Source organism: Seriola aureovittata, chromosome 14, assembly GCF_021018895.1.
Source record: "Seriola aureovittata isolate HTS-2021-v1 ecotype China chromosome 14, ASM2101889v1, whole genome shotgun sequence".
NCBI lineage: Eukaryota > Metazoa > Chordata > Actinopteri > Carangiformes > Carangidae > Seriola > Seriola aureovittata.
In genome coordinates, this window is record NC_079377.1 from 19,336,212 (window position 1) to 19,408,300 (window position 72,089).

Below are 72,089 nucleotides of genomic sequence, written 5' to 3' on the forward strand. Positions count from 1 at the left end.
GCAGTTCTTACATTATCCACTCATGGTTTTTACATTATCAAAGAGGAATTTCAGTATTAAACATGTTATTCTCATTCCATATGATAGTTTCATCTGTGTTTATGAACAGTCTGTTGTTAGGGCCAGAGTAGAGGGAATAGTTTGTTCTTCTCACTAACTGTTAACTGAAGTTGATGTACAGTTGAGATCCAGTAAAAGTTAATATGATTAGCACATTGGACTTGTTATATGACACATTAAAATATGTATTTTTTTAAACATAGAAGCTCAGACTGTCATTTAAAACTAAAACAAATGAAGGTTTAAATAAATTGGTACAAACCTTTTTGTATTGCTGTGGAAGCCACACAGTGAAAAGTGAGCATTTAATGATAGTGACAGTGCAACCAGTTGATGTCCCTCTCTGTCATCTGACTCAGTTTCCACTTTGCAGTCACAGTATATGAGTGATGTTAATCCCAGCTGTCTCGCTAACTTGTCGCAGCCACAGACCTTTTTAAGCAACAAGTGGTGTGAATCATTAACTGTTCACACTCGGAGCCATGGTGCCGTTGAACTTCTATTGTTGCAGCCAGTCAATCTTTAGGTTTTGACAGTTGACTGAGACAATGACTGGAGTCAGAGCTCGGTCACTTGCTGCACATTTTGTCAAGATCATTCGGATTGTCTTAAAACCAGTGGATTTCATCTTTAAACTGGGACAGTGGTTTGATGAACCATCCGTGAGCCACAGGATCTGAGTTTAAGCCTCTCTGTTCTGCTGAAGTTTCCTTGAGCAAAAATAGTGAATCTCCTCCAGCTCTGAGGCTGCTGCTATAAAAGTCTGACCTCTGACCTCCCTGAGTGGGGTCTAAGTGAAAAGAGAATTTCCCCACTGGGACCAATAATGTGTCACATTATAACTATCATCACTGTACCTGACAGTGTTAACATCACTTGACAAAGAGTCCCAGGTTAAATGAGGATCTGATACTTATCATATCAGGCTGCTGGGTGAAAACATAGTAGGCCTGTCCTGTGTTGGTGATTTCTGTGAATCAAATAAGTTTAAAGATCTTTGGGTCTGTGCATTCACTGAGCTGAGGGTTCATAATCCCCCAAAGAGATTATTTTGGACAATGCCAGAAAATGCATTTAAAAAACTTTAAAAAATCACTTCTACGTGTACTACTCTCTTATATGCAGCTGGTCAGGTAATGCAGTTTATGTGTCTAGTGTGAAAATGAAGTGGAGCATCATTACCACGTGTTCATCGATACACTCTCTTATATAAAAACTCAGTTCATGACGAATTTTAAACACCAATCTAAGTCTTAAATGAGACAGTTTCCTCTCAGTCTACTGTCCAATCCACTCTCCTCTTTCTGTTCAAATGAAGGAACAGGCAGATATCCCAGTCTGCAGCTTTTTGCAATAATGTGGATAAAAGTAATATCTCTTCAATTTGCTAAGGATGTCAACAGAAAACCCCTCCCTGAAAAATCCGAGCATCGTAGGCCAATACTGAGTTATATTACTCAGAAATGCTCAACGCTCAAATGACGTTTCTGGAAGATCCGGACAGAATCCTTGATATAATATGACAATATAAACTTAATGTCTACATGTGGCTGAACTGTTTTTCTTTACTTCTTTTTCTCAGGTTAATGAGTGAACGACAGGACAACTCCAAATAATTACCGCAATAATTAATAAAAAAGAAAAAGTACAAAATAAATAAAGAAAAAAAGAAAGAAAACTTCTGTTGTTGTCAGGTCCATTTATTAAATTCTGAAAAAAATTTGAAATTTTAAAATTAAATTTTCTCAGCCTGACCTAACACGAAAATTGGGGGGATTCATTTTGCTGCTATCTTAAATAATGGCAAATTCATATTTTTTTAATTAAAAGTTATTGTCATTTAGTTATTAAAATAGCGTAGTAAAATGCATAAAAATGTAAAAAATAAAATCAAAAAATAAGTAATAACAATATACGGATACATATGTAACATCTGTATTCAATATAAAATCATGCATTTTGTGCTAATGATTGCGCGGTGATGGAATTATGACAGTCCTGGAACAAAAACAGATCTCAGGTCAGAACAGCTCGTATAATCTGTTTTCTTGATAATCTATAAAAATGAATGGATGTCATCTTGACAAAGCCACGATTCAACATTCTCTCCTGATTGCTTCATGATTTTCGTCCCGGGGCAAAGTGGGACTGACTCCTGCTACAAGATTGTTTGCCTCAACACTTGACGTTTAATATCCGCAACATCCTCGCCCCGTGGTGAATTGACGGGCGATTAAAAAGACTGCATGAATTTGAGCGAGAAACCACGACGAGTTCGCACCTGTCTAACTGTTTATCCTGACTCCTCTGCTGCTTTCTGAGACGGTCATTATTCCCAGAAGACAGACTGGCAGAATCCAACCAGCGTTTATAACCAGAGCGCGCCTTGTTAGGCCTTTTCTTCAGCACTGGCGGATTTTCCCTAACATCTCCTGCCCAAAAAACGTTTAATAGCCACTCCCCCCCCCCCCCTCCTTGGGCACACATGGCGCACTCACAATGCCAGTTCAAGTTCCCATTTCAAGCCTTATGGGAAACAAGAGAGAGTGAAAGTACGAGGAGACGAAAATCACAGTTCTTTGTGGGGTTACAGAGTTGGTTTGGTGAGAGACCAACTATTCCGTGTTATGTCTCCTCACAAGCCGCTGTTATAGGCTTGTTTTGAGTAGACCCATATGCACTGAAGTCCTCGTTAATTATAAAGTGTGGGCTTTGAGCTGCATGTGTAATTGACCTTCATGCGCCAGGAGCTGTAGCCTACACAACAAGGTGCGACTGATCCTTCGCATTCACAGTCAGGAGGGGTGAGACAGTTTGCGTGCACTTTTCATATTTACCCTCCCATTAGAGCCGCCCGGGCCTATAAGGTCATTTATTAATCCACCATAATATTCCTTTGCTGTTGTTTGACGTTTCAAAAGAAAATCCTCCTTCACCAATTTAAACAAAACAACATCCAGTAAACTAATATGCTGACATAACACATCTTTAAAGTCATCATCATTGTGAGTTATGGTTTCTAATTATGCATATTTGCTGTTTTCCCCAAATAGGTGGAGGGAGGGGTGGGGTGGGGGGGGGGGGTGTAGGCGGGGTGGGGGGTGGTGGTGGTGGGGGGTTTACACGGCTGTTCAAACAAAGTGTCTTCTTTCAACGCCCGTTTCCAGTTCTGTGTTTTTTTTTTTCTCTCTCTCTGCCAAACACTACGGCACTTTTGTTCTCCTCGGCCGAACGCGGGGAGATAAGGTGTCATCACTTGAACATCAAGGTTCCCGGTTGGAAAAGCACGTCTACATTTCGCCCAGCTTTGCCTGTAACGGCCACACGCCACATGCTTCAGTCTCTTGACTGGTGTTGTTTTTACAAAGTACTGCTCTGAGTGTCGAGATTTGTCTCTCATTTTGTCATTTTAACATCACGACTTAGGTGAACTTTGACCTTACGTCGGTGATCATCATAAAAAAAACCCTCTTTTAAAGAAAATGAAAGTCAGACACGCACGAATCCAACTTGTATTTAAAACACTCTCCTTGAACAGATCTATTTACTAATACTGAAATATATTCCCTACATTTAAAAAGGCCAGTACATCGGTGTGTATTTTCTTCCTCCACAAGCCTGGAAATAACTGGGGGAATAGGGAGAAACAGATTGTCATATCCACCTTAACGACTTCCCTTGCAGCATTTATGATTAGATGGTTTATAATCCCGGGATATCAACCCGTGCACGCCGGCAGACTGCCCACACATAAAGCACAAGATCCCCTTTCCTAGAGCAGGCATATGTGTCAAAGGCTAAGAGCTCCAGAGTTTTTGTAATGCTATCTGATTATACATTTCCCTGACGTTATGAAGGAACTGGTGGTTCATAAGAAAGATGAAATATAACCAGCTTCGCCACAGCTCAAAATTATAGTTTGGGTATATTTTTATATTTGCATTTCTGCAATCAAAGTGAAAATAGAATTAGACCCAATCAGTAAAAATCCTCAATTAAAAGTGCAAATGAATCTTTTGAAAATGCACACACTTTATCCAGTAAACAAACATCCTGAGATGGTGTAAGGATTGATATTAGTCGCTTATAATGTGGGAATATTTGCTTTGTTTAAATCTTTTTTTAAAGTGTCACCCAGTTTAAAAATAGAAAAACGAGGAGATAAAGTCTATAAACGAAAAATGTCAAGAATAATTCAGAATCAAAGAAATCCTCGATTTTAATCCATGTAGTTCTTTTTCTTTTATTGTAAAGGGTATATGAAACTATAGGTGAATCGTTTTATGTTTCATCATTTATCGCAAAGTTTACATGCAGTCTCTTTCCAAATGAAAATGCAAATAATAATAATAATAATAATAATATCAAGAGATTAAGATATTGCATCTTATAGTGGCTCTTATAAGACACTTGAGAAGATCATACCCCATCACCCCCACCCCACCCCAATCAAACGAAAAATAAAAGTTAATTGCTTATGGCTCTCTTGGAAAACCCTATGTAAACAAAAAGGCGATGGTGTACCTTTAACTCGGTGCCTATAGAGTCTGTTGATAAATCTAAAACCCTAAAATAACAACGGTAATTGTAACAAGAATTAAGACATTTTATTGTTATTGTTTTCAACAATATAACATGTTACGTTATTACATTCCGGTAAAATACTTTTTTCTTTTTTTCTTCTTTCTTTCTTACTTTCTTTTTTTTTCTAAAACGACCTAGATCCACCTCACCTTTCATCTGCACCAACCACTGCAAAAATGATCCGTCTTAACAAGTCACATAATCTCAAATCTATTCACCGTTCGCGTTATATTGTCCTCAAGTGAATATGAGAGAATCGAAGAGAAATATGCCAAAAAAAAGATGGCGACTGTTATAAGTTGGTCTATATTTTGAAAATATCTTAAGTGCTCTGCTTTGACACTTGTTTCTAGAAAATCCTGGAAACAAGATGAAGTTTAATCTGGGGAGAGGTGGAGGTGCTGCGTTCACTCGCATGGTTTTCCCTCTTGCTTAAAAAGAGTTTAAAGGTTGAAAATGAGACTAAATGATTTGTTACGGTGGCTGTTTTCGCAGTGTCCCAGTCTGTCTGCCTTGTACCTTGCAAGTGCTCAAAGCTCGTCTCACGCCACCTTGAAAATTACTTTTCCAAAAAACAAAACAAAACAAAACGGTACTCTCTGTCCCCTCGGTGCCGTTTTTTTTAAGAGCCAAGGTCCACTAGATTAGAAGACATAGGGTTCAGTATGGTGTCATGGTGCAATGAGTGGTGATGGTGCACCGAGTCTGCACCGCTCGGTACCGGGATGGCACTGGGTCCCGGAGGGGGCGCGAGGCCGTGCAGGGACGGTAAACCGGTGTTTGAGCCGAGGAGCAGAGCCGGGCTCGGAGACGTGTGATCCGGTGTCCCCGAGGGTGTTTTATCGTCATCCGAGCTCCCCAATAGAGTTTTATTTCCATTCATGGAAGAAGTCAATGGGTTGTGACTATTGCTGTTGGAGTTCTCGTTGTTTTCTCTGCGAACAGAAACACAATCACATGTTAGTCTGGTCACAGTGCAGACAAACTGATGTACACGCACGCACGCACGCACACGCTAACTACAGTAAGGAAGGAGAATGTCTAAGCAATGTGATCAAGTTGTGACACTTTTTAAAACTAGCTAGAGTCCAGATGAATAACACTCAATAAAAACTACAAGCTAAAAGTGAGTGAAACTGTAAGTAAACAAATAATAAGTTAACATTGTTTGAAAAAAAACCGTAACAGACGTACACACACACACACACACACACACACACACACACACACACGCACGCACGCACAGCAAAAATAGTGTTATCCATGCTACTGTGTGCACTGGGATGTTAATTAGCGTGCGCCATATTTACAATAACCACAATAAGCCTCATTAAAGTATAAATGCTTAGTCTACTGATTTATTAATGCATCAATCAGTGACGCATTCATGCGCAAGTGTACCAAGGTGCAAACAATTAGGAAGTCATTGAAATAATTAGAGGCTATCGCTCAGTTAACCACAGCGGTGCACAGAGTTACAGTAAATGGCCGTAATGGTGACCTGTGACTGAAAACAATTAATCTATTAGTCTGTTGAGTCTGCATTAATAATTTGCGTTTATGGCAAATGAATCAAACCAGAGGGACTTGTGGGTAAAGACGCCTATCACAGTGGGTGAGAGGGGCTTTAGACGGCTGCATAAATGACAGGTCTAATTATTGCAAAACGTGTGTACGTTGCGCACGGTATAGTTCGTATGTTTGCAGTGGTGAGTAAGGCTTTTCTGAGTGGGAGGACATGATTTACGTGGAGCTTTCAGCCCGAATTAGTGGCCAGAGGGTGAAAGAAGACACCAACCCGGCGAACACCTGACTAAAACACGTCTCCCAGACTCTCTGAGCGCCTGCCTGTGTAATTTCCAAACTTTGAAATGTACAAACGACTCCGAAAGAAATGTCAGCCGGGCTGATATGGAGGACACACAGCCGGCCGCACCAAATACACCCCAAAACAACCTTTAAACGTGTACTGAGATGTTTTCCCTCCATATCTACTCTCTGCAGTATCTGGAGGGTTGAAGTATTCCTCGTCTGATCTTAACGTGAAAGTCAAATTTCATGTTATAATAAGTGTGATTACTAAAACATAAAAGTGGGGTAAATGCAGCTTTTATAACCTTGTAATTTACCCGACAACAAGCCTTTAATTTTCTGCAGTTGAACTTTTACGCACGGCCTGCACAATTATCACAAGTTTATAAAGATGAAAGTCTGAGAAAGTAGCTGCTTCTAATATTATTTGCCACAACAGATACACAGACGCCTGGGGAGAACTGAGGCGATTAGTCAAGAACTGAAAATATATTATTACTTGGTCAAAGCCATAAAATGCCAGAAATTATATTGCACACAAGCGCACAGTGTTTGTTTGTGACTCAGCAAAATTTTTGTATTAAATAAGACTTCTGGCTCTTTTTGCTTGATGTCATAATAATAAAAAAGAACAAGATTAAACTGGTCTGAGAAATGTTGAAATGTTTGCTCTTACCTTTCCTTTGCCTCCGCTGCTCGGTCTCTCTGCCGTCGGTTTTTGAACCAGTTGCTGACCTGCGTGGTGGTGAGTCCCGTGGCCTCGGCCAGCTCTCTTTTCTCCCGCGGAGATGGATACGGATTGTGGGTGTACCACTCTCGGAGGACGCTCCGGCTCTTCTCCTTGAAGCAGTAGCTCGTCTCTTCTCCGTCCCAGATAGAGCGGGGCAGGGGGAACTTTCTCCTGACGCGGTACTTCCCCACGGCGCCGAGCGGGCGGCCTCTCAGCTTCTCTGCCTCGATGTAGTGCGCTTTGAGCCACAGCTGCTGCAGCTTCGGGTGGTTGTGCGGCGAAAACTGGTGGCTCTCCAGAATCTTGTAGAGCTCTCGGAAGTTCCCCCGGTGGAAAGCGACTACGGCTTTCGCTTTGAGGACGCTCTCATTTTTGTGGAGGTGTTCGCACGCCGGGAGGGACCAGAGGAAGCGTCCCAGCCGCTCGATGTTCCCCCCTTGTTGGAGGACTTCGCAGACACACGCCACTTGTTCCTGCGTAAAACCAAACGTCGGAAGCATGGACATGGCGACAACGTAAACCAATACAGATTATATTGTGCCTTACTTCCACGTCTCTCCTCTCAGTCTCACATGAAATCAAAACGAATTAAGTCCATAAGCGACAAAAAGGTCCCCAAAAGATCAGACTAAAACTTCAACTGACCACGGTGAGGTAATATCCAACTGCGTACTGAGGAATAAACTCAAGTCCATTCAGCCATGCAAAACCCCAGGCGACAACTCCTCATAAAGTTGGTGAGAAAGAGAGAAAGTTGCTACTCCTTCCACCGTCCTCCTCCACCTTTTCTTTGCCGTTTCAACATAACCTACTCCCGGAGACCGGGCTCGCTGGCTCGTTTTAATAATATTATTCTAAGCTGGCAAGAGAAGCGATTATATGAACTCTGATTGGTCGGTTATTTGACCCGGGGATGGTGAGGATAAGACAATAGCCTTAGTCAAATTATTTGCCATGGTTACGCTGTCACTCAAAGTAACCTGATATGCTTTGAGGTGGCTCCCTGGCAAAGTCAACCCGATTGTTCCCTTCACGAGCAGCCCGCCTACCAATAGAAATATTGCTCAGATTTTTCGTTAAAACAGTTTTTTTTTTCTTTCCCGTCACGTTGACAGACACCTCGGGCAGCCAAAGAGCGCAGAGCTGGGGGAGTGTGGAGACGGAGAGCAGCGCTGATCCAGCAGCTGGGGGAAGGATGGCGCCAGAGCGCACAGAGCCTGCTGCAGTACGTCTTCATGGCCCCTGGCAGCTCTCACATATCAATCAAGATTTCCACAACGCCCGGAAACTTTAAAGTTAGTTGCGTTCATCATTTCATACGAGAGAAGTAGCCGTCAACTGCCGACAGCGAGTGACGTAGCGTTTTATGAAAAGCTCGCAAAAATACCTGACCTGCTTCTGGAGGCTGCCGTGACGCAAACAATACAATAAATATAAACAAAAATAAATTAGGGCAGCGTTAATGTTTTCGACCTGCAGTCTATATAGATACATTTTATTTGCGTTCATTTGAAGTTGTAAAAATTGTAATAGTTATTTGTAAACAGGAATACTTGTAAGGTGGGTTTTCAGGTAATTGGAAATACTCGTTTCACACCAACTACTGTAATTGTAATAATAATAATAATAATAATGATAATAATAATGATAATAAAAAAACGGTTGACCTTCGAAAAAGTCCAGACAGCTATAGATTTGAAAAACACTTAAAATACTGATAACTTTACCTGCACTGCACTGTACAGCCAACAGACATGTGCGCTATAATATTCACAGAGGAGCTGTGAGTGCGTCTGGTAACTGGTTTAGATTAAGTTTATAACTAATTAAAGGATTTTTAAGATCTAATCTGGTCTAAATATTATCTTTCTGCGTGACGTTGCTCTAAAGTTGATTATAATTTAAATTTAATTCAATTCATGTGACAGCAAAGATGATGAATATCTAAATGAGGGGTGAGGCAGTGACTGCAGGAGCGCACAGAATGGCGAACAATCTGAAGGTGTCCAGTGGTGAAATGAAGAGTTCGTGTGTGCTGTGCAGTTTGCTGGACAGAGAGCAGAGGAGGAGAGTCTGCCGGGCAACAGGAGAGAAGAAAAACGGCATCAACCAGCAGCACACCGGTGAGAGAAAAAATTCCGTTTGTATGTAAGTCATCTGGCTGACACGGTTTAGTGCAGCTGAGGAGGAAGATGAAGTCAGAGATCATCAGGATCACAAGCAGGATTAGAAGATAAAAGTTGAGGACAATCCCTGCGGAATCATTTCAACATGATGATAATGACTGGGAGAAACAAAGGGGAGAGGTGTAGGAAAGAGTGAGCGAGAGGAGACTTGGTGAATCACTGAGGAGAGAGTGATGCGATACTTGTTGCAATGATGAGTTTTCACCTGGTGACAGACCGCTCTGCTCTCCAGACTGCAGACAGAGAAGTGGCAGAAAATGTGTGTCACAGTCGTTTGACTTGTTGTGGTGTTGTGGCTGTTCCGTCAGGTGCACGGAGACGTGTGTCACGCGGACGCGGCATGTGTGTTATTGACTGTTGGGCCAAAGATTGACCAGTTGGTAGATTTCTATCGCCTCACCATGGGACCTCTTCATTAGAGACACGACTGTCAGTTACACCCACACTCAGTATCACATCACTCGACACTGCTGCCTCAAACCACACACACACACACACACACACACACACACACACACACACACACACACACACACGGTCTCCGCCGAAGTTAGGCTGTGGACTAAAAGAAAAAACTCCATCATGTTCCACTTCAGAGAGAAAAAGAGAAAGAGAGAAAAAATTAAGCTTTCATTATTATTTTTATTACAGGGCTATTATTATGAATATTATTATTGTTATTTGTTAGGTATGATAGGTATATCTCAGACCTTAATTTTATATTTTCAAAAAAGAAGTTGCAAATAAACACCAGCAGCTCATGTCAAGTCCCAGTAAGGAGCGACCTCAAATCTCAGGTGTGTATAAAAGAGATTTCGGTCACTGATGTCAGAATCCGTTTCGCTCAGATCACAGCTTCACTTTTGCTCCAGAGCAACTGCATATAGGCCTGATAGCGAAGAGCTATTTCATCTAAGTCGCGGCGGTTTAAAATGAATTATTGGCGTAATTATGAAGTTAGTTTATCACAGGAGATGAGGAGTCCTGTAAGAGGAGCCTGATCCCTGTTTCCGTGTTGTGTTCTCCCTCTCTTTAATAAATTGACTTGGGTTTCGCCTGAAGCGCAGTTCTCAGAGAGTATTAGGGCATTAGGCTGACTGATGGTAATCGTCAGGGGACCGGGGCTCGGCTGAAATGGATAGTGAGAAAAACAAGGAAGCAATTTAACCTTACATATATACATATACACATATCCAGCTCATATAATGTATGTGTGTATGTTTTATTTCCACTGAAAATAAATCAGAAAAGGAGACGCAATAATAATAATAATAATAATAATAATCTAGGCTATTGAAACTAAAATACTGCGCCACATATCATGATATAACCTAACAGTTAAATCACTTTCTGAACGTGTTTTCATGTGTTGACTTTGACTGAGCCAGCGCGTGAAAATCTGGAGAAAGCTGCAGCGCAGAGAAGCGAGAGCGATGAGTGAAAATATGAGCGACTGTAAACACAGTTTGACAGACGTGACATTTTAAACCTATTTCAGATAAAAACTTATCATCTCTGTCCATCTAACAAAAACACCTAAAGGCCTCGTAATTGAGCCCAAAACACACAGGAGGCTCCTCCACTGGTGAGAGAGGTGCTGCCATTACTCACAGTGGTCACAGTATTTTCAACGGAGGTTATGTATCGTCTCATATTTACGTTTCACATCAAAGGCCGTTCAGATAGACGCTGTAAAGCCGGTTAATTTATTTGAAAGGCTTGTCACGTTTAAAATACTCACTCTGAGGCTGTTATTTGAAACTGACACGTTGCTAAATTTTATTCTTTTTGCTTTTTTGCTTTGATTTTTGTTCTTCACCTCTTTAACTGCTGGCTGCTGAGCTCTTTGCCTCCCTGTAGACCTCATGCTGTGTGCCCCTGTTATCAACAGTTACACGAAGGCCTATGAGTCTAGATCATCCCTGCCTCACTCTGTCTTTAGTCACATGGATTATTTTTGGGTGATGATGGGTGCAGATGTAACTAAAATAGGGTCCGGGGCCCTAGAAGGAATTTAGGATGGGGGCCATTAGGGATTTCATTAGATGACATTCTGATGAGATGATGCACTATATGAGCATTAATGTTTGGAAAACAGGTATATGACTATAACAGGTGTCCAGTCCTCTTTGTAATTGCTGCCAAACATTAAATCAAAGCAGATGGAATACTGTGGGATAAAATCATGTTCAGTAAAGGTCTTTTTTGGCATTTTTATATGAAAAAAAGTTGAGATAAACCCTCCCTGAAGGGCCTTTCCCACTCATCATGTTGACATGTTCTAGATCAACACCTGCTCACTCACTCTTTGGTGCCCCTGGATATATTAGTTTTATCTACATAATTATCAAAGAGTAGATTTGAATGCATCTGATTTGAAAATTTAATGATCAGGGAAGTGACAGCAGAGAGGATGTATTAGAAGAGAGTAAATAAAAAGTAAAAAAAGGTTGAGCAAGCAATTAAAATGTAAATACAAACACTGTATGAAGCATCTTCGTTGCATTGGGCTGCTCATGGTCAGAGTGTGTGCACCAGCAGTGACAGGGCAAATCAAGGTCCAGTGTCTGGCCCTTGACAGTGTTTGTAAACCACTTGTTTCCACTGATCAGTTTGATCAGAGGGCTCCGGCTCTGAAACGGTAATTATTACGCCCGCTGATGAATGGAGATCACGTTTCCACTAATAGCCAACCCCCTATTTTCACAACCTCCCACCGCTCACCTCGGCCACTCTCCACCACGACCTCCACTAATTGAGCTGATTATTGCAAGATGTGTGTTTTGGTGTGTGTTGCAAAGTCTATGTGTTGGTGTGGAGCTGTGTAGCAGGGGACGTGGCTTTTATCCCGTAAGACTGCTACATGCACTGACCTGAGACAAGCGCAACAAGGGGTTGATGAGTAACATTCTTTCAGACAGACATACAAATGTTGGGCAGAGAGAGAGAAATTATTAAAGCCAGAACCTCTGTGTCTATACCGGTTAAGGGGATATGAATGAGGGTCTATCCAATAATTGGTTGTTTACATCTATCTTGTTACCCCAGAGGCCAGGGCTATCCTATAGAGCAAGGAGATTTCAGTAAACCGCACAGGCAAGCAGCAGGGAGGGGTGGGGATGAAGGGGCGGGGCAGAGGGTGTGTGTGTGTGTATGTGTGTGTGTGTGTAGGTCTTGTCTTGATTTCCAGAAGGCTCTGACCGGTCGGCAGGTTCATCAGACTGGACGGTTTACGTTTCAGCCCCAGTGTAGAATACATAGGCCTGCACAGAACGCAGCAATTTAACAGGCAGTTAAAAGGTGAATGAGCATCACGTTCAGCTGATGATCTTCACAGGGCAAAAACCAGCATTAACAAAAGCAGGTAGAGAAAATTACGACTTCTATCTTTCTTTTTTTATGTGTGAGTGTGTGAAACACCTTTTCACATACAGCAGCATCAGCCGAATTGAATATGGTCTAGTAAATGTCATACTTAGACAGTGTGAATAAACTATGGTCTGTGGGTTGCTGGGTGCTGATTTAATGCATAAAGACTCAATATCAGATTTTTCCAAAATCTATAAATTTCACAGTTAGCTTAAATAGAAAGAAAAACACCCAGAGTTAAAAATAATTTTATTCTTTTTCAGCGTGGAAAACTTTCCAAGTCAACACTGACTATATAATAATAAACTCTACTACTTTACTACTATGTAATTAAATTAGGACTTAACAGTTTGTGCATTGCTATCTAATGTTTAATTAATGCTTTGATAAAGTATTATTCACAAAATCATCACTTGATGAAATATGTGGTCAATAAGTAAATCGAAGTCACTAGTGGACAGAAATATCAACTGGTTTATCAAACTGAAACTGGCAGCTTTGCTGTTTTCATCCAGCTAAAATCAGTTTTGTGGCATTTATCTTACACATAATTGGAATCTGAACATTTTGTGAAGTGAAGAGGGTAAATTACAAGTCCTGTAATTACACATAGTGTGTGCCCTCATGCAGTGTATCACCCACTAGCTTTAACAGACCAGCACTCCACTGCCCACCCACTACCACCACACTGCTCTGGAACAAACTTACACCCAAATTGCAGCTGGTTTGAACACCGGAGCAAACAGCAGCAAGTGTCTGTTTTTCTACAAGGCTGGTCATTGGACCTGATGAGTGTGAGTGATTGTGTGTGTGTGTGTGTGTGTGTGTGTTAGAGAGAGACAGAGAGAGTGAGAGAGAGCGTGCCGCTTGCTGCTGAGGTTAATTTATTCGATCAATCACTCCATTTGATTCCTGTTTATTTTCAGGAGTCACACGGTCATTTCAGCCGCACACTGAGCCCTTTATGCACTGCCAAGGCGTTTCCCCTCAACCACTAAGACTGTATAGCATGCATTCGGCTATAATTTGGAGAGGAGAGTGGTTCCAGCACTTCTCAGATATTTCACGGTTCCTAACCTTTATGGTGAAATCCCCTCAGACCTGTCTCTCGTCAAACCTGCAGTGTGCAGACATGCAGGTATACGAGCTTCACACATACACTGATTTATGTCAACGCTGTGGGCTTGTTTTAAATGACTGCAAACACACTCCTGTGTGGAATTATGTATTATTATCGTCTACAATTTGGCAAATGGTGCACAGGCCAAAGTGTGCAGCCTCTCCACGCTTGCATTTTCTTTTTAGGCTTATATTAAGCTGTGTGCTTTTACTGTGAATTTCTTTTTTTAAAAAGGGGATTTTTGCCTAAACCACTTCTTACTCTCTACTTTATGTTTAATTTGATTGACACATTTACTAACTAGCTTCAAACTAATGCAGTTTGAATGGATTTTCGTGTGCAGTTGATTCAGTTTGTAATGCTGTATGTTGACAATAAATTGTAAAACTAGCTTGAATTTAACCTGCTCCTTTGGAGTATTTTGTTACAGAAAGCAACTAAGAAGCCGCCATGGGACCAATATGTAGGATCAGATAAACCTTAGCCTGCTCTGCATCCAAGTGGACAGAAGCCTGGGACATATAATTGGGTCATGATAACCAATTGCTTCTGATCATGTAACTTTTGAAATAGCAAATAGATCACTCTTTTGGCCAGAAACATGAGGGAAAAGCTTGCCCCACCCCTAAAACAAATAAAAAGAGGACTCGACTATGATACCACAATGTTATTTCAGCACGAATAAGGCCAGAGCTCGGAGCAGAGCATATTTTGGAGACAGCTTTTACAAAAACAGTGAAAGAAGCAAGGAGACACAAAACAACAACATGTCAAATAACCCACAGAAAGCTCTTGACGTGCAGCTTTTACATGTTGTCTGCTTGTTAAGTTATTAACTCTCAGAATACATGGCTCGGATAGCCAGAAAATGTGTAAATGCTTAAAATGGGTATTCTCTTTAAGTCAAACCAGGGGACTTTAGTATGTGTGTGAATCTTATACATCTTACTGTATAGTATTCCTTTACATGCAACCCAAGCTTTTTACTTAAAGCAAAAGTCTGCAGCGTTGCTTAATGTTTTTCCCTCATGCAACATTCTTCCTCTTTTACAGAGCTGGAACTCATATGTCAGGAAAGAATTTATTAAAAGCGACCCGCTGTAATTAGCAATGTGCTAATGCTTGAATTTGTATCCATTCCTGTATGCAGGCTTTTTACAACCCTTCGTGGTTTCACTTGAAACACAGGCTTGACCCCGTGTCACTGGCCATATGGGCAGTAAATAGTTCCATGATAGAGTCAGTGGTTGTACTGATACTGTACCGGAGAGAAACTTCTATTATACATCATACTACATGGTGTTTTTTATGACATGAAGATGATTGACAATGAAGTTTTGATAATGTGATAGGTGCTTTCTTTCGCTTTTTGAATTAGCCTCAGTGTGTGAGGGTTGAAAACAACTCAGCACAAGCTGCTGTAACTTTTAACATACATGTTAAAATTTATTTCTATACATATACTTTCTCAACATGATGTTAGTATGACATGAAACTATTTTTTAACATCGTATAAATGATTGCAATTGAAACCGAGAGCTTGAATTCCGACAATATAATCCGCTTTGCACCAGCATTAATGGCCTATATGTCATCCCTGAAGATTCAATGGACACCCTACCCTACAGCCCACTTACAAGATACCATCAGCATGGGTTTCAATTGGATTGTTTCATATGGATTAAATGCAATGTGAGAGGTCATTGGATGCTATCAAGAAAAAAGACTGAGAGTCTGCAGCCATGCAAGAGGCTCTATGAGGCTGTACTTAGGCAAAGTCATGATTTGTTTAGCGTGTTAGCTTAACATTTATTAATTAGCACTAAACACAAAATACAAAAAAAAAAAAAATCAGGAAATCACCAAAGTTTTTACAAATTATCCTGAGGGGGGCTTCAAGTCGAGTGCTTGTTGCCATAGTCATTATGATACATCATCAGGGAACCATGAAAGCCTGTATAAAATTTGGCGCCAAACCATTTAGTAAATGTTGAAATAAGTCACAAGGTATGTCACTAGATAACAAGTCAAAAGGATCCCCAAAAAATCATGACAGATCAACATTGCCATCTCTATAGCCATGCTGCTAATGTGGCTAATATATAAAAAAAAAAAAACATGCCAATAAAAAGACAGATTCTTTCAGGCAGCTGATCCTTGTTTCTAAAGAACATAAGTTTGATTTGGGACAGATTTATGCCGTCATCACCGCACAGGACACCACAAAGAGACCAGATCAGATCATCTGATCAGTGCCTGTTGGTGCTGCTGTCTTGTCTTTACAGCACAGCTCCTTCTTTCATCTGTTCACAGTTCTTTGCGTGTTCAGTGTATTAGTTATTAAGGCACTGCAAACCCCGTTACCACTCTGAAGCCTCCACGAAATCCCATTAATGTGTCTACATCCATCGTCTAAATGACTTCTCTCTCATTAAACCAAACCATCCATCAAACCTTCTGCTGTATTCTGCTCACTATTGAGAAAAATATGAGATATTGTGAAGATGAAAGCAAGTGTTTGCTTTGTAAATAGAAGTGTGGCACGATGTATCGCTCATTTGTTTTTATATGGAAGAATTGGATTTCATGATTGCTTTTTAATTCTGCCTGTAGGGTATATTAAATGCCTGCAAACCTCTGAACACTTTGTCCAGGAAACTAACAATTATAGTCAATCTGAGCATATGGCAACCACAGCTATTTGAGAGAAAAGATGGGGCTGAGGCTGAGGAGCTGCCTCATGCATCATTACATTTTACTTAGGTTTAGTTTCTCCTTATAGTGTTGCTGTTTATGCCAATGATTCAAACGATTCCCTTTTAAATGCTTCTCTTAAAGCCAGAGCATAAATTATAATGTAAGTCTTTCTATTTACAGCAAATGATATTTGGACAACCACGGCTATAATAGTATAACAGCTTCTTTAAATCTTTCAGCGATCGCTTGCTGAACATTCATTCTGAACATTTTCTATCCAGTCACGGCTAATCTAAAAACTGCTTTAAGGTTATGGAAAAATTGCGATTTTAGATAAATATGAAAAATGCTAACACGTCGAACCCCACCCTGACCTCCTCCACTCAGCTTGCTCAAAAAATACTTGTCTTATACTAATACTAATCTTGTTCCAGCACAGTATGTCCATATTACAATTGCCACTTTATCAAACCGGTGGTCAGTTCTTCTATGGTTCTCTTTTTAGTAAATGACCTGAATGCAAGATGAATACCATACCATTACTCTGTTCCACACAGTTTTGTATACACCAGAACAATGCTATGGATTAGAGACCATTTGTCTGTTGATTGCTGCAAAGCTTGACTTGAGAGTGTAATGGTCAGATTGTTTTTCTGTGTTTTCCACCGGGTCAATATGGCTGGGCTTATGACCAAAGCATATGCATCAGTATTATAGCCCTGCATCGAATTGCCATCGCTGCGTCTGCAAGGATTCATCTCTGCTAGGTTTCCCTGAGAGTGTAGTGGTTTACTGAGAGAGCTCTCCAGACCACCAAGAAAAAGTTCGAGACGAGCTGATAATGATATACAGCATGAGCTACGACAGAGCCAAAGCTTTTTGTACCAGCTCTGGAGGTCATCGCTAGTGAAGACGTGCCTGTCGGCGTGCAGAGGGATGATGAGCTTTCACACAAGCAGAAAGAGGGGATTACTGTCAATTGCTCCCAAATTGCAATAATACCCGCTGCGGGGCCACCCACACATGTGCTGAGAGACAAGTGATAAATTGCTACATATGTCCATTCCACAGTGGCAACTCCTGACACCAGCACACTGTCCACAACGATCACCATTCTTTTACGCTTTGTGACATGTGGAAACAAATGGAAAGGCTTTCACTGTAAGAGAAGCTCAAAGTCAAAAATGTTTACTTGGATAGGGAGGTTCAAAATAGAGAGTTGTTTCATCAGCGCTCACAATTTTGTGTTTTGTAACATTTTACTATCTGACTCATTCCTGTTTTGGTACAGGCTCAATGGGATATTTACCATTTGAAAAATGTGCCGTTTACTTTCACCTTATAATTTCTATTTTAAAAGTTTAAAAAGGTTAAAATTATTAGATTTTTATCAACATCACAGTGGCCTATCATACTCAGCAGTAATATACTAAAGAATTCCACCACACAAGGATTTTTTAGCAACTCAATTTTTCAGCCCCTCAAAATGAATACAGCATATCATATTTTGAAACCAAACCCTTCAATGTGTTCTGATGTAGGAATACATGGTAATTAGTTCTGATCATATCATTCCTCTGCCTGAGAGCCAAGCAGATGGCTAATCCAGTCCCAGTATCTAATCAGAGCAGTCATTCTAATGACAGTATAATTTCATAAGAGGCCTTTGTTTCAGAATATTCAGGAGCAGCATGGGGGAGATCGGAGATATTCATCATCAGCACAGATTGGAAACAGGCCCTAATAAATGACACATTTGCTTCCTGCCTGCCTGTGTTATGGCAGAATGCAGTGAATGTGGTACAGAGTGTGTGTGTGTGTGTGTGTGTGTGTGTGTGTGTGTGTGTGTGTGTGTGTGTGTGGAAAAGGAATGACATGGTTGTGGAGTGTGTGGGTGGACAGCAGCTGCAGCACTCTCTGTGCTTTTCTGAATATGTATGCGTATGTATGCCCCTGTGTGTGTGTGTGTGTGTGTGTGTGTGTGTGTGTGTGTGTATGTATGTGTGTGTGTGTGTGTGTGTGTGTTGTATCTTTAGCAGTCAGAGCATCAGAGTTCAGTCAAGTTAATGGACGAGGCATTAATGTAGAATTTACACCTTAAGGTCAGGGCACCAAAAAAGCTAATCAGTGCTTGCAATGCAGCTGGTGGATCAAGTTTGTGTGTGTGTGTGTGTGTGTGTGTGTGTGTGTGTGTGTGTGTGTGTAGTCTCTCACAGTTGTTTTAGCCCATACAGAAGTCTTTACTGCTCTGATCATCAGTCTTTCTTTCTACCTTCTTTCTTTGTGTCTGTGCAGAAATAAAAACAAATGCCTGAGACGTTTCTAATACAGGCGAAGAAAAAAGAAGAAAGAGAAATGACAGCCATAAAATTGCACGTGGCAGTATAATTCAACCATGTTTCTGTGTGTGCAACACATGGGGACACCAGCCCGTGAAAAGACATATTATTTACAGCACTGCGGGAAGTCACAGCTCAGCATAGACAGATAAAAATATGTAGACACACGACGGCAGGATCTTCTTTTCTCCAACTTAAAGCTCAGAGCCGTTTATCATGTCAGTTCTCAGCTCGCTTGTTTCCTGCAAAACTGCATGTAGCCTGATGTTGTGCTTCTACCTTGGGAAGAAGTGTCCTGGGGTCAGGAAGTGAATATGACACACACACACACACACACACATGCACACAGATCCTCAGTGAATCTTTCCCTGACTTCCCTCACTTGCTCTCGCGCACACACACACACACACACACACACACACACACACACACACACACACACACACACACACACACACACACACACACACACACACACACACACACACACACACACACACACACACACACACACACACACACACACACACAGGTACACAGTTAAATTCATTCACCAATGTGCACACACAGCTTTGTATTAGGATGATGGAGGGGGCAGGCGGGGTTGTTGCAGCCAGAGTCTTATTTACATCAGCCACTGTAATATTATCAATAAAAGCCAAGAGGACAGCAGCTCGCCATAACTCACGACAGGCAGGGAAACCACAGCTGTTCAGAGTTCATCTTCCTCTGAAGCAGCGGGGGTTACGAAGAGAGACGTTAGAGCAGAGACAAAGAAAGAGAGGGACAAAGGAAGGCAAAAAGGGAAGTAGAAAGAAAAGAGAACAGATAAAGCTACGAAAAGCGGGGATGGGTGACTCTAATTCATAGACAGGTATCCACCATAAAGCCATTGTTGGGAAATAAGTAGATATTATTGTTAGAGGTGCAATTGATGATTGTTGGTTATGTAATTGATGATAATAAATTGAATCTTTGGTTTAGAAAATAACAGTTAAAGGTAAAAACAACATTTGGTATTTTTGCTCAAATGATGGTGGAATGGTTTCATGACCATAGACTGTAATCAATTATTGTTTAAAAAAAAATGCTACGATCCAAATGAATGATTTCAAGTGAATTATAACTCAACAGTAACAAACTGACGTATTAAGGTTTGGAACATTGGAAGACAGGTCACATCGCCGAACATCAGTTTGATCACTCTATGTGAGACTTTTCATACGTTTGCCATTTCATGATAAACCGAATATCTAAGTGAAAAAAAAAGTGTTATCCATTATATTGATTTTAGCTATTTATCACAACCTTATATGAAATTATACAGTTTTTCGTGATTCAAACATACTAAGTCACGGACTGTTGTGGACTGATGAATTCAGAATGAATCAATATGAGTTCTACTCTCATGCATGCTAGCAATCATCTTTTTTTTTTTTTCCTTTATTTTGTGAAACTAGGTGTCATGTCTCATTTTGGAATGATGCTCTTCAAATACTTCATCACCGGCCTTCTCAGTTTCGCTGCAGACGCTGGCTGACCTCATTGAGTGACCTCACCAATCACAGATCAAAGTGGTTGGGTTTCTGGCTGGTCAGGTTAATCAGAGGACCACCCTGAAGAACCAATCAGGTAACATCTTACTTGACTTAAAGGATTTGGGCTGCTTTTGAAGAGCAACGATGTTCGTTTCCTCTAGTGATTTACTGAAGTACATGTTTGAGATTCTTCTGTTTTCTCTGAGCATGTCAGTGAGTCTCTTTCGGGGGATTCAGTACTTTGATTTCAATTACATCAGTCATTAGTCATGATTGATTTGTTTAATTTGGGCTTTGAGGGACATGAGTATGCACGCAAAACAATAGTGAGTGAATCAACTGTAAGGGAACGAAAATAATTAAAGGTTTATACATAAAGTAAAATATTCTTGAGCACTGAAACCGCATATTGAAACTTCACATACACTTTTGTTCACATTTAAATTATAAGTAGGTATTTAAATACAAATCAAATGCTTGACATTAACATTTGATGGCAAATAAACTGGTCACATTGGAGTATGACTAGAGAGTGTGCATGTGTGCATGCGTGCATGTATGCGTGCGCGTGTGTGCTGCTAAGAATGGAGCGCTTGTATCACTTGCCCCTTTTTTGAGGGGAAGTGACATGAGATACTTAAAGACCAAAATTGCCTCACTTAGCCAAACAAACTACTTCTCCTGACACACACACTCTCTCACGCACGCACACATACATACACGCACCCATCTAGAGCGCTCTAATGGCCAATAAACTCAGGATGTTCGTTCCTCCTCTCAGGCTCACAAAAACCGAACAGCGAAATTATTGAGAGTAAATGGATTCCACTGTAGCTCTGCCTAATGACCACACACACACACACACATACACATAGAGTTTGAGGGTCAGTGGAGGCTGAAGCAGATAGGATGTACATAATAACCCTAACATGGCTTTTATAAGCCTTCAGCTCTTTTGAAACGACAGCGGCTGGGAGAGAACCCAGGCCTGCATATAAAAATACTGAGCATTCTGGAGCAAGACTTTGAAGTTTTTTCTGCCTCATATCTACTGAAGAAACACAGGTTTACAGATACACGTGTTGAAACAAACACAAAGACGCATTATAGAGAATAGGAATGTATATGGGTTGCACATTTAAGGCAAGATTAGTGAGAAAGGGTCAAAAGTCATGAAGAGATGCGCACAAAGTTGTCAGATTACTGTTGATAATCCCAACGTTACATTTAATACACGAACAGTGGTTTACAGATGAAACTTTCAAGTGTGAAAGAATTTTTAAACATATAATATGACTAAATAAAAAGAATATGTCTTATGTAACAGAGGATCTTAATATGAATCTTGAGCTCTAAGATAAAACATCCTACTTGACTCAGCACATAAATAACCCTGTCGGCTTTGAACGGATGAAATACAAAATATGGTGGTGGGGTTTTGATGCAGAGAGACACACGCTGCTAACAAAAATTTACAGTGCATTTCCTTCCTTCTCTTAAGGCTCCCTCTTGAACCATTTACAAATTACTGTCTCGTCTCAGCTGGTGAATTCACTTTCCCTCCAAAGGACAATTTTTGCTCTAATCCCTCTACAAATTTCAAGAATTCTGTCATTTTATGGGGATGGATAAAGGGGGGGACTGGGCCATGTACAGTGCAAGTGTGTATGTGTGCGTGAGGGAGAGAGAGTACACCCCCCCACCCACCCTCCCAATACCTCTAATGGTTTCTTTCAGGACCATATGTCCTTTGCGTCAGCACAGCAGCAGTACGGCCTCTACAGTTACAGTCGGGTTCAGTGTGAAAGACAGACATGTTGTATAATAGAAGGTGGGAGGTGGAGGGTGGAGGGCATTAAGTTATGTGTGTGTGTGTGTGTGTGTGTGTGTGTGTAGCAGGGGGTGGGGGGGCTGCAGAGCGTTTTTGAAGAAGCAGATCTCTCCGTATTGCCTTACCATCAATAAATCTAGGAGCTCGCTATAGTGCTGACATAAATTAGCCTGCACCCCCCTCAACCCCACCCACCTATCTAAAACCTCACTACCACCTCAACCTCTTCTCAAACACACACACATGCACACACACACAGTTGATACACCCCCCTCCCCACTCCCAAAACCCTGATTGGAACTTTTCATCAATAGGTGTCATGCTCTCTTTACTTGTACACGCACTTTTTGCATGTGCAAGCAAACACATGCACGCTTTGCACACATGCTCACACACAGCAGCACAGACACCCACAGCGTTTTGGGTAATTAGTAGTCTTTCTTGGCGGTGAGTGCATTTCCTCCTCAGGGTCAGTGATAGCAAAATGCCTGTTAAACTTTATATTCCCTGATGGGGCGGAAAAGAGAGCGAAACAGAGGGAGAGTACACTCTCATTAACACAGCTCTGTGTTTGTGTGTGTGTGTGTGTGTGTGTGTGTGTGTGTATGCCTGGAGTTAAACATATGTGTGTGTGTGTGTGTGTGTGTGTGTGTGTGTGTGTGTGTGTGTGTGTGTAGCTGTCTGGGTGGTGTTTCCATGTTCAGGACAAGTCTTGTAAAGGTGAAAAGATACTCTTTAACCTAAATTTAGACTGAGGCTTAAAACTCCAGAGTGGAATTGTGAGAACAGAGACAATATGTGTGTTTTATTCTCTGCATTGTCTCACAGATGCTTCCTGAAACGTTTTGGATTTAAGTTTAATTATTTCATGCAGAATCTCATGATGAGACTTTCCAGTCACAGAGAAAAAAAATCTGACACACTGAAAATGACAGCGCACGTGTCAGCTAGGCAACCCTGATCTCTTTCAGTGAAACAATATGGAAGCATTGGGAAATTACAAAATGGTGAACACACTTAACAACACTATAAACAAACTTGCGATGAAAGAATGAAGTGGTTAATTCATTTGCCGCTCAATAATTTCTCAAATGTGAGAACTTTGCTGCTTTTCTTTGGCTTATGTGATAGTAACATTAACATGTTTGTTTCAGACAAAACTTATTATTTTAAAATATTTCAATTAGCAAAGTGACATTTTCTGTTTTTGTGTGGTGTGCATATATGTGTGTGATACAGAGGTGTGGAACTATTCTGCACTGCTATTAGGCTTTTATTTAGTATGTAATTATCAGCAGATTTTTAAAATACGTCTTGAAATAAAATTTATATTATTAGAGTTTTAATTAATGATAAAATAATATCCTTAAACATTTTGCCATCATTGTATTATATTCTAACAAAACAGAAGCAATGCATGTTCTTCTATTAACTAGAATAAAACTGACAATAACTGTTGTAGTAAGAAGAAATATCACACATCAAAATACTTCTACTACTACTACTACTACTACATCTATCCACACACACATTCACTCGATATTTCAAATAATTTTCCTGTTTACATAAAGAAGGATGTTGGAGATTTTAATGGACTCAGCAAAAAAAAAAGCTGCTCTGAGGCACTTTCACATTGTAAAACACACACACTTTTGGTGAATTAAAGAGATTCTGTAGATAGCTCTGAAAGCTTATCCTGTGCACCTCAGCAGATTCTAAAGCCCTTTTTCTTATGTGATCATTTTAGGTAATTGAATAAATTCCCAGAGCTCTGTGTGGAATTAGAAGAAGCTAGACTTTGGTCAGAGGAGAGCTTTTAAGAAACCAGGGAGCATACATCAGAGGCCCAGCAGTCGATGCTAATGTAATGAACGTTTACATTTACCTGCCTCTCACCTTTCCTGTTGGTATATACCCACAATCTACACTGCACTCGTCAAAGCACCCGTCCTGTTTGTTTTCATAAATATACTGTATCTCTTTTTTTCCCCCCTCCTCTCTCGCCTCCTCGTCCCTGCTTCGAAAATGAAATATTTGGTGTTTCAGTGAAGGGGCTGGGCTGTGGTGTGTGCGTTTGTGTGTGTGTGTGTGTATGTGTGTGTGTCTGTCTGTGAAGGGGGGGGGGGGGGGGGGGGGGGGGGGGGGGCGGGGCAGAAAACTGTTCATGATGCCAGAACTAGCACTTCTGGTTGGAAAAACGGGGTCCGAGTTTTCGTCAGACGTGCAGCACAGACAGACATGGAGAAGGAAAGGCTTTTTGAAAGTGCAGTCCAAAAGCAACAGAAAACACTCCCTCTTGACCGTGTGGTCAAAAATGGATGTAGAGGGAGAGGCGGCCTCTGGCGTGTCGCCTGGAGAGAAGGGGGAGCAAACTCACCCACCTCAGCCCGCAATGCGCCCCCATGTCTGCTGCCAGCTGCAGGCCATGGGTGGATGGAAAGACAGAGATAAAGATGGAGGGAAACAGGTAGAGAGAGAGGGAGAGAGAAGCAGACAGATAAAAAGAGCATCAGTGAGAAAGACAGGCAGATAGAGCGACACAATCACGCAGAAAAGCGCCAGGGAGAGGATACTGAGAAGCACGGAGGCATATCATGAACAAGGTCAGAAAGACATCGCTTGGCAGAACAGGAAATGATACAGGATATATCCTGTCTTTCTCTCTCTCTCGCTCTCTCTGCGCTCTCTGAGGCATGTGCTGTAAGTGACAGCGCTGCAGAGGGAAGTTGACATTGCTGAAGTATGAATTTCACCCGTTTGTGTTTTGCCGAAAACACGGAATCGACGCTGTCTGTCTGGATCACGGGCTGGGCCCTTGACCCCTGAATGACCCCTCCGGCGCACATGGGAGGGTTTTATTGGCCAGTCAGATTCAATTTATTAAACACTGTGCAACTCTATTCTCAGCTTTTGAGTTAGTCTTTCCAAATGTGGTTGTGATATGCATTTGGAAGGTATTTCAACCTTTTCTACGGCCACTGGTGGCCTCTTACTTTAGATACACGCTGTTTCTCTCACAGCATTTTTACATTAACTTGTATATATGATAAACTATAATACATGTTTGAACCCATGTATGTTCTTATACTTCTCAGCTCAGACTGAAATCAACATGTAGTAAAACAGACAAATTTGCTCCTTTTAAATATACAGATTTCTTAGAAAGTAAAAGAGGATGTTTGTCTCAAACAAAACTGGTACATCGAACAGGATGCAATACATCCTTTAACCGTCAAACAAACAATTCGCATGCGCATACACATGGATATTTACACATAGATATAAGCGCACGCACACACACACACACGTACGTGAACTCACACACGCTCACACGACAGTAGGTAATACGATATGCTCGGCTATGGAGTGGTAGGGTAAAGTGAGACCTTCCTGTAATCAAAAGAAACAGCGTGCTACAATAAAGGCTGTTTTGAAATGGTCTGTGGCCTGAGGGATGGACCCTCTGCTGGAATGAGGAAGAGAAAATGGACAATAAGCTGTGTGTCACACAAAGAATAGAGCAGAGTAAAGTAGAGTAGAGCAGCAGAGAAGTGGCTGGCTGTAAGTCTTAATGACATTGTGTTCTGCTGACTTTAGATCTCTTTTCTGTTCTTCCTTTGTCTTCTTTTCTTTTCTCTTCTCCTCTTTTGTCTTCCCTTCTCTCCTGACGTTGCAGGTTGCAGTGTGTTTGCGAGTCTCTTGGGCGACATCCATCAGTTGAATGGATGGAGGCTATGCAACAGCAGCACTAATGCGAAAGGAGGGCAGGGCGTATTCCCTTTCCGAAATCCACAGAAAACGCCAGTCTGGAATCAATCTGGTATCACACTACTAGCCCTAAAACACACACACATATACACACATTTTAATCTTTAACCCTGGTGAGACTGGCCTCTGCCATTTTTCATCCCTGTAAGTTTATGCGTTGTAATGTTGTATCAGGTCTGGGATATGGTTCTCCGCTACATCTCTGACTTCACCTGCTGCTGAAGCTCTTTACCAGAGCACTGGGAGTTAACTGCTGCCATAAATAGTCAAAGGAGTGTGTGCAGCGATCTGCAGGGCAGCACAGGGCAAAGATATATCTGACAGGAAAAGTGCAAATCTCCTCTCCATGCTACCTGCTGTAAAAAGTCATGTGTCAGTGCTCAAAGCCTCAGATCAGAAAGAAGTTATTTCTTTATTTCTGAAGAAATAAAGAAATAAATGGAGAGAAGGCATGTGAGGTGTCTACGGCACACTTAATTTGATTTGCCAGAGCACATGGACAGAGCATTTACAACATGACATAAATCATGTCAGTTCAGAGAGTATCAAAGTTCATTTTGAATTTGTAAAGCGGCACAAAAAGCTTCTGATTTTAACAAACTTTATTTACCCTCTTTTGAGGCTGCTTGACCTGGAAATACATATTTTTTCAACTATTGAACAGAATTTAAATATGTTTTATATGCAGTACGAAATAAAAAGTGTATTAAGAACAGTTTGACAAATTCTAGCAAAGCAGCAGTGGAGATATAAACAGAATCTTTACAGATGCCAGAGATTTTGTCTTGAGTTTTTTTCTGCCAGTCATTTGCAATGAAATTCAGTCCTTAATAAATACTATATCTTAAACAGAATTATCAAGCTTGTTTTGTTTCTTTTCCCCAATGGCATCAGCCAATAGTATTTAGTCAGTTTTTTTTTTTCTTTTTTCACCACGAGCCAGATGTTGACTGAGTGGTTAGTCTTTTCATGCGAAAATCCCCTCTCTTCAATAACAACTTTTGAATTAATCATTCTCATGATTGCTCTCAATAACGAGTAAAAAAAAAAAAAAAAGCTCCTTGTTAGCTTCTGCTGTAATTAATATTTACAGTGCAGTCTTTGATTTACAACACGCTACTAGACAGTTGGGTGTCATGATTGTAGAAGTGCAGAAAAAGAAAGCACATGCGATGACATGGACACAGGAAAATGACTAAAAGTTTCTGTTGTGTTTGTGATAATATCAGCTGGAATGAAAAATGTGAAAATGTCAACCAACCAACACCTCCATCATTAGCCACGAAACTAGGAGGAGAAAAGAAAATGACTTTAAGGATGCTGAACTCCCATTGTTTTATCATGTCTGTTACTAAAGACCTACTACAGACATCTGTGTGTGTTTATTATTATACAAAATCATGCTTGTTTACTGTAAAAGAAACAGGGGATTGTCCTTTTAATTGCAATGCACATAATGATTTTTGAGGTCAATGTCTATCATTGCTGATGTTGACAACTACTCGTGCCAAGCCAAATTAGACAGTGTTCTTGTTGCCCAAAAAAATAAATTATTCTTCAGCTCTAAAATGCTCTGAACCAGTCCAAGCCGGATTCATCTATCAGCGATCAGGCAGCAACTTGAGGGCCATAACACTCCAGTAAGTGAACAGACAGCATATTGTTCCTCTGTGGCTCTTTGCCGCCTCACCTCTGTCTCTGCCTGCTTAATTAAAGGTTAATTACGTCAAATAAGTACACACCGCCCGCAAATGCTCCATATTTCTGTTAGGATATCTGGAAATTATCAACTAGTGCACAGCCAACCTTTACCTAACTCAGTGTGTCAGCAGGTACAAAAGCAACATATGGGAGTGTGTAGTGTGTGTGTGTGTGTGTGTGTGTTCGCACATAGGCATATGCACACACCACACAGACACACACAGAGAAGAATTCAGCACTCCCTGCGTCATTTTTAATCAAGAATACGATCCCTCATCCCATCTGTGTTTTCTGACTTGGTGGGCCGCAGCGTACACGCATCACTTTATGAAGGAGCTAAGAGGCACACACGCGCAGCGATATGCACACACGCACGTACATATGCAAACACGGATAGACAATCTGCAGGGTTGCTAAATCTGAGACCACCAGCTGTATGCTGGGAGTTTGGCCCTAGCCATCGCAAAGAGCAGATGGTACTACTCTATTATTCCACAGGGGTAGCAGCCACTCTGACACAAACACACACAAACACGCAGATATACAGGATCTAGCTTGGTTTACGACAACAATTGTTCACGCAGCTGCCATGTAGTATGAGAGAATGGAGGATGAGCCTTGGTATATTTTCTGGTACAATAATATAAACACTCATAATTATCTCAGTCGTGTGTGTGTGTGTGTGTGTTTGTGTGTGTCCGTCTGTCCGTCTAGTGTCTTTGTTTTCCTTCAGGTTGAATTAGTCAGTAAATCCTTGTTCTACTGTCAGAGGCGTCCTTATCACACAGTGATTCCCTCTGCTCACTTACTGAATTGGCTTGTTTTGTGTGTGTGTGTGTGTGTGTGTGTGTGTTTGTGTGTCTATGCATATGTAATGTGTGTGTGTAGGAGGACAAAGGTCAATAAGATAACATTTGGTGGACCACCTGCCGGGAAGCTCAGTTTGCTAAATACAAAGTCTCATCTAACCTATTACTGTGTGTGTGTGTGTGTGTGTGTGTGTGTTGGGAGCCATATACCTGAACGACTGAGGTGCAAAAGTATTTGATTACTGATAATGTAATAGGACAAGAACCATGTGAAAAAGAAGCAGTGCGAACCATGCAAGCTGTGGGTTTCTATCAGACACACAGACACGTGAACACACATCAAAAATGCACATTCTTTGCACACACTAGTCCTCTCATCCCTCCAAAGAGTTTCGCTACACTATCATTAATCCAAACACTCAGTTAAAAACAATGAAGACAGAATTGAATCCAATTTAGAGAGACAAATTTGTAAAAGCCATCGCCATCCTAACTAGAGTGTGTTCTTAAAGCTGTCCCTAAATGGGGCCTATATGACAGGAACACACAGCCGGACGTCACCTTTGCTTATCATTAGTGCCAGATGGAAATTGTTACTATTGGAGTGGACATTAACAAGTTCTGCTACCAGCTCGCTGCCTCATAACCTGGAGGAGAGAGGTGCCTACATCATTAGCTTTAACTAGCTACACTGATAGCAACACACAGGGTGGTTCACACTCAAGCAGAGAGGGAGAGCGAGAGAGAGACAGGTACAGCTAGAGAAAGAGAGAGAAACTGGATTAAAATGAATAGTTCTGTTCTGCTGTTGTGACCATGGGTATGTTATAGATTAAATAAAGATGTGAGTCCATTCATCTATAAGAAAAAAACCCCAAGAGATTTTAAGTTGAATGGAAGTTTAAATTCTTATCCACAAGAGATTAAAGATGGACTGAACACATTTTCATTGTGTCTGTGTTCATTCAGCAGTGCATATACACAGGGGTACACATACACTTCCAATGTATAGATGTATGTGCACGTGCCTCACAACCAGAGGAATTTTAATTGTCTGAGACAAAGGAGGATTTAATTTTTTCCCAGTACATCTATCTTTCACTCCTTCACTCTCCTTTGCTTCTTTTTTTTTTTCACCGTCCTTTCTTCCTTGAAACAATAAAATCGTCTGGCCTCTAAGTTATGGAGAGCGTTTGAAGTGGCTGTAGGAGCCAGTAAATTTAGTGGGCACCTTTGGGAGCTGGTTCAGTGGTGCATTGGCTGTACCTATATTTCATGTGTGCACATGCACGTGCCTGTGGGAGTATGTGTGTGTTTGCATGCGCATGCATGCTCACATGAATCATGGCTGTGCCTCTGTTTCTGTGTGTGACACAAATGTGTTTAGATTTGGTGTGTGCATGTGCACATGCATGTGTATGAGTGTTTGTGTAAATACTCATGTGACTCTATTTCACACTGATTTGTGACCGTCTACGTCAAATTTCCCAGGATGCTGTAAATTTTGATGGACAAACTGTGTTTGAGCTAGATGCACATGCACATGTTTTTGGTGTGTGTGTGTGTGTGTGTGTGTGTGTGTGTGCGTGCATGTGTGCGTGTGTTGGTGCGTGCGTGCATGTATGAGCACATGAACTCAAATGACTACATATTGTATCAGTACTGGGCTGTCTTTGACCATCTGTGGTCAACCATTTCCCACTGGTGCTAGTTGGCCTTTCAGAACACTGAATCTGTGGCAGAGACAGTGGATAAAAGAAATTGCTCTGGCTGTTTTGACAGTCTCACAATCCATCTCTTTGTTATCCCTCCACCAATCTGTTGCATCATATTTTTCAAATTATGATATTAAAAAGCATTTATAATGCTCAATAACACACACAGCATTTTATGTTGGCAACAGAAGAAGAAATGTGAGCACAGAAAAGAAGGAAGGATAGATGTTGAAAGATGTAGGAGAAAATTAATAGCTTTTTTGATGCAACTTCTCTCTCTTTCTGTCTTTCTGCTCCTGTTTGTCTTTTTTCTTCTCCATCTCTCTCTGTCTTTCTCCATTGCTCTCTCAGTTTTCCTAGACACCTGTGCAGGTCTAGTGTTTCAGCCGAGTCCCTGAAAAATAAATGTGGAGCTCCAATCTCTTAATCCACTCGGCTCCACGCAGCCACGTCACATGACACCGCCACGGCCGCCCTGATGCCCAGACAACACTGGAGGGAGAGATTGTTTTTTGTGTGTGTGTGTGTGTGTGTGTGTGTGTGTGTGTGTGTGTGTGTGTGTGCGTGTGCGTGTGTGTGTGTCTGAGAGAGAGAGCCAAAGAAAGAGAAAGCAACAAGAAAGTATAGAAGTGCTAGCGTAAACTGGAGTCAGTGTTTTGCTTATTATACACCGCTAGTTATTCAGTCCAGTGTGTTTGTCCTATTTATATGTGTCTGTTTGAGCGTGTACATGCTGTATGTATTCTAGAAGAGGAACTGTAGTTGGAAAAGGAGAAGCAGACTAATCTTTTTCATCCAAATCAAGGTCCTTGGTCCACGTTTTGTGTGTGTGTGTGTGTGTTTGTGTGTGTGTGTGTGTGTGTGTGTGTGTGTGTGTGTGTGTGAGTGTGTGTGTGTATGTGCACGCATGTGTGTTTGGGATGATACCCTATCCACAGCAATCAGTCTGACCTCCACTCTGGAGTGAACTGCTCTCAATGATTAATGGATCTGCCTCCGTGCTCAGTCGCCAAGGCAACCCGAAACCTGATAGCCCTCAGGAATTCGCTAGCTCGCCCTCAAAGTTAGGCTGTGTGTGTGTGTGTGTGTGTGTGTGTGTGTGTGTGTGTGTGTGTGTGTGTGTGTGTTTGTGTGTGTGTGTAGGGTGTGTGTGTGTTTGTGTGGGGTGTGTGTGTGTGTGTTGCTAGGCTGTGGGTGGGAGACAGAGTGAGGCTAAATGTGACTCTTTGGAAAGATGGAGTTGGTTGTGGTAAAGGTGGGAGAGGAGGAGGAGGAGGAGGGAGAGAGGTCCGATTCAGTCAATAAAACAAGGTGATTTCTATTCGACATATTTCAGTCTATTATTGTTTTTAATTTATCTTTTGCGTTTTAACATTCTGTCATAGCAATCTAACCATTTGTCTCCACACGTCTTCAATCTTAAAGCGTTCAAGTATTGTTTTAGTCCATTAGTATCATTAGCATCATAGTTTTTGGAACTTTTGGAGCATTTAAAATCAAACCATCACAACGAGTCACCTCCTCCTAAGGTCTAATTCCCCAGCACCACGATTCACTGCAGCGATCTATACTTTGCGTCAAAATAGTTTATTTGCACGACCGAACCCCAGTCAAAGTTAGTAATTGCGGATGAACAAGTGAATTTGCATGTGTACAGATATATCGCTGTGTCTGTGTGTAGAAGCTTGTGAGAGTCCATCTGAAGCCACTGATGAGTAAATCTATGTTAACAAGATGGCAGCTCTCGAGTTGAAGTGCTGCTGCCCAGCTTGCGGACTGTTTGCTTGACAGACCAACTTAACACTACAATGTTATTTTCAAAGGGCCACTTAACACTTTATTGATCTGGAGACCATAGGGGCTCATTAGGCAAAGGCTCAGGGTTAGTGTGGCATGCATGTAGCACAGTCTGCTGCTTTCATACCAATAAACGAGCGCTATTATAGATCATTTTTCACTTTTTAATCCCCTCTAGTCACCTCAGTCCTAAAAGGACCTAAAATGGTTCAGGCAAACTGGCTCAGCTGTGGATATGGTGCGGTGATTAAGAGTCACAGTACTCAGTGTTTTTAGTCTCAAGGTCTCCATGCGTATCATTTCAAGCTTTTCAACAGGGAAACAGTGTTTTCTAGGAAAGACATCTTACATCTAAGGCTGTTTAACTGCCCATCTTTTAAATTAGGGGCTCAATGTCTTTAGTGTATCGGCTCTCACATACAAGTTGTATGTGACTAAGGGCTGAATGTGAGTGTGTCTATGTGTGTTTGGGTAGGTATCTTGTATCCGGGCCATTGTGATTGTTGAAGGATGAATCTCTGGCAGGAAACCACACAGACAGCACGCTCAAAATCTCTGCACCGTCCTTACCACGGACTGAAATATCATCCCTGCATGTGTGTATGTGTGTGCGATGAAGTTAGAGAGAGAAAATGACAGAGAGACAGAAACGCTACTTCTAAATACTGTAGCTAGCTCTCCCAGCTTCAGGTGATCGTATCTGTGGTTTCTCCGAGTTTTGTTCCACTGTGAATAAAACTCAACTTTCTGTTTTCTTCTTTACTTCACCTCCCTATCCAAAACTAGTAATGAAACACAGATTCATATGCAATCAATTTGTCTATTGAATTAACATTTTGGCTAACGGAAAGAATCAATTCACAAGAACAAAGAATCTAGGTAATTTATATGATAATACAGCAGAAATCAACTTTGTTTGTTTGTATACAAGTCCCATCGCTATGGTTATTAATTTTGGGGGATTATAAAGTGTCCATGTAGATGCTTCTCATAAAAATCAACAAACTAACTGAAGCCGTATGATTAGGATTATTTTGATTAGATCAAGAACAAAAATGATCGGGCGACCAAAACATGTTTCTGATTAATTTTACTGACAGATACTGATCGGACAGTGGAGGTGTTCAAGTGTACACGTGTGTATATTAGAGTGTGTGTGTTTGTATGTTACTGTCTGGATCTATGTGTGTATGTGCTGAGTGACGGACGCAGCGGGGGTATCTGTGACAGTGTGTCAGGCATGTAAACCCAGCCTGACCTGGTCTGCTATGGCCCTCCAGGTCCCTCCAGTGCGCACACACATACACACACACGCACACACACACAGTACTTGTTTCTCTGTTCCTGGCTAAGCTTCCTGCGTTCTCACACTAGTTGAGACAGGCAGAACCTTTGCTGCTTCACCAATAGGATGCTGCTGTTCTAACTTGTGCTAATGTTTTTCTAATGAGGAAAGTTTGCAGCTCAGAAACACTGACGTTGCTTCAGACAGATTTTCTCCACCACACCAGTAAACTACTAAAACTGCAATGTGGTTTTCCTTATAATGTTGACTCCATTACCTTCAGTTACTTGTATTAGCTGACAAGTTACGGTTGAAAGATAAAGGTGAAACAATGCAATTTTCAGTTTTTACGGAAAGGAATACATTTTGGGTATTTTAGGACTCATTTATGTATGTACTGTAGAAGCACTTACTTCATCACAAAGTTAACTTGAGGTTGTTTTAAATTTTATGGAAAAATATGGACAACAACATTTTATCTAAAAGGTATCTTACATTAGGACCTTAATGGACAGACTAAACATTCAGCTTTTCAGTAATATGCAGGATCAGTCTGATATAAAGCTACAGCATGTGTCAGTTGAAAGTATATTGGGTGGGAAGGTTAATAAAATTTGACAGCCTTGACTTTTATTAAAAATTTTTTTTGATTAAAACCATGAACATTCATTTTCTGAAGTACTTCAGTGTAAATAATATCAAGTCTGTGTGTCTGTTGAACCTGAAACAAGCCTGATAATTTAGGGTGTAAATTGAGCCAGACGGCAATTTATTATTTTAATATACTTATTTTTTAATATCATTATTCAACAATATTTTTTAACCAGTTTAAGTAAGAGAAGTTTTTCAATCACAAGTTTAACTCTGTTCTCTCACTGAAAAATGTACTCAAAAGGACCAGACGTGCACGGCCCACACACAGTGACATGACAAATTACCTAATCTCTTCAATCACATCAATATTCTATTCATAATATACAAATTCAATATTAAATGCTAGAAATTTTTTATTTAGATTTTTGTGATTTTAGTCCAATTAATTTTTGTTTTTTAGGAAAATTAAATAACGCATAAGGGTTTACAGTTTATTATCTATATCATCTATTACCTAATAGTCTCAGTGCTGACAGTATGTAGGAATTATATGTTTTCTTTAACATAAAATATATTAAAATGTTTCGCTGTACATGAGATGCTCCAGGATTAACCATGTTGGACACAGCTGATACATTCAGTAGCTTCATAAAGTCAAATCAAGAACTTTAATCTTCTACTGTGAACTGTAAGATTATACCAGGAAGCTACACAGAACTACAACAGAAACGGAGGCATCACACACGTAGCACAGGTAACTCTTATATAAAGCTTTTCATTTAGGTGTAGTGCACAGGTGGTTTATCAAACTTGTATATGTTTTTTAGATGATATTGGTTAGCTCCCAGGACACATAGAACATCTGTAAAAGCGAATGTAAAAGCTAATGTCTGAGCAAAGGACTTTTGGATGAGCGCAACAATGTAAGTGAAACGCAGCCTTACGTACGTATAGATATCCGTGCACATACGCCACGTACGTTTGTACAGGCGGCGTATATGTTTGTTCATTTACAATTATCTATAAACAAGCTGGAGTCAGACAGAGTTCAAGTAGACATACTGTGCAGTATTTCCAACCACTGAGTCTAAAGCAACAGAAATGTTAAATCAAAGTGGAACATCTGACCCATCCTCTCATCTGACATGAAGACGCATCTGTGTCTTTACTCAGGAATAAGATGTGCATGCTTAGAAAGTTCAATGAAATGTTTGTTGGTGTGTTCGTGTGTGTTTGTGCGTTTCTGACATGATGATTGTTTGTGAGATTGAAATGAGGGGACTGTGGCGGAGGAAAGTAATAAAGAGAGGATAGGTGCGTGAGAAGAACGACAGAGGAGGGATACAGAGTGTATAAACTGTGTAAATATTTAGTGTGTGTTCACATGAATATGTTATGGACACGTGTATGAGAAAAAAAGAATAAAGAAAAAGGAAAACATGAAATTCAGGTCAGGTTATCGGTCACAGCTTACTTAGACTGCATGACAGTGAGCCTGAGGAAATCAATGATTGGACCTGTCATTTGTCAATGAATACCAGAATGTTTAACTCTGTCTGTCACCCTGTCTTTCACACTCTGTGCCCTGACGAGTGGCTGAAATTAGTCATAATCAAAACATTGACATGTCTCCAAGTCACTTTTTGTAAAGGGATAGAACAACTCTTTCTCCTACAGCTGTGACACCGCAGTGCTGCGTATTTATATCAGTGTACTTTGTGCTTCACACACACTTAACTCTTAAAGGGGCCTGGGGGGTGGGGGGTGGGGGGGGGGGTGGTACCTCGTCTCAACAATAGATTCCTTCTGTTTGAGAAAAGATTGGTTTGCTAATAACTAGAATGCTCAGCTGTTTTAGCAAATTATTTACCCTCTCTAAAAAATGAAACTACATATTATGCCCTGTTTTTGAAGAATTACATCCTCAGTAGGAGCAACAAAGCTTGGAAATTAAAGCATCAGGGTAGAGAATTCAAAAAGTATTGAGAGAAGGTTTAACACACTGGTTTTGGTGTTTCCATGGGATTTGTTGACAGTAAAAGAAAAAAGAAAAAAAACGCCAATCTTATCCTTTAAAGTCATCCTGCAGCATCACCTGAACACTTGGGCTGAGGAGGGAGGCATTTTGGACTGATGCAAGTGAAATTAGGGAAGAAAATAAAACACCTTTTTGGTAAAGACGGATCCTAGTTTAATAAATGTTTTTTTGAAAAAGATCACAGCTAAAAGGGCAGGAGCACTGGCTCACTCCACCTTGTGAACACCACTGTACGTGTGTGCTTGCAGATATAAGTTTTAGTTTGACTGCATGTATACATCTACTTCTGAACCTGTGGAAAACCACGGGTTAATATCACTGCATGCGTTCACGTGTGTATTCTAACATGTGTGTGTGATGAGGAGCCTGACAAAATGAAAGGCGGCGAGCAGAGCAGGGTTCAGTACAGGCCAGACCTCTAGCCCTAATCAGGTTACATGATTAATGAGGGAGGGAAATGGGCTCATGTTGTATTAAGAAAATGTGTGTTTGAACCCAAAGCGGCGGGTATCAGCAGCCTAATGCATCAGCCATCGACTGGACACCTGAGATCCACGGTCTGCTGCGCTGTTAGCTCGGTCCCAGCGGAGAGACGCTGCATCGATTCTCCTAAAACTCCCTCTCATTCACTTACTTTCTTCCTGTTTCTCTTCTTTTTTCTTTACCTCCTTTTCTCTTTTCTGTTTCTCATTTTTACCCTTCATGTCCTTCCATGCCTTTTGTGCATTTCTTTCACACCTCCTTTGTTTCATTTAATTACCCCTTTCCTACCTCTCTTTTCACTCTGCTCTTTTTTGGATCCTCAATCTGTCTTGCTCCTCTTTCCTTACCTCCTTTCACCACTGCACTAACAGCCTCACTGGGTTTGCACACACTGCACAATAGCATCAGTGTTTTCTGTGTCTGTTTTTTTGCTTCTGTGTGATTTAGCTTCATTTCTGGCATTGCAGCAATGGCCAACACTCAGCCCTCGCAACCCAAACACTGAACAGTCATTTAATCTCTGTGACTCGCCGCACCACAGGCTTGTCTGATATATTAGCTAGCGCTGCCTCATCCAATATAGACTGCGTCCACTCAGTGTGCGAAACATACTGTGGTAGTAAGAACACTGGGTTTCTATGACAAGACAAAAGTTTATTCATTATTCATGTCTGCAAGTTTCCATGAAAAAAAAAATATTAGACAGTGTTTGTATCAAAACAAGATTTACTTTGTAAGCAGCGCAGCAGTTTTACCACAGCAAATAACAAGAGTGACAGTTACATTTTGACTCAGCTTTTGGCCCTGCTGGGTGAAAGTAGCAGTTGTGTTATTTCTGGGAGCCAATTAGACAACCTCTGTGGTTCTTTGAAGCTGACTGAATCTTGACACTCTCTGGGGAGGTGAGTTGTTATGTGCACAGCAGTTGTAGCACATACACAGTGATTAATCTGGATTCAAACACAAACACGGATAAACCAGAGCTCCGACTCATTTTACTCTAAAAACAATATTCACTCTTCTGTCTTATCAACAGCAGCAATTGTGGTGCACTAAATTGTAGCGTCATTATTAATGAATGTGGGTTGACTCCTGGCTCAGCTGTGTTAAAGTGGCTGCTGAGTTTAGTACAGTGAGGGACAGTGCTGTGGCTGTGGGAAGGAAAAGGCCAAAGTTTCACAGGGTCCACAGTAGCAAAAAAGTGTCCTTTTTGCAGCATCAGGTGAAAAGTAATAGTGTTTAGCTCGATAAACAGAGAAGAAATATGGACCGAAATGAGGATGCAAAGATGTTATGACACAGACAAAGTTGAATTTTTTCTCCTTGTGATGTTTCAGAGTTTACTCCCTCTGTCATGTGAATATGCCAGATTTATGAATAATCAGAGAGCAGCCTGTGTTTGCTCTCCTCAACTGAACCATCATCTCCAATGAGATAGTTTACTCAGAAAAGTTCAGTTACTGACTCTAACAAAGGAGAAGTATAAGGCGTTCATTAAAACAAAATAACCCCAGGCTCAGAGAATCAAAGCAATAAAGCAGACGGGATAAATAAATAAATGAATGAAATGAAGATCATGGAATCAAGTCAGAGAAATGGTGAGGAGACCACAAGAAACCCTTGAGATATGGAAACAAACCTGCAATATATAGACAAACGATTAGCGTACCATGTCATCAGTAAAGATGATTCATTGCTGTATCACACACGTGTGCACACATGCACATGTACTGCACTATATGTAACACACATACAAACATGAGCACACAAGTGCATACAGTACAAACACATGCAGACACACACACACACACACACACTATGGATTTTGCAAAGACAGCAAGGAAAATATCTGTGTTTTGAAAGTATTACCAGTCATATTTTCATATTTCTTTCCCCCTGCTGTTATAATTTTCTCCCCTGTCAAACAAATCAAAACGCCAAGACCAAACGGAGGCTGAAGGACCGGCTCAGATTTTCCACTGTCAGGTTCACAAACGCGCTGCTCTTACAAACAGGCTCTGTGCAAGGAGACATGACCTGTGTGTGTTTGTGGATCTGTGCACTGCGACTGCGTGCGTGCATGCATGTGTGTGTGTGTGTGTGTGTGTGTGTGTGTGTGTGTGTGTGTGTGTGTGTGTGTGTGTCTGTGTGGTTGAGTGTGTGTGTGTGTGTGTGTGTGTGTGTGTGTGTGTGTGTGTGTGTAAGATGGTGTTGATTTTCAGGTCAGTGAGAACTTTACAGCTCATTCTGTTTGAACGGCACTTCCCTTTTATGTATGCAAGTATATAATAATTACCATTTTATATCATATCATCATATCATTATCATTAAATAAACGAGAAGCATTCTGTTTGAAAAGAAAAATATTTTTTTCTCAAACAGGCATAATGTTGCTATTTTAATTCTAATTAGTTAATCTAATGTCATCTAATTACACGTATCAGAAACTAATATCAACTTAAAGATAATTATAAAATTAAGGTAATACTGGTGATTGACAACACTGACGTTTTTTTGTTTTTTTTTTCTTAAATCGTGATTGATGCTCAGTGTAATGCTGTGTGAGCGTTTGTATGATGTGGTAGAAATGTAGTTTAGATTTCATGACAAGTGATTGTGTCTGGGCCACAGATGTTTAACCACTTCAATATTGGACTTCGGTTTTTATTCTGAACGGACTTTTTCAATCCATTCAGTTACTGCAAAGGGGATATTTCCATTCACTGAAGTGAGTATGTGGTGAATGAAATATTTAATGTGAAGGTTTAAACACATAAAATGAAAAAATGAGAATTATTCAATATCTGATAATTATTTTGAACATTCTAAAGATTGTAATTCTTATTAATAACAGGCTAAATGAATTCCTCTATAGTGTCTTGATGTTTTACTCCACAAAACATCTGCCATGCTAAACTGAAACTAAATATATCATAGCAAAAACAAAACAAAAAAAAACAAAAAAAAAAAAAACTGGGATGATGAAGCAAGAGTCCATTTCATCTCCCAAACAGGATGGCCAGGCGATCCGCTGCCTTCTGGTTACATTTCCCCTCAGAGCGCCATCCGTCATCAAAGGGTCAGGGGTCGGGAGATTCATCAAAACAGTTTGTGCAGTGTGAGGTACACAAAGGAGCCTCTCAGGATTAGAGATGGCCTGCTGTGTTTATGGCTGTCTACATTAAGAGCTATCCCATCATCACCCGGGCCTGCTTGGTGTGAACTCATCAACCATTCCAATGGGCTGACATGGCGAACCATCGCACACACAGCACTCTTACTGCACTCTCTTTCTCTGCAGCTTCGCACACACCACAGGAGGGAAATAGTAATCGAGATTTACTTCAGTTACGCTGTTGAGTACTGATACTTTTGAGTACTTCAGTTCATTTCGTCCTGCTTGTGTTTTCCTTTTTAGGTATTAACACCTACTGTAAGCTTACTGGACAGACGGAGCGATGGTTCAAAAGATTAATAAGATTTGTTACAGTGCATTAGAGTAATTTAATTAGCTATTTAAGCCATTTAATTTTATGGTTACACTTTTTGGACATTCACAAAAACTTTGTTTTAAAAAAACACTTTTTATTGAGTTACTGTGAAACTCACATATTTCCTAGACTTATGTTTTGAATAAATTTGCTGATTTTTTTTTTTGTCTTTGTTTATGGGATTTCAAAACTCTCTCCACTTCAGTCTCAGGAGAAAAAGTGCAAGGATTAGAAATTTACTTACTGCAAAAGCCATTCTATTTAGTGTGGCTGAACTGATGGAAAAGCACACACAAATGTGCACGTCCCACTTACTGTCATCACTGCTTTTTGCAGTGTATTTCCTGTGTTATCATCAGTGTTAGCCCAGTAGTGATGCTCTTGCTTTATTAGTTTGGCCAGGATATCTGGTCACATGGTACTCATCCACAGGCTACAGTTGATGCCTATTGTGTTTGACATGCTGTGATTGCTGTACAGCCGTTGTGGAAGAGGAACTCGCCCCAAACATCTGAGTGGCCTATTTAGAACATTTTGGTTTTCAGATTTTCTTCAGAATGATTGCTGCACAAGCCCAGACAAACAAGTCTATAGTGAGAGTTACCAAAACTATCTGCATGATGAATTTGTGACAAACTGTTTGGTTCACATGCTGCTCTGCAGTGAAAAATCTGGCATTGACAAAATGGAGTCCATATATCTCTCCGTGTGTCTCTTTCTCTCTGTGTTCTTGCCTAAAAACTGTGCTGGCTCCATTAGCTGGTGTTTGGACACCTGTAGGGGCTCGGGACTCGACAAGCAGGGCTGTCAACGAGGGGCTTTGGTAAATCGAGAGATTATCCAAACAGTGGGACACTAGCTAATAAAAACAAGCCCCCCGTTCACTGCATTAGCGCTGCATTAGTGCAGAGGGTACGAAGAATGGGGACCCAGGGATCTGAGTGATGCACAGTCCAAAGCTGTTAAAGGGATCTTCTGTAAATTATTAGTGATTTATTGCAGCCTGTAGTTATTAGATTAGTTATTGGAGTGTTTTCTTGTTTGAGGAAGGCAGGGAACGGTGTGTAGTTCTGAGACGCAGACATTTGTAGGACTATTTAACCAGAGAAAAGAAGAAAATACAAGAAAAATATTATATACTGTAGATTAATTTCATTAACTGAACATCAGCGGATTAATGAGGGTACAGAGAAATGTGGTTGCAGAGGAGTTGTAACTAATATTGTTTTTTTACTTTAAAAATGTATGTTACTGTTTTTAACAAATGGCTTCCTGCTAAAGTTAGGTTATATTCTAACTTAGTTAATTAAGTTAAATATATATGTGCTGTAAGAATATTTTTGCAAACTAGCAGAAACTGAGAAAAATCTAGTTTAAGGTGCTTTAGATGGGATTTTTGAATCAGAACAAAAGAGATGTTTATATCTCAGTAAAACTTCTGAAAAAATAATAAACAACAGAAGATTACAAAATAATAATTAGGAAGCAGCTTGTTTTACAGTTGGCTGAGTTTTCAGCGTGCAGGCTGTAGGCTACGTGTGCAGGGCCAGGGAATACAGTAAGCACAGTATATTCTCTGCCGCCGTACAGCAGTCTCGCTCAGGGTGTGTACACCGGTCATGGGCATAAACCTCAATTTCTGGCCATGACATTTATTAACTCCTACAAATACAACAGCTGCTGCTTTTTTCTCAAAGCACGGAAAATGAAATCATCTAATTTCCTTCACATAACCTTGTGTTTTTGTGAAGTTTCTCAGGCTGAATTAAGGGAAAGGTTTCAATGCATTAAATCATTTATTTACACAGTAAAACGTCTCCTTTTCCACCACTGACCAACACAGCGTTGGTGCCTTAACACACTGTAATCCATTTATACAGTCAGTTAATATATGGGCAAGGGTTAAGGGTTTAATTTAAAGCAAATTAGATTGGCTAAAATAAATCTGCTTCGTGTTTCTGACTAATACATAGGCAGAGTTCTCACTGTCCTCATGTTTAACTTATATACTATTTCAGAGTGTGTAATATTAAATGTCTAAAAAAAAAAAAAACATTATATGAACATATTCATGTATTTATTCAAATATTTGCAAAGGATAACTTTGCATATGCTGTTTGCGCAGTTTTAATGCCAATAACTGTTAGCGAGACAGTATAATGCCATTAGGGTGTAATTGCTGGTCTCTGAGGTGGTAAGGACACTGCTGGCAATAACACTCAGAGAGAGGGAATTTGCCTTTTATTAAAAACTGCTTTGGTGACGGGGAGTAAATTCATTATCTGACTCTATTAGCTCAGCAGAGTGGGAATAAACTGAGGAGGTACCACAAAATGCCTGGGGCAAATGTGTTTGTGCGCTCTGTGTGTGTGTGTGTGTGTGTGTGTGTGTGTGTGTTGTTGTTTTTTTTTTATCAAGGTTCATAAACAAAAGAGTCTCCTTAGATCGACTCTAATCAGTTAGCTCAGCAGTGGCTTTGCTTCCACTGATTGAGACTCCTTTTTAAACCCAGAGATGACTGCAACATCATCCTTCAAGGCAAATTTATGGTAAGAAACTGACAGTTGACGCATCTCATGTTTGTCATGAATAACATTTTTTAGCCTTAATCCTTATAAAGGAGTTTCAAAACAAGAAAGTTGTAAAGACGGAAACATTTCTGTTTTTTCACACAGAGTGGTGGGTGATACGAGCACACGCGTGTATCTTTTGTGTTGTCTACGGTTACACGTACCACATGTTCAGACACACACACACTTGCATACAGTGTGGCCCTTAGTGATCATTTATCATAAATACATATACAGCCCTTTATATCAGGGGAAACACCAGTCCTCGGCTCATCTTCTCCATCCTCCCATCCTGCTTGGATTTACAACACAGAGCCCTTTTCAGCCTCTGTACATCCACTCATCTCCCACCACTTTACCCAGCTCTCTGCCTCTGCCAGCCTGTTTCTCCTTATAGCCCATAATAATCCCCCAAAAAGCCTCTCAGGGTCTGCGTTTCCCAACTCTCAGACCAGAAACACAATGGAAGCTCAGCAAGAGGCACAGGCAAGCAGAGGAGATCAGTCAGTTTGATGAATGCATACACATCTGTGGGAGATTTCCTCTGTAGATAAAGTGAACACTTACTGGTTTTTAGCTTTTTTTCTTTCCATTTTCCCCCACTGCAGCGAGTTAAATATGTATTTGAAAGACTGGGTTTGTTGGGGTCTTGGACTGTACTGTTCAAGAACAATGAAATAATGCTGAACGTCATGTATATCAACAAAGAAACAAGTTAAGACTGATGTCTCCAGTACAGGTCGCACAGTCTCGTGTCAGCCTTCCCTCACATCATTTCTCTGATGTGTTAAAGGTGCTGACACCTGCACTCAGAAGCTGTGGCTTGTAATAACTCTGATCTAGGAACTGAAAGAGCTGCCTGCTGCCTGCTGTTGAGTTACTCAACCATTCAATAACACAGACAACACCATGCAATCCTTATCTCTAAAACGCGTGCCAACCGCAGCCCTGATACAGGAACGAGGAATTACCATGCTTAATTTAACTTCATCAACATGTCTCCTCTTAGCTACTTTTCCCTTTTTCCTTCACTGGGACTGTGCTGCAGTGCAGAGACTGGAGGTGGATAACTGGTTGGTGTGGCTGTGACAGTGGAGGTAGGAGCGTACAGGGGTTTAGGGACCAGACTGTGTGGGCCTATCAGGTTGCAGTATTGAATCGAGGTCTGCCTTGAGATGTAAAAGAGAGCTCAGATTGAGAAAGAAATCCATGAAATAAAGAAACATCAGTCTGTGTGTGTGTGAGAGAGAGAGAAACAGAGAGGGAAAAGTAGGAAGAAAATGTGAAAAATATTTGTATATCCTTCATTGTATTTGAGAGATTAAATCATGAGTAAAAGGAACATATGTAAAACATTAAAAAAAAAGGGAAGCCTGATACCACTTCCCTATTCCAGTAAATGGGAAAGTGGTCTCCGACACTTGGACCCCGCTGTACCTATTTACTGTAATGAAGCTATAGAGTCTAATAAAGCAGTTTTGTTTAAAAACAATGGAGTAACACGAGCCTGTTAGATTTCAGGAGCACTTGACTCTTTGTGGCCAAAGCAGAAATAAACACTTAACAATCCTCAGATTACGGTCTCTTATTACTATTTATAAATCATCATGATTAAACCACCGGTAATACTTCTGCAAGATGAAATGGAGCCTGTTGTTTGTATTTTATCTTGTTTAAGTTTCTTTCTCATAGAGGGAAGCTACGGATAAATGAGACGGTTGAGGAAGGTTCAGCAGGTAACCTTCAGGTCAAAAGTTCATCACTGTCTTCGAAGAATAATTATTCTGATGAAAATGAAAATGTACTTTTATGTTTACAAAGACATATGACTTCTTCGGTCAAGAAATACACTGCTCAGAATGTAAATGGAGTTAAATGTAAAATATTACACTTTGCCATTTGCTTTGGGTGAATTGTCAGTATTGTCAGACTCAGTGTTCTCACAACTTCACACTTTCTTTCAGATTGTCTCACATATGTGAAATATTTATGGATGTGTGACCTGATGTATATTTCTGCCTTAATTCCTACAACATTTTTAAGTAAACTACTGAAAAAGTGCCCCCCCCCCAGGATTAAGTCCACAATTCAACATGTAGTCCTGTCCTCTAGAAAAACAAATGATCATGTAAAAGACAGCTATAGTGAGATCACTTTATGGGCTGACACCACTTTCTCAGTGGTGTCAGACTCTCAGACGCCGCTGTATATCCCTGTGTTAGAATGATAAAAATCAATCTGTTTGAATGTTTAATTGTCAAACTGACACAAGCAAACCTATTATTTTGTTTGCAGACACTTCCTGCAACATTGGCCTGCTGCATCATCACAACTGACAGAGGACCATTTATCTTTACTGTACCTAGTCACCATTTGCTCAGCGACCTGTTGAGCCAGATTTAAAATTTGCTGTTCTGCACAGCAGGCTCCCCCGCTGCGTTGTGCCGCTCATTTAACCCCGATCCACAGCGGAGCTTCTCTGTTCTAATGTTTTACCTTTATTTGTAAAGTTCTGAGACTTTTAACTGCCTCAAAAGAAAAAATGTAAAACACTTTCCTCTTTTTTGTGCGTGTTCAAGGGACGGAAGAGTTTGTGAGGTGACTGTTTTCAACATCGGGGGCCGATCAGGAACAGATGGACAGGGTGATGACCCCCCCCAGCAAGCAAGAGCAGCGCCACAACTGCCACTCAAAATCCCAGCATGTGGATGTGTGTGAGTGTAGATTTGTGTGTCGGAGGAAGATGGGGTGGGGGGGGGTGGGGGTTGTGTTATGGCTCTGAGGGTGCTATGGCAAACAGGGTCCCCATGAGTGACTGACGCTCCTCCAACATCTGTTCCATGGAAAACACTCTTTCTTCCTCAATCTCTTCTCCACTAACGATCTCCCTGACTCTGTTGTCTCCCTGTCTGTCTCTTCCACACGCACACGCACACACACACACACACGCACACACACACACACACACACACACACACACACACACACACACACACACACACACACACACACACACACACACACACACACACACACACACACACACACACACACACACACACACACACACACACACACACACACACACAGTTAGATGATCTTTTCATTTTACAGTAAAGCCAAGAGGAATGGGGAAATTAGATTAGGGCAGAATAAGATACTCCATTTATGATGTGGCTCTTTGCAGGGTTCTCTGCATGGTTGACAGAGGAGGCTGCAGACGGCACTGATGCCTTTACCCTTCTCTTCTCCTTCCTCACTCGCTCTGTTATCCCCTCCACCACCACCACCACCACCACCACCATTCCTTGCTCAACGATCAGGTTTCTTTCTGCCCATCAGTGTAGAGGGGGAGGAGAAGAAGGGGTTGAGGTGGGGTGTTCTGATCAATGGCAGGAAACCAGACGATGGGAAGGGAAGACATGAAATAGATAGGCCCCATAACCTACCTACCCGTCCAGGATACCGCAACCACTTCTCTCTCTCTCTCCATCTATTTCTTGCTCACTTCTGTGTTCCTATCTGTAATTCACACACACACGCACACCAAACGCACGCTCACTCACACACACACACACACACACACACCTCTGTTGAAACACAGTCCAGACACCACACATACAAACACGCATCTGACCGCAAACATGCTGCAAAGAACGCACTGCAGCACCTACTTTCAGAGTCTGATGTGCCAACACACACACACACACATACACACACACACACACACACACACACACACACACACACACACACACACACACACACACACACACACACACACACACACACACACACACACACACAAACTGCAGATTGCACGAAGCGTGTATATCTTTCCCTTTAGGCTGAATGCATACCTACTTACCTGCCCCTTATGGGAGAATGACTAATAATATACAAAATTAGAATATATTTTTCTCCCAGCCCTATGCAAATCTCAAACATATTGCTTTCTGTCTCAAGGGGGCCACACATTCCCACACATGAATATACTTAGAGGTGCATGTGAGAGGGACACAAACACATACACAAACCTCACTCAAGCTATGTGTGATTAGGGCAGACAGAGAGAATAGCTGTCTCGTTTGAGTTTATTAATTTGTGGTATTGCTCTTAGTGTTTATCGCCAGCATTTAATGGTGGACAACGCTGCTGCTCATTCCTCGAGGCACTTATTAGCAGAATGAGTATTTGGTGGTTATTTAAATCTATCCCTCTGGATCAAATTATGCAGTATTAGATCCTGGCAGAGTTATGAAACTAACACTGATAATACAGTGGGAAAAGGTGGAGACTTCATTATATTCAAAGACTGAGCTAAACATGATCTCATTGCTTCTTGTTTCAAAGATTTATTGGATTTTTTTTTTTTTAATTTTTTTTTTTTATCAGATCTGATGTGAGATGGTCGCAGTTGCAAGCTTGACAGTCAGAGTGCGTCCTTGTATGTGTGTGTACATGCAAGCGTGCATGCATATAGGTGTGTGTTTCTGATCTATACAGTGCAGACTACTGAGCTCTCTCGCCACCCCAGCTAACTCTTAACTCCTGTCAAAACACGGCGCTTTAAATTGAATTAAGACTCCATGCTGCAGTCCCTGCTGAGCCCCCCAACCAACGCCTTTTTACACCCTATACTGCTCTGGGACACACACACACACACTGTGTATTCACACACCTTTTACATGCAAATACATATGTAGAAAGATGCACAGATATCAACGCTAACATCAATTTCAAAATGTACACCTGAATTCATGACAACCAACGAGACTAAGTGTGATTTGCTTTTTTAAAAACCAGCTAAAACACAATGAACGCACACACATGCAGAGGGTACTAAAAGAATATTTTAAGTAAGATGAGGCCGGGCTCAGCCTTGAAACTCTGTAGCTGTTAATTCACTGCAGCTGAAACAGAGACGATGATACATGAGTCCATAATGCTGGGAAGACTACAGTCTGAGGATTTCTGCCCTGTTTCAAGAGTTTTGAAATTATGTGTGGGTGGTAAGTTGAACTGAAACGTGTGTACTGATGTTGTGGTTCAAATGTCTGTGACTAACAGGGGGAATACAGACTTGCAATAGGTAATGTTTTTTGTTGTAGATTTTCATTTTATCATCATATTAGTATTGATATTTGCCACTGCTGTTATAAGGGAAACTCTGCAAAAATCGAACTAAACTGCATTTTGTTTTAATTACAGAACATATTCTGTAAGACTTTAAACCTCCTCGCAGACAGCAAAAGACCATTGTTAATATTCAATTACCTGCAGTTGATGAAAAACACCAAAAGTGTGATTCACTGAGTGACTAAAAATAGCAGAGATAGCCAATAATTTGGCTCGCACTGAGCTGGTTTGTCTTTTGTCCTCTGCAGTTAATGTATGTTGCAGAAGTGTCAATGTTCTGTGTTTTATCCAAAGATTTCTCCCCAATTTGTTCTGCGTGTTGTTGGCAGTTCAAGTTGCTCTATTAGAAATCATGTTAAAACAATATTGTCTAAGTGAGAGGGTCATTAATCATCAGGCTGACAAGAGCTCTGGACATTGTTGACGAGTAATGAGTGTGTTACTAACCTTTAATACATTTGGGCTGCTGTTAGACAGGTGGATAATTAGTACATTGATGATGGTACAAAAATATTCTGTATGCCATTAATTCTGGTGATTATGTGTAATTACTCAACTGAGCGGCGTAATAAAAGGCAGGAGTTTTGTTTCATTTTTACAGTTTGAATATTTGTCTTCTCCCACATATTCAGAGCTTTGTAGCTGCAGCCAGAAAAATATTACTTCATTCACATGTGTGTGCATGTGTGTGTGTGTGTGTGTGTGTGTGTTTGAGTACTGAATTGTTATTTAATTTACATTTTAAGAAATTAAAAATATATGATTAAGGAAAAAATATGTCTGCAACATTAATGGTAAATTCATATATATTTTAGACATTTAAAAAAATAAATGTTCACATAATTAACCTACAATTAACAGCAAGTTCTTTATTGAAACATTGAATTTGCTCAGTGTTTCATGTTATTACACATTATTTATGAAGGTGTGTATCGGCTACATAAATTTATGAATGAGCTGTTCTAGTCTGGCTCCCACAAATGAGAGTTAAGTGGTGTGTGGGACATAACCTTTGCTTGGGGAATGAGCAAAAGGTTACTGCAGTGTGTGTGTGTGCGTGTGTGTGTGTGTGTGTGTGTGTGTGAGTATTGAGCAAAGGCCGCTGCAATGCAACCAAACACCAGCTCTTTGTCTGGGCAGCAGCTCACCACAGACTGCTAACCAGACTGTCTCATTCCTTTCCTAATGCAATTCTTAATAGTATATTTATAATATTTATTTAAAATTAACATTAACTGCTAAAATTTCATGAGCTTAAATTACTTTATAATGGATAATTAATTGAAAATCTTTTGTTTGTTTTTTTGTTTTTTTTTATTCTGTAGTTTTAACTTCTTAATGTTTCTTGACCCAGACCTAAAGAAGTATGTCTTTGTTCCAGCTTCAGTAATTATGATATATATGTATCTAGTTCAAAGTAAATTTTGTGTTAATGTAAAGCAGAGCTTGTGATGCTAAATGTATTTTATCACTAACAATAAAATTCACAGGTTTAATGAGCTATACAGAGTTCACGGATTTCCCCCAGAGACAAAGGAACAACAGGATGTAAAGGTTAAGACCAGAAAACCTCTCAGCTGTTTTACACTGCTCTGACATTTTGCATTTCGTTTTACAGTTCATAAACCACCTGTTGTATGAAGGGGAAAAAAAACAGCAAAGGTAAAAGATTTATAATTATACACAGGTTTTCAGGAGGTGAAATACTAATACTAGAGGAAGTGAAACAGTGATAGCATGGCTTTTAATTTTCCCACGCTGTAGTCAGGAGTGTGTTACAATATCTACCATGAAATGTTTGTGTGTGAGGCCGGTAGTGGGTGCGTGTGTATGTGTATGCACATATAGTTTCCGTCCCTCCAGAGACATGATAATTGTTTGTTGTGATATTGTAATGAAGCCCTCAGGCCCTCTTAAACTAATCAGCCTCCCTCTCTCTCTGTGCAGATAGATCGGTTGTCAGGGCCGTGGGCAGGACGGTGCAGTGAAGCTCAGCGTCTGCCTTTTGGCCTTCGCCTTGCGTGACACATTCCCTGCCATTCCTGCCTAACACGTTAGCATGCAGCCTGCCTATGAATCAGCCGCTCAGCTCTCCCATTCCAAGCTCCAGCTGTTGTTCCTTGTCACAGTCATGATACATGAGCAACATTTTAAGGTAATACACCTCAGCAATTCTGCCAATAATTCTGCCGATGATATTAGGGTATAATGGTAAAGGTTTTATACAAATGTTAACGTGTCATTTTTGAGTCAAGGTTTGCTTAGTGAAATGTATCAGTCAGCAATAGGTTCTGTCACATCATTCGGCACAGTTATTAAAACATTAAATGGTTTTTATACTATTCTCTGTAGTAATCCTTTTTTAAAATTCCTAATTATTTTCGCTATGATGACATTATTGCCTCTGATATATGAGCCCTCTTCAACACTTGTCTGCAAAAACAACAAATCCAGAATCTAAGTAGTACATGAATCATGGTCAATGCAGATTTATATACTAGATTCAGTCAAAAAAAAAAAAAAAAAAGTATATATATATATTATAATATAGCTATTGCCACTGCTAGGAAGTGGCAATAGTGCTAGGAAGTGGCAATAGTGCTAGGAAGTGGCAATAGAGATATATATATATATAAGTTATATATATATATATATATATATATATATAATATATATATATATATATATGTTATATAATATAGGTGATATTAAGAACTTTTTCAAAAACCTTTTTTTTACTAAATTTATCTATTGCCACTTCCTAGCATTCATCAACTGATTAAATCAAATTAAATTCTGTGTTTGAAGTTATATAAATACTTTTAATTTAACACACACACACACACACACACACACACACACACACACACACAAGAAGACCTGTTAAATGTTCCATGCAAGAAAAAAAGAAAAAAAAAATCTATATATAATAACTGAAGAATTATGTACCAGAACTAAAATCAACAAACGTAGGGTTGCACTTTCTTCTGGCATGGATCAATATTCAGATAGGTAGTAAATTGTTGAGGACAGGTCAGGGCTGTATGGATTTGTCCAGCGGCTTACCAAGCTTGCAAAACAGATTACCCTCCAGAGAATGAAGGGAAAGTTAAACAAAAACAACACTGGTGTAAATGAACTCTCACTGAGGACCTGGGTCTGTAGCATGCACCGTGTGTGTGTGTGTGTGTGTGTTGTGTGTGTGTGTGTGTGTGTGTGTGTGAGAGAAAGTGTGTCAGAATGTGTGTGTGTGTGTGTGTGTGTGTGTGTGTGTGTGAGAGAGATAGGGGTGAGAGAGAGTGTGTGAGAATGTGTGTGTGTGTGTGTGTGTGTGTGTGTGTGTGTGTGTGTGTGTAGTGCTCACTTCTGTATGATGATGATGATGATGATGATGATGACGACCATGATGACGGTGATGATGATTGGTTAATTGCAGGCAGCTTGCAAGTGCAGTGTAGAGCTTATTCTTTGTGTGTGTGTGTGTGTGTGTGTGTGTGTGTTGTTGTTCACAGGTTGCAGTGCAAAGGAGTGGCCTGCGGTGGCTGTAAGAGGCATGTAATATGTTTAAATAGGGCAAAGTAGTGTTTGGAGAATTGGTAATTACTTACATCCCTCTCTGGCCATAGGGACACTGACCAGATCTCAGCCCTCCACCACACACACACACACACACACACACACACACACACACACACACACACACACACACACACACACACCTAACACACATACACAAAACATGTACACTCCACTATGAAACTCAGTCAAACACTCAACACAGAGTCACTCTGACAATCAACAGTCATCAGGAGTGGCCAGCAAAAAGAAGTAGATGAAGTAGTTTAGACTAGTAGCTTCAAGGCAACATGTTGCATATTTGTAATTAGAAATGTGACTTAAGTGTGAAGTGACACTTTCCTGCAAAGGTCATCAAAGATGATGCCCATTGTACTCCACTGGTTAGCTGCAACAACCTAAAACTCCTCCCACTTCAGTATAAGCCACGGCAGCAATTTTCTTAGGGAAAAACACAATTAATATCTAAATAGCCACACTTTTTTATCATCACTGTTCCGTTAGAAAAATGTTCGAATGAAGTTCAAAGTATTTAAGAGGGAATGCATGCATAATCCAGTTCTTGGCTAGCCACATCATGACCATATAAGTCAAAGTGAGATGCCACTGTTCTGCCCATTGTTCTGCCCGAAACTTGAAACTCTCAGAGATCATAAATACCACATTATTAGTTTCAAATAAGCAGGTAGAAAGTCCACTTTGTCCTTTGTCCACTATTTCATACAGTCTGTCCTGTGTACAGCCTTTAAATTCATTCCTGACGTATAGTTGCTGTATGCATATTGATCCCATCCCTCACCACTAACAAGCAAACTCAGACACTAAAGAGGTAATACTGCGGTGTCGTGGTTTCTCGTTACATCGACAATTTGATGATTTCAACGTTTTGCAAAAATTGAATCATTCTGGAAAAATGCAACAAGAAGACAAATTTAGTTTTGCATCAAAATAGAATTTCGATGCAATTAAACAATGCAACATTAATGCTGGCAAGGCGGTGAGCTGAAGAGCGAGTGGGACATCAGTCGTCCATTTGCTTCTAGGCTCTCAAGCCCAGGTCACACCACAAAATGGCACAGCCAAGTTCATCTTCATGTCCTATCAAAATAGGTGTCTAGTCAGCAACAAACATGCTAGCGCTAGTCAGTCACAATAATCACGGAGGATGCAATATGGCAAAACAAAAGCCTCCTCTGTTTTGGACTATTCAACTCCTCACAAGTTTCCTCAGAAGTCATTTGAACTGGATGGAAAAGACTGACTTCACGCCCACAAGCGAATCCACTTGTCATGGTGATGCCAATAACTGACTGGTGTAATTTTGTTCTTATGAATGCTCGTGTTACCAGGCTTTTTGCTGTAGGGTCTAAGGTCGTTCTGCACCACCCATTTGCATGATAATTATGATGATGATACTGATGATTAATTAACGTGATTAATCATGATAAATTAAATAATGATTTTACAAAATTAAGCTTTAAAGGTCTTTAAACAGTATAGTGTTCCTCGTGTTCCTTGTCTCTGGAACTGAAGAAACAGAAAGAAAGTCCTGTGTTATTCAGCCATGATGTCACTCTGACCCTTATTCTGCTTCATCTTTTCAAAAATGTAAAAAAAAAAACCAACTGTCCACTGACCTCAGACAATCAACTGAGAGTGAAAGAATAGAACAAAGTCAGGCAGCAAAGTGACGTAAAGTCACATGTGTGTGCGTGTGCTTGCGTGTGTGTGTTTTGGGTGAGAAGGTCACAGGTGGCGCCAAACTCAATTTCGGATTGAGTGTTTAACTTGACTTTCCACTGTCTCCCTTTTACCAGTCCTGGCACTTAGTACGAGTGAGACATCAAGATGTGACCACAATACCACATTCTGCGTAAGAGGACCTTTTTCTCACTCATAATATTGACTCTGATAATGTTTTCATCACTACGTGGCAACACCAGATCAGATGAACAGCATTCTGCACAAACCAAATACACAGCGGCTTCTACGTGAGCGAAGGACAGAGCGACTAATGTTGCTCTTACCTTTTTACCCCTGAATAAATAAAAGACGCTCTTTCACTTCTTCCTGAGTTGAGAAGCATGTGTGTGCTGTTCGCTCATCAAGACGCGCGCTCTTGCTCTGCTCTTAGAGGCCTATCGTTCTGAGTGTTTCAAGGAAATGGACGTGAAAATATACAGAATTGGCTGTAATTATATGTGAAGGTTTATTTAAGTTTGAGGGTAACATGGAGAAAAAAGACAGACAGACAGAAATCCAGATGAGGGTCTTGTATGCGTGTTGAGCAGAGAGGGTTAAGCCTGTGTGAGTGTGTGTACTTGACCATGTATGTGTGTCTGTATTTCACATTGTGGCTTGATGATGTTGTCTGGGCCAATATGCTGGAGTGAATGGTTTGAATTTACTAGCCCGCGACAGTCAAATTGTCCTAATCACTAAGTAAATAGATACTTCCCCAAGCTATCAGGGCACATACGCCGACAAAACTGCCTGCAAGGAGGAGGTTGAGGGGGGAAAAAAAAGAGAAAACTTTCACTGTTAATTGTTGTTTTCCTTCTTATTCCAACATAAAAACACCCGGTGTAATTATTCATAAGTGCCACTTTGATTCGGGCAAATTTGTTTGAAAGAAGCTTAAGGTGTTTCGCTTGAGTTATTCCCTTACAGAGTTGGGGTTGTACACGGAGGGTCTTATGCTTGCAGCATTTTCAGTTAAATTGAAGCTGAGAGCTGGGGGTGGGATAGAATTACACACCTTGTGCCCCTTTCTGAATGACTTGCCTCTAATCTAACCCAATCTGGCTTTCTGCAAACCTTATGGTGCTATATTTCTTTACATGCGCTGGGTCTTAAGATAGGATAACAACTGATGAAGATAATCCACTCAAATGAATTAGATTTGTTAAAAAATGCTTTTAGCTGAAGTGAACCCACCACCTCTTGTAAACATTTAATTAAAGTTTACAGTGGATTATGCTCTGAAATTTGAGTCTATTTTGATTTAAAGGCACAAACAAATGTGTACACTCATAACACAGGAAATTTGCCGGGATAAGCATCTGCAACAAGGCAATTATACCACATTATGTTGTTTTGTAAATACAAAACAGCTATAATTCAACAGCCAATCAATCTCTCAGGACCACCTTTTAGAGTTTTCAGATGGTTCATGTTTTAAAATCTAATTACCTAATGACACTATACCACTAAACATTCAACACTGTGTACTGTAAGCTAATTTACAGCATCCACACTCCGAACACCTGCAGTTTCTCCTCACCACTCACAAAATGTACCAACATAAACACTGTGTATTGTGTTGGAAATCAAGGTATAGACCAGTCTGCATGTAGTTTACCAGTGATTTGAACGTTCGAGCGTAACTCAGGCCAAGTCAGCAACCTTATACCGGAGTATAGAGTGTCTGTCATGCCGGGTTTACACTGGACCCATGTCTGGAACAGGAGAAGTGAGGATACGGTGACATACCGAGGACTGAAACTCTGACGTGGAGCACGTCTCACACAGCGTTGGAAGGGAAATTACAAAAAAATGCCACAGTTGACACAGATCTCATGTTTGGTCATTTCCCAATTTTGGAATTTTAAAAGGAAAACTCTGCTCCGCTTTGGCGATGAGGCGTTGAAGCGTGAGAGGTGTTACTTAATGTGTGAAGAAAAAAAATTCCATTAAAATGGGGAAATATGAGCTGCAGGATAGTTACATTAATTAGTTTATTAAGTTTTATTGTTCTGATGGTTGATGCTGTAAAATTAAACTGTGACTTGGGTAGTAGCTCACAAAAACAATGTAAACTTAAAATAATTTTGAAAAGTAAACTTGCATTCTTATTTTTACCTGCACATGTTTTGGCTTGCCATACTGTACATGACGGACCGTTATTTGAAGATTCCCATAGAAAAAAGAAAATCAGGGCAAAATCGTCTAGACACTAATGTATCAGATGTCTACATAACGTGGCTTATAGGCGCTCCCAGTCTTCTTAACGTACCTAAACAGCAGCCGTGAGCTTTACAGTCTAACATTAACGACCACACCAAATACCACAGCCAGCGTTTAAACTGTAAACTGTAAATGAGGCAGCTCAGCGTGTCTGTGTGTGAACAGTAAGAACTATACTAATAGCTTTTAAGCAGTTTGTAATAGAGAGACAGTTTTTTACTGCAATGTGTATGCATGTGTGTTGAAAGTGTGTGTCTATGTCTCTGTGAGAGTGTGTGTGTGTTTATGGGCTAATTAGGATTGGAGTTACACCATAATTAGTTTTGTGGCATTCCCACAGCACAGCGTATCATTTTACAGCTCATATGCATAATTAGGGAAAATAAACATTCGGGGCTTTGGTTGGCTGTTATGAATCTTTCAACACTCTCCTTGTTTTTCCCTCTTTCTCTGCTCCCTAATCTCTCCTTTTATTTCTCTTGTTTTGTCTACTTCACACACACACACACACACACACACACACACACACACACACACACACAACACACACACACACACACACACACACACACACACACACACACTGTTTTTCCCTTCCTTCCAGTTTTCCTGTGGTAAAAAAAAAAGGTGAGAGGTAGAGCCTGAACGGTTTCTATCCCATTTAGAGCAAAACACAGCTCTGCATCAAGTCAAAAACACACACACACACACATTTGTACATACACACATCAACACACACTTTGGTTTTTAAATGGCAAATATAAAAGACATATTTTCCCTGGTTCTAATTTTTGTTTCTTTTTTGTACTTGTGTCACAAAAGTGTGATTGGCTCTCGCCTGGACAGTAAAAGTCATCACAGGAGTCTCTCCAGAGGAGTGTAGGTGTGTAAGTCAACTCAACACTATCTCCAAAGACAGATGTGTACACAAATAAATCATAAATCAAGCGATGTTTCTGTGGGAATTACATCCTGCAGTTAAATATCTTAAAAAGAGTAAAAATAAGCCTTGTGCTTCTTTGCTGTGTCTCTCAGCTCTTCCTGAATGAGAGTCACAAAGTCCCCCAGGCATTTTTTTTTTCTCATATTGGCGCTCCAGAGCAGACACATGATGTCAATCCTACTATTTATTATGTTTATTTTGCTCTCTCTCTTTTCATAACATACTGGAAATGTCAGCCTCAGTTTCTAGCAATGTGTCTCTTGGCTGGACTTGAAAAGACATGACAGCAAGGAGTCTATTTTTCCTGTGTGTGTGTGTGTGTGTGTGTGTGTGTGTGTGTGTGTGTGTGTGTGTGGTGTGTGTGTGTGTGTGTGTGTTTTACTGACAGATTTTTCTTTACACTTCATGCTGACATTGACATTAGCCATTTAGATGTGTGTGTATTTGTGTTTCTCCAGAATCATAGACCATGCACACTTGGCTGCAGTTAACGTGTGTATTTGTTTGTGTATGTACAAGAGTGTGTGTGTGTGTGTGAGTGTGTGTGTGTGTGTGTGTGTGTTGTGTGTGTGTGTGTGTGTGTGTGTGTGTGTGTCAAAGTATTTACAAATCTCTCTAATGAGAAATTATTGAGGTGCAGCACTGAATTTTCTTTGACCAAGTCGATTTATTTTCCCAGGTAAAATGTCCATATTTCAACAGTGGCTTTTGCTCAATAGATGAAATGAAATATCAGAGCAAATGAAAAGTTATCCTCCGCCCCCGTCTGTCCACTCCTTACAGTTATGTTTACAAGGTTGATTTTAAAATGGTTGTGACCTGCGGGTGTTTATAAGGCAAGTTTAGCTTGTGAACATCTCAGAAGTCACTGAAACAGACTCGCTACAGGGGAAGAAATTAGTTCCAGAGAGAGGGGGGAGGAGGAAAGGAAAGGAAAGGAAAGGAAGAGAAGGGAAAGGAAAGGAAAGGAAAGGAAAGAAAGGAAAGGAAAGGAAAGGAAAGGGTGAGGTAAGAGGGGAAGAGAGCAATGGCACCAGGCTTTTATGTCTGACTGTGAATATCTGCATATCTGCATGAAATGTGGATTTGTATAAAGCAGCAAGACATTATTCCCCTTGATTATAGTGTTCTTTAGCACACACAAAACCTAAACAAAATGTGATATAACTTGAAATTAAAATATGTATAGATATAAACCCATTTTTGTGTCTGCATGTGTATTTATGTGTGGCGGGGGTTGCTTGTGTGAGGCACGCAGACTCGCAGAATGCTGGGTGGACAGAGAACAGATGTTGAGAACGTGCTGAATAACTGACTTGTTGATAATCAGCCTGCCATTACATATGTTGGGATTTACGTGCGTGTGCACGCAACAACTCGAAATGTACACTCTAGTAGCCGTGTCGGAAGGGAGGGGATTACCCACTCACCCATTCTTACCCACTTACGTCTTACAGTATGGCTCTAAATGTTTAAAGGTTGAGACTTGAACCAAGAAAATTTTGTGAGAAACATTTGCACCCTCCTCTCCTTAACTCTTTGATAAACAGTTCTCTTCATGTTTTATGCTAGATTAAAAAAAACAAAAAAACAATAAGATAAATTTAAATGATCACAGAGATGATGTCAACAACCCTTCAAAACATATTCTTTTATGGCATGTCAGATTTTTACCTGCTTATTCTAAAAGATATAGGGGTGTATATACTATGTTTTCAGGACAGCCCGTTTGGTCAGGCTTAGTACATCACAGGGAATGAATTGGATGGATTTGAAGTAGTTAATTTGAGCCAAGGTCACGTAAACACTGGCTGATAGAATGGATTTGATTTCCATCAAATTCACCAGGGATGGATACACTTAACTCTACCCACACACACACACACACACATACACACACAACCACTCTCTCACACACACACACACACACACACACACACCACACACACACATACAAATACAGAGACACCTGTAAAAGCTGAGCCTAGTATATAGTGTATAGTATAGTGATTACTTATTTCCATAGAGAGTTACAGGGTAGAGAGAGAGACAGAAAGAGAAAGAAAGAAAGAAAGAAAGAAAGAAAGAAAGAAAGAAAGAAAGAAAGAAAAAGACTCCAATGGATCCTCTCCTGCCATAGACACACATACATTCATTTGCAGTCATTGCTGAGCCCGTTTTGTTCAACAGCTGCATTTCCTCATGGCTCCGACTCAGCACATTTCCATCAACCAACTCTGCCAGACCACAACACACTCTAACAGCCCACTTCAACACACACACACACACACACACACACACACACACACACACACACACACACACACACACACACACACACACACACACACACACACACACACACAGCTGAGTGCATTAGCTGTGTAGATTAATGAAAATGTCTTGCTGAACAAGGAAGAGAATACCTAGCACTGTGAAATTGCTTGCAGACTGTGTGTGCGTGTGTGCGTGCTTGCGTGCGTGTGTGCATGCGTGCGTGCGTACGTGCGCGTGTACATGTGAATCCAAGGCGAGAACAGCATGTTTCATCTCAAACCTTGTTTCTCGCTGCTACTACTTCTACTACTGCTACTCTCTCTCTCTCTCTCTCTTCCCTTGTTCCTCCCTCCTTCACGCTCCCTTGCTGGCCATTCATTTACACTTGTCAAGAGGTGGCCATTAAGCCCAAAAGCCTGTGCAGAAATTTTATTACAAAACCATTTGTATCCCTGAAAGAAAAATAAATCCAACGTTCCCTGCGACTGCATTAGGGCCGAGTTTTGGTGATTTGTTTAGGTTGATAACACTCACGACCCACCAGCCACTCAAACACTGATGTGACTGGAAAATAACTAGCCCTTGGTTCTGTCTTCTTTGCTTTTTCTTTCTTTCTTTCTCTCTCTCTCAGGGGCCACACAAGGGCCCTTGTCTGAATGTTAAACAGCTGGCTGTAACATAAATTCATACTTTATTTGACTTCTACTGGGAGAACAAGACATCTAATGAAGAAGGCTGTGTTTGTAGAAAGAAAGAAAGAAAGAAAGAAAGAAAGAAAAAGAAAGAAAGAAAGAAAGCTAGAGAATTAGCCTCAATAAAGTAGTTGGATTTGCTCAGAGTGCTCGTAAAAGCAAGTGGGCCCATTCAAAACGGCTGGGTGGGAGAGGACTAACAGAGCAGATCATGTCCCTAAAGTGTCCTACTGACTAATTGTGCTTGTGCACTAATATGTGTAAATGTGTCATTTTTGCTCTTTGCATGTGCGGGTGCATGTGTGTCTATCGTCCTGGAATGCGAAAATGTTTCTCCATTCAGCGTTTCAGCCCAGAGCAACACATTCTTCCAAGCCCTGTTCAAAAACTTGAGCCTGATTTCCAGACTGTTTGTCTGGCTGTTTCATGGTCGCAGTGATTTCATGACAGTATCCATACGCAGGCGCGGGCGGATTGGGGTTTTATCTTCCTGACATAGTAGCAATTGTACAACGTGATGGCCTTGGAAAAGTAATGGCTAGTCACATTGAGCTGCCAAAATGAAACCCTACTCTAGATGACTGGGGGAATGTTCCCACATCTCTTGTTAAATTGTCTCTGTCTGCTCGTTCATTTGTGCAATTGTTTTTTACTGTCTTTCTTTCTCCTTCTTTCTTTCCTTTCTTTTCTTCCTTCTCTCTTTTGCTCTTGGCACTCTCTCTCTCTCTCACTGGGCTTTGTTTGAAGTCTGCTTCAGGCCAGTAAAAGGACTCCCCCATCCTTCCCGTGGCAGTATAAATGACAGCCAGTGAAACATGATACAGTGGCCCACCGTTAAAAAAAAAAGAGCCCCTGATAGCCATGCCGCTCGCTCTGTTAATCAAATTCGCCGTAATTGTCATCTGCAGATTTGAATGGACGCAGAGGGGAAAACCATGAGATAAACCTCTGAACCTGCAGCCCTGGGGTCAGCGTTTGTGTGTGTGTGCGAGTGTCTTCAGGGATCGTCTGAGAGTTTGTATATGGTCATGCTGAGTTAAGGAGCTGTGTCTGAGATCTGGATGGAGCGTCTCCTCAGGGAGCCTATCGTCCACCCACTCTTTGTCTCTTAGTCTGGTTGTCTGTTTTCTATGTCTCCCCATGTTAAATCCTCCCACCCATTCTGTCTGTTTTTACTTTGTCTCTCTCTCATCCTTTGACTTTCTCCACCATTGGCCTCATTTTCAACTGTGGCATAGAAGCTAATTTTACCACAACAGTTATAAGGTTGTCTCATGTTTTGAGCTATTTTTAAGACCAAGAAGTGACATGATAAATGAAGTCACTCCTCTCCACAAAGGCTTATGGTGTTGAGTAAAAGAAGAGCTTAGGACAGGATCTGGGAGGATAGCTTTGGTCATGTGTTTCATTCACATGAATCTCATCTATTTTTCCTGCATGTTTTTTTCTGTTTTACAGCAACGACAGGCAAGAAAGCACTGTTCATGAAAGACGATTAGACTGTTACAGTACTTATTTATTTACTTATTATGTTATATATTACTTGTATGTAAATAGTTATATAATGTACAACATATACATCAAACTATATAAATAACGTATAAAATATTTACTCATTAACACATTTTGTAAGAAAAAGGTCAGGATCACATATAATAATAGCAGCTCCGGTTTTAAATATCTCAGTTTAGAATGAAACTCCAGATTCTGACACCATGCCACTGCACACTTTTGACCATTTCTCATTTCCCAGCTCAGCCACAATCCCAAACCAACATGTGGCTCTTCGATCAGCTGGTCTGACTGGCGGGAGGGGTGGTGTATGATCTGTGAACGATTCAGAGCCATTCTGAATGGCTCTGAATAGCAACGACTGATGTCTTGCTTCACACCCAATGTGTCAATCCCATATTGTGAAACTGTCTCAGAATGTGTTAGCAGGAATTAAGGGTAAACAGGTTGTACACTTGTTGTATTCAATAATTAACGAGCAATTCAGATGTTGACGGATGAGTAATAATGATCTGTGAGTAATTTGGCATTAAAAACAATGCAATATTGTTCACTGTGAGACTAACTGGGAAATCTGAGTACATATTAGTCGGCCGTCTAGATTCTACAAAATGAAGATTTCAGGGAGAGAAAGAGGATGACAGCCAATCAAGGATATGAAACACAAGATGATGCCAATAAATGACATGTGGTTACGCTCTTTTAGTGCCACCAGGAATTCACCCAGTGAATGAAATCGAAAGAGACGACTCCCACTGGACAACCTGCATGACTTCACATCACTCAGCAAGCGATTCACAGTGTAACAGACCATATTACAACACCGGGCAAATATGCACTTTATCGCCTACTCGAGTCTTTGATTTTCCTTTCTGCTCCATTTGGATTGACATAAATTGTGCAATATGGTAGTCTTGATTTCTGCTCCAGGCGGACAGGCAGCTGGCTGGAAGGGGGGGGGGGGGGGGGGGGGGGGACTGTGGGGTCAGTTAACTTCAGAAATTGAATTCTGTTCATCTCTCAAATGAAGCATTTGAATCGTGACTGCGTTTATGTGTGTGTGCATGCGTGTCGATTCACACCCATGGGCTCCTGGCCACACGTTTAACAAGGCGTTCCGGTGAGCCTGCAGACACAAGTGTTTACCCAACGTCCTGACCTTCCTGCACTGACACTTTCACTGCTGATATAAATACCACACACACAAACAAATGCACACACATAGCAGCAAAGATGCAGGTAACTTAATCCTCTTTGTCCTCCATTCTCTCCATTGGCTAACACCTGTCACATGTCCTTGCTCTCAACCAATCAGATCCCACGTCCTAAATGATACAAAGGATATTTTTATACCAAGCACTTGTTGTTGAGAGGCCTTCTGTAAAAATTGTGTTAGGGTGGGGGTGAGATCCTATTGGGTTGCGGTGCATGTATGTGTGTGTATGCATGTGTGTACGTGTGTGTGTGTGGTTTGAAACTAGATAGGTCAGAGAAGCCTGTGCTAATATGTCCTAAAGAATGCTTATGACGAGGTGCTAACTCGCAGTGATTGCAACTGCTGGTGGCAGAGAGCAGGAGAGAGAGGGAGAGAGACCGACAGACAGAGAGAGAGTGTGGGAGAATGCTCCAGTTTTATTTGGGTAACTGTGGAAAGGTCCCATCATGCTTCATGTTGACAGGACATTTGTCAAATTGGAATGATGCAACTGCCCTAGGTCTCCATCGTCACGTGGCAAGGCTCTAGTTACCTGATATATTTGTTGTTGGAAAAATAGGTTCAAACATTTGGACAGCCCGAGAAGCACATGATTCAGGAAATATACTTTGTGAGTCCATTCACATATGAAGCTATTGAATCTATGGATTTATAAATTCAATAGTACAACCAATTTGTCCTGATGTGATTGTTGATGAAAAGTCTGAAACCCATTCTAAAAAGTCAAAATCCTAGTCCCATTCAGATTCCCAAAGAGTTTCCACAGTAGCACTAAATTCTTTTGCTTGATTATCTGACCATGATACCAACATAATCAATTTGTGCTCATATATATACCTTGGCCTTTGTTATGTTAGCCATTTGCCTGTTGAAGATCTGGCACAGTGGGTCTGTCTCAATACCTGCACTTGCAGTCTTGACCACTTTCACTGTACGTTCACATGCCACCAGGTAGTTGACAGGTGTGTCCTACGCAAACATGCAGTTCACTGAACCCACAGCGACACAGTGCACACGTCATTCCCCACAATTCATCATAGTCTGCTGCTCCACACCAGTCCAGTTGATGACCTATGAGCTGGTTTTAAAACTGAAAATAACACAATTTGAATCAGGACATGCCGGTAATTGTGTTTCTAATATACACAAAGCACTTCCTCCCTCTGTGCAGCTCAGTGACAACAAGCAGGAGACGACTTTCCAGGAATCAATCTGTGCATCAATCAAACCAACCAATTACAATACAGCTACAAACCAACCAATTACAATACAGCTACAAACCAATCAATCAGAATACAGCTACAAACCAACCAATTACAATACAGCTACAAACCAATCAATCAGAATACAGCTACAAACCAACCAATTACAATCAGCTACAAACCAATCAATCAGAATACAGCTACAAACCAACCAATTACAATACAGCTACAAACCAATCAATCAGAATATGGCTACAAATCAACCAATCAGAATATTGCTACAAACCAACCAATTACAATACAGCTACAAACCAACCAATTAGAATACAGCTACAAACCAATCAATCAGAATATTGCTACAAAATAACCAATTCAGCTAAGTGGTTTCCTTGAGGACATCCCAAGATATTGTGGTCATGAGTCCAAAACCATGTTTTGTGAAGTCACTGTGATCTTGACCTTTGACCTTTCAACAGCAAAATCTAAACAGTTCATCCCGAGTCCAAGTGAAAGTTTGTGCCAAATTTGAAGAAATTCCCTCACAGCGTTACTGGGCTATCGTGTTCACGAGAATGGTACAGATGGATTACCCGCAAAACATAATGCCTCCGGCCCTGGCTGTCGCCGGCACGGAGGCATAAAAATATATAAATATGTACTTGGTGTCTAATATCATGATTAGGTGCTTTACAGCTGTAAAACTTCCCAGCTCATCAACTAGTGTGTGCTGGGAAAGTATCCACTCTCACTAACTTCACTGATAGGTTAACACACTTTGAAAGGTTCCTTACAGTGCTGGTAATTGAGGAAAAACCTTCATAGCAAACTGCCACCACTGTGCTAACCGCATGGAAACGTGTGTGTACAGTGTGTCTGTGTGCATTTGCATCTGTGTGTGTTTATGTCCATGGCCGGCCGGCATGCAGACCGGCCTGTGCATTAAGAGTGGAATATATGTAAACTCTGGAGAGAGAAACAGGGGGAAAATGGAGTGGAAGAGAAATAGAAAAACAGAAATTGGTCATTTCTTCATGGTGCTGAAAAGGCAAACCCTCGTCATTACCACACCCTTTGTCCTCATATTCTACCATTCTCCTAACCACTCATGTTTTGATATTGTTTCTTTTTTTATAGATGTCAAACATTGCCGTGCTTACTCCATTAATTATTAGGAATAGTGTTGTAATTGTGTGTTGAAACATAAACACAAAAAGACACACAAAGTCATGGTGGAGGAAATTTTTGCATTCTGTTTCATGTTTATTGACAGTGCTAATGGAATCATGTTTATGTCTGTGCGTGTTTTCTAATGTTACTTTTATAATGTGTGTGCTTTTATACATGCCTGTTAAGTGTCCACTGCTCACTTTGTCTGCGTTTGTATTTATGTGTGTAAGAATGTGTCTCTCTCCATCTGCATTTCATTGTGTGTACCTGAGTGAATTCATGCGTGTGTCTGTGTTTATCGATATAGCTAATGGATTTTCTCCTGGCGCAAAGTTTGTTTGTCCAGTAACTCAATACGCCAGTCAGTTTATAAGGCAAGCCTTCCGAATAGAAGCATGACTCATGACTCTGTCTGACACAACCGTCGATGACCTGACACCCATATCAGGTAACAGGGGACATAGGGAGGGGTGGAGGGAGAAAGATGGAGGGAATAAGAGGAGGAATTGTGATGAGCGATAGACCATCAAGCCGGAATGACATTTTAACCAGACGATTGGGAAAAGAAAAATTTGAATGTTGGAATGGAAGAAAGAAATGCAGAGAAATGAGGCAAGGTAGAAACAGAAAGAATAAGGAAAAAGAGGGATTTATACCAGTAGTAGGTTTTTCTCAATCCTGGAGCCCAAAAATCAGATAACATTTCAGTGGATGGAAGAGGGAGGACCTCCAAATCTGGCCGATAATTGACTTTGAAGAACACACACACACACACACACACACACACACACACACACACACACACATACGTCTCATTAAGTTAAGTTATCAGTGTGAGAATGAGTAAGTATGATCGGCAGAAAGAAAGGCAGTCTGGCTGCAGACAAAGAGTTATTCACACAAGCCTGGTAGTCAGACTGCTCTATAGGTAGATGAGTACAGAGCAGATGATTTCCACAGAGGGACGTCTCTGTCTCTTTCTCTGTAAGAGATGACTCACATCTCGCCGTCTACCTTAAAGCCTTTCCCTTCCCTCTCATCCTCTGCCTTCGCCACATGAAAGGAGACTGCAGGGCATTTCTAACTCTTGAAAGGGATTTGAGTTGAGCCATCTATAAAACGCTGTATGTGTGATGGTGACTGGGAGTTTGAAAAGAGCTCTTGTGACACTGCAAAGAGTGACTGAGGTGAAACAATGGCTGCTGAAAAGCATCTGGATATGTATGCTAAAGCTGGGCAATGGCTATGAAGTAAGATTACACTGAGTTCCATGGACAGACTTATAGCTGTCTGACTGCTCAAGCATGCAGTGATACAGATGAAGGCAGACTTTGAGAGGTAAACAAAAGCAGGATTGTCATCTCTAGCTGAGAACTAAACGTAGCACATAATGGGTAACAAGTTTAGCTGGAGAAACTGGAGTGTAAACTTCGCCACATAAAGAGCAGGAGACAGCCACAGTCATTACATCAAACTCTAATACAGTAGCATCCAGGATTGGATCCCATACAGTGGATTTTGCTGTCTTAAATGGGGATTTTTTTATAACCTGTAAACCCACAAAATAATGGAGGAGGTGACAATATGCTCCTTGGGTTTGGAAGTAACACTCATTTACAACAGGCTGCCAGTCCATTACAATTTCTCTCTTGTATTTGTGGTTTAGAAAAGGCTAAAAAAGACACCTCCCTAGAAAGTCTTTAGAAAGGGAATATCACTCTTCTTACAGCTCAGTGCACAGCGCCTGAGTGTGTCAATAAATCCAAAACTTCACAGGACTACAATGAGTAGCTACAGTTGCTTATATTGGACAACCATGATACAGGGGACACAGTTTCATGATCACTGGCAAAGGTCAATTGACTAATAGAAGATTTTTTAATATATAAATGCCATTCAAATGGATGAGTAGCAGGAAAGATTCATATCAAGGTCAAGTGAAACCAGGTTGAGGGAACCATTACCATGCTTTGAGAATTTATATGCATTATATATTGGTGCATTGCATGAAAGTTTTAGAGTAAAAGAAAAGAGGGGAGAGGAACAGTTAGCAAGGATGAGTGAACAAAGAAGTAAAAATCAGTTTAAAAAGGAAAGAAAAGTGAGCTGATCGAAGTGATAATAGGGAACAGGGGAATGAATGAGAGCAGATTAACATCAAGAAGAAAGCACAACAGCAGAAGAAAGGAACAAGGCAATGACAAATTGATGATGGAACAAGTGAGGAATGCACAGAAGTAAATAAAGACAGAGAACAAGGAAGCAATGCTGCAGGAATCAAATGGGAGATGTAATGAGGACTTGTGTAGTTCAGATTGGAGTTTATACGTATATAGTGAAGGTGGTCTGGCCTGAGCCATGACACGTCACACCATGATTAACTTTAGCGTTTCACCCCTCTATTCCCCCAGATTTTTCTCTCTGTCTCATTCTGTCCTTCACTCTTTTCTAGTCCAGCGCCAGCTCCAACCGTCCCCCTGCATTGTTCTCAGAAAAAAAAACAAAAAAAAAAAACAGAGGATGGATCGTCTTACCTTTTCAGGAAGACAGAAAAAAAACAGGCAGAACCTAAAACTCCTTGAAAACACAGGGGAGAAAAGGGGGAAGTGATGGTGGTGGCAGGAGGGAGTGGGGAGACGGGTGAGTGGGAGAGGTGGAGGGTTTTGATACAAGGAGGTTGGAGGAGGAAAGCAAAAAACACGATCTTTGATAATGATCACAACTGTCTGATCAAGAAACCATTGGTACCAAATCATACTTCATTTAACCATATGCAAACACTTTTGCAGCTAAAATTTTTTTTTTCACACACCCACACACACACACACACACACACACACACACACACACACACACACAAGCACAGACTGTATACCCATGCGCACACAAACACACACTCTCACACACACACACACACACACACACACACACACACACACACACACACACACACACACACACACACACACACACATCTGCATGTTGCCTCATGCCAACCTTATTCTGCTGCACAATGAAAGCAGCATGATTCACAACCTTAATTACAACAGTTGATACTAAACAATATAAAGATACATTCTTCACATAAATCACTCACACTGGGACAACACAGACCTCTTTGTTAAGCATAATTACTGAAACGTTCAAATTACTTGGTCTCACTAAATGTTGTTATACTGCACTTAGAAGTGATTTCATAAGTGAGCACTATCTTTGGCCTGTGGTCAAATGTGCATACATTTCAATTTCAATACATTGATTCAGGCTGGGAACTTTTGTTGCACATCGCCCCCCTTCTCTCCCTAAATGTCCTCTTTGCTTCTTTTATAAATTTCCAACTACATTTACCTGGGTTCCTGTTAAAAGCGTAAGGTTCGGTACAAAACTATTTAAATTCAATAACACTGCATATCCCACGGTTCGTTATTATGCATCCATATCACCCTTAAAGTACATGTGTATGTCTATAAGACACACCAAGATATATTGATTTTCAATCTTGAAACATTTTAAAAATGCTCTTGCTTTATGATACGTCTACAGTTCTTCTTTGTCCACTGTATAATAGTTTGGTGAAGAGTGCCAAAATAAGAGTTCAGTCCCTGTCTCACCCTGCCTGTGAGCCATGGGCTATATCAGAGGGACTTTACAGAAAGCTGAGACTTCTTACACACACACTCTCTCTCTCTCTCTCAAACACACGCACGCGTGCACACACACCAGCATACAGGGTGGATGTTATCGTTGTGATCAGGTATGTATGAGAAAAACGACACACACAGACTCACTTGCCCTCTAGATAAGGAGGTACAAGTTTCCAGCTTTCTACTGCAGCCATATCCTGTTACTAATACTCTGCCCTGGGCATGCACGCCTACACACACACACACACACACACACACACACACACACACACACACACACAACCACAGCCCTGGGGCACAGGAACATCAACTTCCACTGTGGGCCTCAGTTTCTCACCCTTTTGCTTGTTTCACCTCTCCATCACCTCTTATTTCACACTATGACCTTTTCACACCTGTTCACATATAATTGCAAAGACAAAGACACATACATACGGGAGCGAAAACATGCATGGCTCACTTCGTCAGGTATCGGAGCGTTACACATTTTGCACTGATAAAAAAACAGAGTAAAAACTGCAGCTCTACACACATGTAAGCTGGTAAATAGGACAGTGGTGCACTCTGATGCATCAACGCATGTCAATATCAAAATGCCATTGATGTGTCATGTTAACACATTCAATGCCACCAGTGTGTGTTTTTCTAGATACCTGAATGTGTAATGGGTTCAAACACCAGATCATGTAGCATTATATTTAATGACTACAGACTTGCATAACTAAATGTTAAGTGAGGAACAAACCTTAAACAAAGGAATGAGTAGTTTTCTTTCCCACACAGCTTTTAAGGCTGCATTTGCCCTTTTGACTGCAATAAATCAAAACAATAAATATATGACTGATTTACTGCGAACATAAAAGTGCAACAGGATTAGCAGCTTTGCAACATGACACTAAATTGGGGACACATGTCTCTCATTATGTATCACTCCCGTCTTTCTGTCTCTGTGTTAGTGTAACAGCGTTTCACTATCAACTGCTTTGTTTTTGATTCAGAGGAGGTCAAAGAGAGACGCCAGCAGGCAGACAGATGTGAACAGGTATAAGCAGACAGATGTAATAGGATGAAACTGCAAGTGGCAGTGGAGAGAGTGCAGGTGAGCGCACTGTGGGTCACGAATGTTGGAGATTTAGGGATTCTCTCTGCTTCTGTTCTACTCTGGAACAGGTGCGACTGACTTCCTCAAGGCCAGGCTCAAAGGTCACGACCTGAGATGCAATGTCACAGCAGGGATATGTGACTCTGAAACTTTAGATTTCCTTGTAGTCATCTGCATCCTTCTGATTGTCACGTCTATCTTCAGGTTACTCCAACTGCTTGTCTTTTAACAGGCAAAGTTATGTTCAGAAGTGGTATCAGTGAAACTACTGCTTCATTATTAAGTAAGTGTACTGGTCAACCGCACTGCAGAGCTACTTCCTGGTTTGTCTTGAAGTAACCTACCTACTTATATTAACATGTGCAAACTATTGCACAGTATTTCAATTTAGATCTTCATCTGTAATGTCAGATCTGACGCATATCACCATAAGCAGAACTGTATGGCCAGTATGTTGGTCATACAAAGGTTGAGGTTGATCCAAGAAGCAGCTCTGCAATTCAATGGACTCAAGTTATGACATTACAAAGCAAAATTATATAAATCTTTTAGGTTTCCTTTCCTTTATGCTTGTTCAAATGAATGTTTTGGATAACTGGGTTGAATGTGACTTACTTGTGGAATAGGTGTGTGAAAAACTGTAAGAATAACACAAGGATTGCAGGTAAAATCCTTTTAGAATTGTCAATGTCTTGTCAATAAAACAACAATGTAACTCAGATAAACAAACTAAATCATGGTCAGTTATGATCTAACATCAGTATCATGTTAGAAAAATTTGGTGACATAACTATCTAAAAAAAACAATGACAAGCACTTAGATTAGCAGATACAGATGAAAAACAAACAACTACATAGCTGGTTTTCTTTTCTTGTTCCAATTTTTCTTTTTCCTCCACACCTCCCATGTATCTCCTACTGATAATGTCAACACTAAGCTTAGCAGAAGCACCTGGATAACATGACAACCTGTCAACCTGTACCTAAACCCCCTAACACAGAAATACACACACATATACACAACTGAGAAAGGTCTTGACATGTTCACTCAAAGCCTTAAGAGTGAGATTAGATGGGCCTATCAAGAGTTTACACTCACACTCTTTCTCTCTCTCTCTCTCTCTCTCACACACACACACACACACACACACACACACACACACACACACACACACACACACACACACACACACACACACAAACACAGAGGTTGGATGGACAGCTCCCACAGCACTAAATGGTAAACAGCAGGTTTTAGGTGACACGTCTGGAATGCAGAAAATGCTCTTTCATAATAAGCTGCTCTCTAACACTGCAGGGCAGGTCAATCTCTCTCTGTTTCTGCGAAAGTGTGTGTGTGTGTGTGTGTGTGTGTGTGTGTGTGTGTGTGAGCTGTTGATCAACCTTTTGGTGTGAGTGAACCTGTCACGGCCAACTGTACGTGTGTACGTGTGTGTGTGTGTTAAAGTGGTGGACTTAGCATGATGAAGTGGTTTAAGCCAGCAGAGATTAGATGTGTGAACAGCTGAGCACAGGGTGGCAAAATAGGGCAGCCGACAAATTTAACTTGCACACGTAGGCCCGCATCCTCGGTTTCGACCCTGTCTTCTAGTAATTCTAATTATGTTAAAATGTAGTCAGTCTGCAATGATGTTTTCTACAAAACATACTTGATGTTGTAGTTTAGTTTTAGTTTTTAGTATTGAATTGTAATTTTTAGGAGACAGGGTTGTCAATTGTGGAATTATAGACAGTATGATGAACGACAATCTTACAAGCTGATTGGATATCACACTGTGCGAGATGGGTCTACTAATGTCTTGTGTCAGACTGTTCAAAATCAATATTGAGGCATGTCAGATGCTGCGATAAATGAGAACGTAGCATAAGAATTAACAAGCCTTGCACTTCAATGCATCGAAAAAAAATTAAAAAGAGGAGAAGAAGAGTTTGAACCCAGCTGCAGCCTGGGAAAAAATGGCAATATGAAATGCTGATTTGGCAAAGTGAGTGTGAGATAAATAGCCCATGATGTTTAACAGTAGCATTATGCTAGCTCACCACAGTATTCTGCATCGTTCACTCTCACTGTGGGAATTGGATCCTAAATTTCTAACGCTGTTGGAGTTCGATATTTACCATCTTTGGTTGGCAAAGCTCTAAACTGGCTATCATTGAACATTTCTTGCTGTACAATCTAAGAACACCATTTTTGACGGGCAATCAAAGATTTCACCGCCGTTCCTCATGATTGTCAACTTTTTCTGGACAGCACAGGGATCTTTAGGCATAATAAACATTCAGTCACACATTCACACACAAGCACACACATCACGTTTAACTCGAAGACATTCTCACACTTGGCAACATACACACTTGATTGCACCCATACAAGACTGACAACAGTGTATGTATTGTCTGTGCAGGCTACAGGCGCTTGTAGGCATGTTTGTCCACTTACACTCACACATACCTTCGTTTGTTACTTCACCCGTCACACTGTCTGTAACAGTTGTGCAATCCATGTCTGTTAATTAGAAAGACAAACTGGTGTGACTAGATCTGTCAATTTCAATGGTTTAAAGTGCTTTCCTCAATTTTACATTTAGATTTAGACACACACCCAAATATTTACCTGTTTTTTTTTTTTTATCCAGGTGGGAGCTGTTGTCTGAGTCATTGTGTGTGTGTTTCTGCTACTTGAGTAGTGACATACTCAGCAGAAAGTCACAGAGAGTTCATCCAACAAGAACAGGAGGATCTGCCAGGACTGTCATGTCTCAACAACTTTACAGGAAAGCTGACACACACACACACACACGCATGCTCGCACGCACGCACGCACGCACGCAAAAAGGAAACAATGCCTTCTGTATTCTTTTCTACATGTCAAATTTGAGAAATTTTTAGTCTCCAGTGAATGCAGAGTGGTAGCAGAAAAGAAAATGAGATTTGCAGTGGGTAGTAGCAAGTTAGGAATAAAAAAGCACCTTTTCATGTGTATAAAAATGTCTACAAACCACATTTTAGATTCTTCATCCTATTCCTATCCTGGTCAACAAACATTTCCTTGATCTGCTGAAAAATGCGTATAAACCTCGGCCAAGTGTTAATCGACAGAGAAAAGGTACAAGGT

General features: G+C 40.7%; 1 protein-coding gene and 1 long non-coding RNA gene across 4 annotated transcripts; one reads left to right on the top strand and one right to left on the bottom strand.

Annotated features, from left to right (window-relative positions):
* Positions 1-4,645: 4,645 nt before the first annotated feature.
* six2a (SIX homeobox 2a) lies at positions 4,646-8,021 on the bottom strand. Its single transcript, XM_056395883.1, has 2 exons — positions 7,133-8,021; positions 4,646-5,579 (listed from the first exon to the last, which is right to left on the bottom strand). Exons 1-2 carry the CDS (start codon positions 7,690-7,692, stop codon positions 5,267-5,269), a joined length of 873 nt encoding a protein of 290 aa, XP_056251858.1. The 5' UTR covers positions 7,693-8,021; the 3' UTR covers positions 4,646-5,266.
* Positions 8,022-8,277: 256 nt separating this feature from the next.
* On the top strand, positions 8,278-32,048 carry LOC130181572 (uncharacterized). Of its 3 annotated transcripts, none has more exons than XR_008829597.1 (4): positions 8,278-8,481; positions 9,115-9,309; positions 20,358-20,529; positions 25,943-27,403. It is a non-coding gene; the product is annotated as an uncharacterized LOC130181572 (long non-coding RNA). The 3 variants fall into 3 exon arrangements; XR_008829598.1 differs by adding an exon at positions 30,611-32,048 and having other exon boundaries at positions 8,292-9,309; positions 25,943-26,086; XR_008829596.1 differs by having other exon boundaries at positions 8,302-9,309.
* Positions 32,049-72,089: the final 40,041 nt, after the last annotated feature.

Bases quoted from the DNA above. Each gene is read 5' to 3' on its own strand.
- six2a (XM_056395883.1), bottom strand. From the start codon at position 7,692: ATGTCCATGCTTCCGACGTTTGGTTTTACGCAGGAACAAGTGGCGTGT. The intron at 5,580-7,132 runs GTAAGAGCAAAC...TTCTGTTCGCAG, and splicing joins GCAGCGGAGGCAAAGGAAAG to AGAAAACAACGAGAACTCCA.